This window comes from Oncorhynchus gorbuscha, linkage group LG03 (assembly GCF_021184085.1).
Source record: "Oncorhynchus gorbuscha isolate QuinsamMale2020 ecotype Even-year linkage group LG03, OgorEven_v1.0, whole genome shotgun sequence".
NCBI lineage: Eukaryota > Metazoa > Chordata > Actinopteri > Salmoniformes > Salmonidae > Oncorhynchus > Oncorhynchus gorbuscha.
This window is the reverse complement of record NC_060175.1, coordinates 56,230,412-56,298,645: the sequence shown is the minus strand read 5'-3', so window position 1 is coordinate 56,298,645 and position 68,234 is coordinate 56,230,412. Positions and strand designations below refer to the sequence as shown.

Below are 68,234 nucleotides of genomic sequence, written 5' to 3'. Positions count from 1 at the left end.
GCCGTTTATGATCGACTTTGCCACATACCTGTTCGCCCAGGATGAAGGGGAGGAGATGATTGAACTGTATGCCTATTGGACAGTATAACATCCTCATGATTACCTGAGGATCACCACACCAGAAGTTGTGATTTGTCAGTAGGCCACTTTGCTTTGACAGAAATATTTGAAATGTGATTAATTGTTGTCTGTTTGGAAATCCTGTTTTTGTTTGTAACTGAACGTGTGCATGGAAATCCATTAGATGTACTCTGAATAATCATCTAAACTCCAATATTGTCAATTACTCAATAAACTAAACTGTGTAATTAAAGTGTGCTCGCTGAAAGCCAAGCACAACTTTAGAAATAGTTCATAATTCTTCTCCCTCTGCCACCTCTAGCGGCAAAACCATAAAAGCTACCAACACAATTGTAAAGGTCAATTGCCACTTATAACCAACTTCTCTGTTTTTTTAACAGCTTATGTTGCATAGATATGAGTCAGAAACATTAATTGTAGTGTCAAAATCGACTACCAACTCTAAATTGGATAATTTTGGTCATAAAGTCAGGCTCGTCCAAAACAGAGTTTTGTAAGTGAGTTTGTCACAATTTACTGGAGGATTGGGTAAGGATTATTTACACTTTTGCCAATGATGCCCAATTGCCCAAAAACAACACGTTGTGGTTTGCCCCCCCAGCTGCCATATGAACATTTGTTGTCTACATGTGGATGTAATGTACACACATTTCCCTCTGAACATAGGAATGAAAATGGGCTTCAATAAGTTTGTTCAACAATCTTGGGCAGATGGATAGGATATGGATGACCTCTTCTACTTGGGCTGTCAACCGTCAAAATCTAAGACTGGCGTGTTGTTGGTAAATAGCTACGTTTTGTTTATAGCTAGCTACATTACGAAGCATGTGATAATTTACATTTGATTTGATGTACATGTCATTATGGGATAGGCTATGTAGCTATGATACTAGGTTATTATAATGTGGTACAACAAGCTAAATACATAGCCTCTCCCTGACATATAATGTGAGAGGAAGATTTGATAGCTAACGTTGTACCTGAAGACATTTGATCCCTGTTAGCTAGCTGGCTAGCTCATATAAAAAAAATATAAAAAACTGAAAACATGTTTGATGCATGTTGCCAGCTTGCTTTCAATAGTGTTTCAACTCAAACTGGCTAGCTACTAACAAAAAAAATACTTTTTTCACCTCTTCCACACGGACTTTACGGAATTCAAAAGTACAATTCTTGTCTTTCATAATTTGGTCTGATATACTTGGATGTGTAGTGTCAGCGTTTGTTGCTGGCATATCATCCCTATGTTTGCTTATCTTGAAAATGAAAAAGTAATTAATGTAGTTGGCAATATCCGTGGGCTTTGTGATGAATGAGCCATCTGATTCAATGAATGATGAGGCAGAGTTGGCTTTTTTTCCCCAAAATGTCATTGAAGGTGCCCCAAAGCTTTTTACTATCATTCTTTATATCATTTATCTTCGTTTCATAGTCTAGTTTCTTTTTATTTAGTTTAGTCACATGATTTCTTAATTTGAAGTAAGTTTGCCAATCAGTTGGGCTGCCAAATTTACTTGCCATACCTTTTGCCTCATCCCTCTCAACCATACATTTTTTCAATTCCTCATCAAACCAAGGGGATTCAACTGTTTTTAGAGTCAATTTCTTAATGGCTGCGTTCTTATTAGTAACTGGAATAAGCAATTTCATAAATGTGTCAAGTGCAACGTCTGGGTGCTCCTCATTACACACCACAGACCAGCAAATATTCTTTACATCATCGACATATAATAATAATATAATATAATATAATAATATATAATATATATATATATATATATAATATATATATATATATAATATATAATATATAATATATACAATATAAAACTTCTCGTATGACCTCTTATACACCATATTAGGCCCAGCCTTTGGAACTTTGGTTTTCCTAGATATGGCTATTATTTTGTGATCACTACATCCTATGGATTTTGATACTGTTTTAAAGCACATTTCTGCAGCATTAGTAAAGATGTGATCAATACATGTTGATGATTTAATTCCTGTGCAGTTTGTAACTACCCTGGTAGGTTGCAGGCACTGGTTACCGTTTGAAGTTTTTTCCTGAGTGGGCAGCTTGATGAGAGCCAATCAATATTTAAATCACCCAGAAAATATACTTATTTGTTGATACCACATACATTTCACACTTATTATCCAGATACTGACTGTTAGCACTTGGTGGTCTATAGCAGCTTCCCACAAGAATATGCTTTAGGTGAGGCAGATGAACCTGTAGCCATATTACTTAAACAGTATTTAATGTTAGATCATCTCCAAGCTTTACAGGAATGTGGTTCTGAATATAGACCACAACACCGCCCCCGTTGGCATTTCTGTCTGTTCGGTAGATGTTATAACCATGTATTGCTACCACTGTATCAAAGGTATGATCTAAGTGAGTTTCAGATATAGGCAGAATATTTATGTCATCTGTTACAAGCAACTTACTGAAGTAATGGACATTGTTTCTCATGCTGTTAATATGACCTAATTTTAGCAATTTTCTGGGTTGCTTAATTGATTTGAATGCTTTACTGGGAAGCTTAACAGAAGTAGACTTGCTCATGTTATTTATATTGGAGCTGATAGTGCAGGGTGAGCTACACAAAATTATCTTCCTACTAGAGCACATCGCCTCAGTGCAAACAGTGTAACTCTGGTTCAGAGGTTCATGGTTACTGCATACAATAGCTGTTGGATAAACGGAGGTATTCGGTGCAATTAGGGGCACATAAAGTTACTTATATTGTGTTTGCCAATCAAATCAAATCCAATTGTCACATGCGCCAAATACAACCTTACAGTGAAATGATTACTTTCAAGCCCCTAAGCAACAATGCAGTTAAAAAAATAAGAATAAGAAATAAAAGGAACAAGTAATTAAAGAGCAGCAGTAAAATAACAATAGCAAAACTATATACAGGGGGTACCGGTACAGAGTCAATGTGCGGGGGCACCGGTTAGTCAAGGTAATTGAGGTAATATGTACATGTAGGTAGATTTTTAAAAGTGGCTATGCATAGATAATAACAGAGAGTAGCAGCAGCGTAAAAGAGGGGGTGGGGGGGTAATGGAAATAGTCTGGATAGCCATTTGATTAGATGTTCAGGAGTCTTATGTCTTGGGGGTAGAAGCTGTTTAGAAGCCTATTGGACCTAGACTTGGCGCTCCGGTACCGCTTGCCGTGCGGGAGCAGAGAGAACAGTCTATGACTAGGGTGGCTAGAGTCTTGGACAATGACTAGGGTGGCTGGAGTCTATAACTAGGGTGGCTGGAGTCTGGGACAATTTTTTGGGCCTTCCTCTGACACCGCCTGGTATAGGGGTCCTGAATGGCAGGAAGCTTGGCCCCAGTGATGTACTGGGCCATACACACTATCCCCTGTAGTGCCTTGTGGCCGGAGGCCGAGCAGTTGCCATACCAGGCAGTGTAGCAACCAGATGCTCTCCATGGTGCAGCTGTAGAACCTTTTGAGGATCTGAGGACCCATGCCAAATCTTTTCAGTCTCCTGTGGGGAATATGTTTTTTTGTGCCCTCTTCACAACTGTCTTGGTGTGCTTGGACCATGTTAGTTTGTTGGTGATGTGGACACCAAGGAACTTGAAGCTCTCAAACTGCTCCACTACAGCCCCCTCGATGAGAATGGGGGCATGCACCACACGGCCAGGTCTCTGTCCTCCTCCCCATAGGCTGTCTCGTCGTGGTCGGTGATCAGGCCTACCACTGTTGTGTCATCTCCAAACTTAATGATGGTGTTGGAGTCGTGCCTGGCCATGCAGTCATGATTGAACAGGGAGTACAGGAGGGGATTGAGCACGCACCCCTGAGGGTCCCCTGTAGTGAGGATCAGTGTGGCAGATGTGTTGTTACCTACTCTTACCACCTGGGGGCAGCCCGTCAGGAAGTTCAGGATCCTGTTGCAGAGGGAGGTGTTTAGTCCCAGGGTACTTAGCTTAGTGATGAGCTTTGAAAGCACTATAGTGTTGAACGCTGAGCTGTAGTCAATGAATAGCATTCTCACCTAGATGTTCCTTTTGTCCAGGTGGCAAAAGGCCGTGTGAAGTGCAATAGAGATTGCATTATCTGTGGATCTGTTAGGGTGGTATGCAAATTGGAGTGGGTCTAGGGTTTCATGGATAATGGTGTTGATGTGAGCCATCACCAGCCTTTCAAAGCATTTCTTGGCTACAACATGAGTGCTACGGGTTGCTTAGTCATTTAGGCAGGTTACCTTAATGTTATTGGGCACAGGGACTATAGTGGTCTGCTTAAAACATGTTGGTATTACAGACTCGGACAGGGAGAGGTTGAAAATGTCAGTGAAGACACTTGCCAGTTGGTCAGCGCATGCTCGCATACACATCCTGGTAGTCCGTCTGGCCCTGCGGCCTTATGTCTGCTTACCTGTTTAAAGGTCTTACTCACATTGGCTGCAGAGAGCGTCATCACACAGTCACCTGGAACAGCTGGTGCTCTCATGCATGTTTCAGTGACATGTTTCAATGCCCTTAGGATCATGTACATTTGATACAGCATTATGATGACTCATTGTCACAATGGTAGGGATTAATTGAGATGGTCTTGGATCATTGAAAAGTCATTGTCTCAACGGAGCCTTGAAATGCTTGGACAGAGTCCAGGAGCCAAGATGATTTGGATGTACTCCGTCATTCCTGAAGAGTGTCCTCTCTTTCCAGAAGGTGTCAAAGTTATCCATAAAATTAACTCCAGCAGAGCTACAGTAATATTTTAGCCAGATGTGTAATGCCAGCAGTCTGCTGAATCTTTCACACCCACGGCCCAACGATGGTACTGGACCTGAAATGATTGGCAGTTTTTTGGAGTATTTTAATGCTAAAATCAGTTCTTTAAAATCCATTTTCAAATGTTCAGAGCAAGCCCTCCTGATGTTGTCTGACCCCACATTGACCACGACAGTGTCAACTCCCGGCATCTGTCGTAGAACAGTCAGAAGCAGCCTTGTGATGTCCTGTACTCATGCTCCTGGTTAGCACAGGGTTTTTGCCTTGGGAACTGAGATGTTTCTCACCATAGAGCTGCCTAAAATGACAGCTGGTTTACGTTGAATGGGCCGGTCTCTCAGTCAGCCTCATGGTCTGATGAGGGTGGGAGCTCTGAGGTTCTGAACCCGAGGTAGAAGCCACCGGAGAGGGAGACAGAACTGAGGACGAAGACGCAGGTACATCCGGATCCAATCTTGAATGAAAAGCAAACAAGGAAGAAGGCGCAGGAACCTCTGAATCCAGGGCTGCAAAGCTGTTTCTGGTCTGTTTTCTTCAACTTCTGTGGCGAGTGACGTACCTCTACGGCTGGTTCGTTGGGTCGAGAACAGCTCTGTTCTCCGGGGAAGTGATGGAACCCTGCTTAGCATCGACCAGTCGGCCTTGGAGAGCCGACCAGGTGGCAAAAATCAGACCAGAACGGTGTTTGGCTACTGAGATGGAAGAAAAATAAAAAGTAGGCGGGGGTAGATTCACCACTAGCTTGTGTAGGGTTGCTACTTGTTAAGAGTTGCCACTTTGCTCCTGTTGTCTTCCGCAAGCAAGCAGTAGCTACATTGAAAGTCAGCGTGGTCCACATTGTCCCAGAACAAAGCAAAGTAAACACAGCTCCTGCAGCACTGGAAACGTTCAATAGTGACCTCTGTTTGAGACCGCCGAGCCAACTAGGCTAGCTGGGCTTTCGTGTCTCCCCCCCCTCCCTCTGGAAAATTCCAGAAAATGATGTCATTGCTTTAGAAGCTTCTGATAGGCTAATTGACATAATTTGAGTCAATTGGAGGTGTACCTGTGGATGTATTTCAAGGCCTACCTTCAAACGCAGTGCCTCTTTGCTTGACATCATGGGAAAATCAAAAGAAATCAGCCAAGACCTCAGAAAAAAATTGTAGACCTCCACAAGTCTGGTTCATCCTTGGAGAGAAATTTCCAAATGCCTGAAGGTACCACGTTCATCTGTATAAACAATAATACGCAAGTATATACACCATGGGACCACGCAGCCGTCATAACGCTCAGGAAGGAGACGTGTTCTGTCTCCTAGAGATGAACATACTTTGGTGCGAAAAGTGCAAATCAATCCCAGAACAACAGCAAAGGACCTTGTGAAGATGCTGGAGGAAACAGGTACAAAAGTATATATTTCCACAGTAAAGCGAGTCCTATATCGACATAACCTGAAAGGCCACTCAGCAAGGAAGAAACCATTGCTTAAAAAAGCCAGACTATGGTTTTCAACTGCACATGGGGACAAAGATTGTACTTTTTGGAGAAATGTCCTCTGGTCTGATGAAACAAAAATAGAACTGTTTGGCCATAATGACTATCGTTATGGTTGGAGGAAAAAGGGGGAAGCTTGTAAGCCGAAGAACACCATCCCAACCGTGAAGCACGGGGGTGGCAGCATCATGTTGTGGGGGTGCTTTGCTGCAGGAGGGACTGGTGCACTTCACATACAGATGGCATCATGAGGGGGGAAAATTATGTGGATATATTGAAACAACTTCTCAAGACATCAGTCAGGAGGTTAAAGCTTGGTCACAAATGGGTCTTCAAAATGGACAATGACCCCAAGCATTCTTCCAAAGTTGTGGCAAAATGGCTTAAGGACAACAAAGTCAAGGTATTGGAGTTGCCATCACAAAGCCCTGGTCCTGTAGGTCCAGTTCCTATGGGCAGAACTGAAAATGTGTGCGAGCAAGGAGGCCTACAAAACTGATTCAGTTACACCAGTTCTGTCATTAGGAATGTGCCAAAATTCACCCAACTTATTGTGGGAAGCTTGTGGAAGGCTACCTGGAACATTTGACCCAAGTTAAACAATTGAAAGGCAATGCTACCAAATACTAATTGAGTGTATGTAAACCTCTGACCCACTGGGAATGTGATGAAAGAAATACAAGCTGAAATAAATCATTCTCTCTACTATAATTATGACATTTAACATTCTTAAATTAAATTGGTGATCCTAACTGACCTAAAACAGGGAATTGTTTACTTGCATTAAATGTCAGGATTTGTGAAAAATTGAGTTTAAATGTATTTGGCTAAGGTGTATGTAAAATTCCGACTTCAACTGTAGGTATATATGACTAGTGTGTAAAAAGTGTTTTTTTGATGTCTTTCCAATATACACTGAGTATACCAAACATTAAGAACACCTTCCTAATATTGAGTTTCACCCCCCTCAATTAGTCGGGGCATAGACTCTACAAGGTGTCGATGGCGTTTCACAGGGATGCAGGCCCATATTGACTCTAATGCTTCCCACAGTTGTGTCAAGTTGGCTGGATGTCATTTGGGTGGTGGATCATTCCTGATACACACAGGAAACTGTTGAGCGTGAAAACCCCAGCAGCATTGCAGTTCCTGATGCAAACTTGTGTGCCTGGCACCTACTATCATACTCTGTTCGAAGGCACTTCAATATTTTGTCTTGCCTCTGAATGGCACACATCCAATCCATGTCTCAAGGCTTAAACATAATTATTTAACCTGTTTCCTTCCCTTTATATATATTGATTGAATTGGATTTAACAGGTGACATCAATAAGGATTCGTAGCTTTCGCCGGGATTCACCTGGTCAGTGTATGTCATGGAAAGAGCAGGTGTTCTCAATGTTCTGTATACTCAATGTATAACTCTTACTTGAATTTAATGTAATTTCTTATTTTGTTCTGGTCTGTAACTGTTCTTTTCTTTGTCATGTATTTCTAAGTTTTATGGGGACCCCAGGAAGAGTAGCTGCTACATGTGCAGTAGTTAATGCGGATCCTAATAAACTAAACTAAACTGGTTTAGGATCAGAAGAGGCCAGGGCCGGTCCTGGCCATTCTGCCACCCTATGCAAGACAAAAATATTGCTGCTGACCCCCACCCCACCGCATAACTAGAATAGTCACTATAAGCAAAATTACGTTGAAAAGAAGTCTAAAATACGTATTTTCCAGACATTGAAGTTAGGTTCAATTTAGGTTCTGAATTAAAGGTGAAAATATGTACTTTCCTGGATGTTGAAAATACATATTTTCCAGATGTAGAAATCAGGTTAATTTTTGTAATTTATAGACGTCTATGTTTGGACCAAAATAAGGCCGGTCCAGACCAGACCAAATCTGAATCAAACATACAGACTTGGTCCAGACCAAAGATTTATGTCTGCAGACATTGAAATCAAGGCCTATGTTTGGGTCAAATCAAGACTGGTCCAGACCGGACCAAAAGCCAATGTCTGTGGACATGGAAATCAAGGCTGGTTTGGACTGCACCAATAAAAAGACGGCTGGTCTGGACAGGACCAAAAAAAAGACATCCAAAAGACGTCGCCGTCGGTCCGTGCTTACTGGGTTATAGCCTACCATGTCGGCCTTGTAATGGAATTTTATGAATACCCATCCAAGTGTTAGGCCCACCGTTTGTAAAACAGGCCGTTGCATTGGCTTTATTAATCTTGATTCCTGTGACCTAATCAATTTGGCTATTTAAGCTCTGAATATCAGCTACCCAATTTTATCAGTAGTTATCCTGAGCCTATTTTCAATGTGTTTACACAGTGGGAAATGCAGAAGTATGTTCTTTTTCATTGTGATCAGCTCGTCAAACAAACTTGTGTCACGTTCTGACCTTTATTTCCTGTGTTTTGTATTTAGTTAGTATGGTCAGGGCGTGAGTTGGGTGGGCAGTCTATGTTTGTTTTTCTATGATTTGGGTATTTCTATGTTTCGGCCTAGTATGGTTCTCAATCAGAGGCAGGTGTCATTAGTTGTCTCTGATTGAGAATCATACTTAGGTAGCCTGGGTTTCACTGTGTGTTTGTGGGTGATTGTTCCTGTCTCTGCACCAGATAGGACTGGTTTGAGTTTTCACATTTCTTGTTTTTTGTAGTCAGTTGTTCATGTGTACCTTAACGTATTAAAAAGAACCATGGACACTTACCACGCCGCGTATTGGTCCTCTGATCCGTTTTGGCTCTCCTCTTCGGAAGAAGAGGAAATTCATTACAACTTGGAACCACTGATCATGACAATGTAGCACACGGGGTGAAACTCCTGTATGGCAGTTGTGAGTAACCTGACTATCAATTCCATATTGTCAATTTTACTTCAACCTGTCCTTTTTTTTGGATATGTTTGTTAATATGTCAGCAAATGTTTTGTTTGATTTGGGCACTATTTAGGTTATTTGATCTGAGAAACCTGCATGATTTAAAGTGTTAGTCTCATTGTCATATATTTCATCTCCAGCCTGTAGGCTACAGAAAAGGTCACATACTCTTTCTACCATATACTATATCTGCTGCTACATGATTTATGTTAGTTGGATGGAACATTGGTGGAGCGTGGCAGTGATTTTTGTCTCTCCAATAGCACCCTGTAGAGACTCGCTGGGAATGGACATACAAAATATTTTGCACCCCTGCCTTTGACAAAGTGGGCACTGCTTTTCTTATTTGACACATCCGGCCGTGTTTGGGAGCCCCACAGGGCGGCATACAATTTGCCCAGCATCGTCCGGGGCTGGAGGGGAACGAGGCAGTTTATGTACTGGCTAAACAAGCACTGAGTAGTGTTGATGTTGTAGTTTCAATGAGCAAGGCAGAGGCAAAAAGCCTTATATATATATATATATATATATATATATATATATATATATACAGTGATGATGAAGAGATGGCAGACGCAGTGGAATAGAGATACTAAGGGCAGTCATTTATTTCAAGTACAGAGGAAAGTCGGGGGGGTGGCAGGAAGGGACAGAAGAGGATATTTTTATACGATTAAATGTAAGACACAGCCGGTTGAACAAGACCTTAAATGTGATAGGAAAGCATCCAACAGCAAAGTGTGATTGACAGGAAACAGATCATGGAGCATATATTGTGACAGTGTGGGCAGTATCAGAGGGATAGAGATGCTGAGATCTAGTATGAGGGACAAGGGGATACAGGAAATTAGTTTACAGTATATTGAGTTGAACGTCATTCGATATAGTCTCAAATATTTTGTTATATTTTTAAGAGCAACAGGGCTGGCAGGTACGATTTAGTTTTTCCCCTGTCTCGATCCCACACTCCAGCACAGTAGGTGGCGGTAATGCACCATAACGTTGGATGCCAACAACGATAAATCCCACCGAAGAAGACGATGCGAGACTCTTCCCCTCTCTCCCTTCCAGAAAATTCAGCGTGACTGACGTTTCGTGTCTCTATAGACTTAAAGTAAGTTGATCTTTATACTACTTTTTAGACCATAAACAGTTGATTCAGTATTCTAGTTAAGTTGTACTAATGTTCAACTATATTGTCAGAAGTCATCTTGTACAACAAGAAAATGTACTACTTTCGCATTTAATGAGCACGTGTTAGTGTTCAAAGCTAAGGCAGAGAGGCTAACGTAAGCGAGCTACACTAGCTGCTAATATCACACCATCGCATGAGCACCACGAACACATTTTACTTTCTTAATCTGTATGTGAAATCTTACTCCTTTCATAACATTTCTACAATTACCCGTTTGTTGTAACATTGACTTGCGTTTTCACGTGTCTTGAGTCTAGTGAAATGCTAACTTAATAGCTAGTTAGTAGCCGCGCATGCTCCGATACTGTCCCTCTGGTCCTTGCGCAGCATGATAGCTATGCATTTATGACAGTAACATGGTCATTATTAGTTACCACAGTCATACTTATGGCAAAACCCCATCTACTTAAAGGTATGTAAAAATGTACCCTTAGCGTGACCCTAACTTTAACCACACTGCTAACCTTATGCTTAAACTTAAATTAACACCAAAAATCTATTGTTTGTTTCACGATATAGAACCAATTATGACTTTGTAGCTGTGATAATAACTAGTGACAACCCCAGTTGGCTATTTCAGCGTTTACAGAACTGAGCTCTGTGGACCGCAAGGGGTGCACATTTATTTTTTCCCCCTGTACTAGACAACTGAAATATTCAAAGCTTGATGTTGATTGTTTTATTTTTTTTATATATAAAAAATAAATAATCAGCTGTGTTGTGCTATGGCAAAACCAAAATGTACACTCCACCCCATGTGGTCCCCATGACTGAGTTCTGGAAACCCTGGGCTAGCTAATAGACATTCAAGAAGAATGTATTAATTAACTGATGCAATATAAGTGACTGTCCCACTGGATGTCATAAGGTGAATGCACCAATTTGTAAGTCGCTCTGGATAAGAGCGTCTGCTAAATGACTTAAATGTAAATGTATAATCAGTGGTTTCCTCTAGTTCTGCAATAGAGCTGATTATGGACAAATTTTCAGCCTAGTACTTTTTCCACTTAAATTAACTAGGCTACTTTTCCAATTCGCTAGTCAGAAAAAAGTCTGCTGAGAACTCTCCTGCTAGAATGCATCTTCTAGCAATCTATTTATAGGACAGATACCTGTCAGTCAAAGTGAGCGCTCCTGTCCTGCATCTCCTGTCCTGCATCTCGGTACCTGGGTGTGTGGGCTGTGGTTGCAGTCAAGTTTCTTTACATAGGAGTAGAGCGCACAGTGATGCCAACTGACACACTGGCCGTGAGACGCATTTGACCCTCTTCACACGCTCACATGTCGCTCCTTATTTCTCACGCGTTGAGGGAAGTACTGCTTTTATTTTCTAATCTGCTATATGCAGTGCATAAACTTTTAAATTGTGCATACAAATAATTTTTGAATTCGGAACATATAATATGCGCCTGCAATTCCACATAACAAGCATTGTAACTGCAGCAGCTTTCAACAGGGAGATGCAGAATTTTCTTGCCACCGCACTAAACTGCGGCAGATTGAAGCTTGTGATTGGTTTACTGACGGTGGGGGACCAAGGCAATTGGATGCACGTTGGTGAGGAAATTCACCAAATGATTTAAGTTGAGTGTAGTAGAGGTCGACTGATTAATCGGAATGACCGTTTAATTAGGGCCGATTTTCAAGTTTTAATAACAATTGGAAGTCGGTATTTTTGAGTGCTGATTTGCCTATTATTTTTAAACCTTTATTTAATCTTTATTTAATAAGTCAGTTAAAAACACTTTCTTATTTTCAATGACTGCCTAGGAACGGTGGGTTAACTGTTTCGTTCAGGGGTCAGAAAGACAGATTTTCACCTTGGTCAGCTCGGGGATCCAATCTTGCAACCTTACAGTTAACTAGTCCAACGCAATAACGACCTGCCTCTCTCTCGTTGCACTCCACAAGGAGACTGCCTGTTACGCAAATGCAGTAAGCCAAGGTAAGTTGCTAGCTAGCATTAAACTTATCTTATAAAAAACAATAAATCATAATCACTAGTTAACTACACATGGTTGATATTACTAGATATTATCTAGCTTGTCCTGTGTTGCATATAATCTAACTGAGCATACAAGTATCTAAGTATCTGACTGAGCGGTGGTAGGCAGAAGCAGGCGCGTAAACATTAATTCAAACAGCACTTTTGTGCGTTTTGCCAGCAGCCCGTCGTGTGTCAAGCACTGCACTGTTTATGACTTCAAACCTATCAACTCCCGAGATGAGGCTGGTGTGACCAAAGTGAAATGGCTGGCTAGTTAGCTCGTGCTAATAGCATTTCAAACTTCACTCGATCTGAGCCTTGTGGGGTGGTTGTTTGTTTCCCTTGCTCTGCATGGGTAACGCTTTGATGTGGTGGCTGTTGTCGTTGTGTTGTTGTTGTGTTGGAAGTTATACTGTTACACTGGCAATACTAAAGTGCCTATAAGAACATCCAATAGTCAAAGGTTAATGAAATACAAATGGTATAGAGGGAAATAGTCCTGTAATAACTACAACCTAAAACTTATTACCTGGGAATATTGAAGACTCGTGTTAAAAGGAACCACCAGCTTTCATATGTTCTGAGCAAGGAACTGAAACGTTAGCTTTCTTACATAGCACATATTGCACTTTTACGTTTTTCTCCAACACTTTGTTTTTGCATTATTTAAACCAAATTGAACATGTTTCATTATTTTTTGAGGCTAAATTGAGTTTTTATTGATATATTATATTATTATTATTTTTTAAAGTTAATTCAGTATTGTAAATTGTCATTTACAACCCCATATATTTTTTTTTAATCGGCCGATTAATCAGTATCTGCTTTTTTGGTCCTCCAATAATCAGTATTGAAAAATCATAATCGGTCGACCTCTATAGAGTGTAGCCACGGCAGACTGGACAGGTGCATTTGTTCTCCGCTGATCAAATTTTATGGCCTGATTGCATAGTGCCAACTGTACATTTTTGGCTGGAAGATAAATAATGGTCTGGGGCTGTTTTTGTGATTCGGGCTAGGCCCCTTAGTTCCAGTGAAAGGAAATCTTAACGCAACAGCATACAATGACATTCTAGCTGATTGTGTTTCCAACTTTGTGGCAACAGTTTGGGGAAGGTCCTTTCCTGTTTCAGCATGACAATGTCCCTGTGCACAAAGTGAGGTCCATACAGAAATGGTTTGTTGATTGGTGTGGAAGAACTTGACTGGCCTGCACAGATCCCTTTTCAAACTATCCCTGACCGAGTCTAATACCTACATGTTTCAAGCTGACCACCATAGTCCCTGTTGCCAAGAAAGTGCAGGTAACCAGCCTAAATGACTTTCTCCCCTTGGCGCTCATGTCGGTAGCTGTGAAGTGCTTTGAAAGGCTGGTCGTGGCTCACATCAATAAATACCATCATACTAGAAACCCTAGACTCACTCCAATTCACATACTGCCCCAACAGATTCACAGATTACGCAATCTCAATTGCACACCACACTGCCCTTTCCCACCTGGACAAAAGGAACACCTATGTGAGAATGGTGTTCATTGACTACAGCTCAGTGTAGTCAACAACACATCTGCCACACTGATCCTCAGCACATGGTCCCCTAGGGTGTGCATTCTTAGTCCCCTCCTGTACTCGGTTCACCCACTACTGCGTGGCCAAGCACGACTCAACACATTAAGTTTGATGACGACACAACAGTGGTAGGCTCGATCACCGACAACGATGAGACAGCCTATGGAGGAGGTCAGAGACCTGGCAGTGTGGTGCCAGGACGGCAACCTCTCCTTCTTCAACATGAGCAAAAAAAGGAGCTGATCGTGGACTAGAGGAAAAGGAGGACCGAACACGCCCCCATTCTCATTGATGGGGCTGTAGTGGAGTGGGTCGAGAGTTAAGATCCTTGGTGTCCATCGCCAACAAACTATCATGGTCCAAACACACCAAGACAGTTGGTCCAGACACATCACGACAACACCTTTACCCCCAGTAGACTGAAAAGATTTGGCATAGGTCCCCAGATCCTCAAAGTTATACAGCTGCACCATCGTGAGCATCCTGACCGGTTGCATCGCCGCCTGGTATGGCAACTGCTCTGCATCAGACCATAAGGCGCTACAGAGGGTAGTGCGTACTGTACTGCCCAGTACATCACTGGGGCCAAGCTTCTGCCATCCAGGACCTATATACTAGGCGTATCAGAGGAAGCCCCAAACAATTGTCAAAGCCTCCAGTCACCCAAGTCATTCTGTTCTCTCTGCTACCGCATGTCAATCGGTACTGGCGTGCCAAGTCTAGGTCCAAAAGGCTCCAAAACAGCTTCTACCTCCCAAGCCATAAGCCTGCTGAACAATTATTCAAATGAACACCCGGGGTGTTTACATTGCTGCTACTCACTGTTTTATCTATGCATATTCACTTTATCCTTACCCACTTGTATAAATTACCTCAACTAACCGGTACCCCCAGACATTGACTATGTACTATAGGTCGACCGATTCTGATTTTTCAATAGCGATTATTGGAGGACCAAAACAGGCCGATACCGATTAATTGGACGATTTTTATATATGTATATATTTGTAATGACAATTACAACAATACTGAATGAACAATGAACACCTATTTTAACTTAATTAATATAATACATCAATAAAATAAATTTAGTCTCAAACAAATAATGAAACATGTTTAATTTGGTTTCAATAATGCAAAAACAGTGTTGGAGGAGAACGTAAAAAGTGCAATATGTGCCATGTAAGAAAAAGTCTTAGACTCTGCAGCCATAAATAGAATTGTCTTGTTTATGTTATTGTACAACAGCTGAATAACACTGTGAAAGTGTGAACACATTTGATCAGTGTTATTGAAAGTACATTATAGTATTAGAATGTACCAGAGGTCACCAAAATAAAGCTTGTCCTGCAAACATCTGTTAACCCCCCCCCCGGGGGGGAGCCTGCCTTACTATTCTATTTGGCTGGGTACTCCATGTGCTTATGGAAAACACTGTAGCCTTTGCTAATTAGGCTACTCATGTCGTCACATGGACTCTGGGTAAGGCCCATTTGAATATCCTCAGAATGCATGTCATGTAGACCAATATAGTTTATAATCCAACTAATCGTTTTTTCCCTTCTCCATATTTCTTGCAGAATGCGTTACGTGGCCGCTTACCTCCTGGCTGTGCTCGGTGGCAACACCAGCCCCTCCTCAAAGGACATCAAGACCATCCTGGGGAGTGTTGGAATCGAGGCCGAAGCTGAGCGCCTAGACAAGGTATGGCACTTTAGGGAGATGCTGTTTTGATAAGATCAACTGAGTTACTTTTGTTTCCTTGGACACTGTTGCAAGATGGAAGCCTCGGTTTACACAGTAACTGGTGATGATTAGAACCTGAATTTGTTTTCACAGGTTGTCAATGAATTAAATGGAAAAGATATCAACGAAGTCATGAACGCTGGTGAGGCATTTTCCCTTGTGTCTTTGATTTGACTCGTGAGTTCATGCATGGTCATAGCTACAATTGTGTATGTTACAGATTGGCTAATGGGAAGCATCGCAAGGAATTTTTCAACTAACCTGTTCTTGCTGATACTTTCTTTGTTCTCGATTCGGTATATACCAGAGATTATTCAGAAAGATATTAAATTCACATTTTATATCAAATGAGAAATGCCTCTTGCGTGGGTGTAGGTCTTTGTTTTTGGTCTCACTGTATGATGCACTGTCTTCTACTTCTACACGTGTCCGCATCTTGTAGAAACATTTAGTTTCTGCATAGATGTTGGGAAATGCAAGGTGTCTGGAAGCTAAAATGGTGAGGGAACTGCTCAATTTGTGCAAAACGTGGATTTAATATCTTTCTTTATATTTTGATTTTTGGAGAACCACCTGCAACTGGGCACGGACATTTTATAAGAATCTTTTTACCGAATCAAGAACTGATTGCCAAAAACGGGTTATGTTTCCATTAGCCAATCTGTAATGGGTTCGGAGCAATACATACCGTACATCCTGTTAACAATTCTGTAGCTCATTATGCCTGATTTTCACTATAGGGTCAACTCAAACCGTACTGTTGCCCGAGATATTTTCTCGGTACTTCTTGGTTCGGCACTATAGTGTGATTGGCTTTGGTCTAGGGCTGACCCCATTTAGTCGATAGGCTGTTGGCACTCCAATATGTCCCATAAACATCACAATTGGTCCTTTTGTTCGATTAATTCCATCCATATATATCCAAATGTAAATTTATAAAACGCGTTTGATCCAGAAAAAAACAGCTTCCAAAAAACGCAACGTCACTACAAAATATTTCAGAAGTTGCCTATAACCTTTGCCAAAATATTTCAAACTGCTTTTGTAATACAACTTTGGGTATTTTTAAACGTTAATAATCGATCAAATTGTAGACTGGTCTATCTGTTGTTCAATACAGGACAACAAACCGGCGCTACTTTTTACGTCTTGCGCAACTCTAAGTGTTACCCAGTTCCTAGTTGGCCTACTTCATTGCATAAAGGAATAACCTCAACTAAATTCCAAAGACTGACATCCAGTGGAAGCGGTAGGAACTGAAAACCAGTTCCGAAGAAATACTGTTTTCCAACGAGAATTCACTGGACAGACTTAAAAAAACATCTGAACGGTTAGTCATCGGGGTTTTGCCTGCTACATAAGTTGTTATACTCACAGACATGATTCAAACATTTTTAGAAACTTCAGAGTGTTTTCTATCCAAATCTACGAATAATATGCATATCTTATTCTTGGCATGAGTAGCAGGAAGTCTAAATTGGGCACGCTATTTATCCAAAAGTGACAATTCTGCCCCCTAGCCCCAAGAGGCTATTAGCCTACTGATTCCATGAGCACAACAACGACATGGCAAGTAAACCATTTCACAAATTTGGCTGTTTTCACACTTTGGGTATTATTTATTTCCTGTTTACCATGTTCAAAATTGTCGTAAAACCTATTTATAATAATAACACTCCCTTTGCTATTATGGTACGCCTATACTTTACATTTACATTGTTCAAAGTGGCCAGAAATTATATTAATCCATACAGCACCAGTTTGGCACACACAATATGCAGGCAGCGCTTGCTCCTTACCTTTTTCTTTATCTCCAGTATTTTCCACAACTATTCAGATTTATTACCCACATCTGACTTTCCCTCTCCCCGTTTTGAGTTTGTCATGTCCTCTGATGCATGCTTACGTGCCTGCTACTGCCTTACACCGCTCAGTCATGCTGCTCTATCAAATCAGACTTAATTATATCACACAGAAATACGAGCCTTAGGTCATTAATATGGTCAAATCCGGAAACTATAATTTCGAAAATAAAACTTTTATTATTTCAATGAAATACGGAACTGTTCTGTATTTTATCTAACGGGTGGCATCCCTAAGTCAAAATATTGCTGTTACATTGCACAACCTTCAATGTAATGTCATAATTACGTACAATTCTGGCAAATTAGTTCGCAACGAGTCAGGCGGCCCAAACTGTTGCATATACCCTGATGTGCGTGCAATGAACGCAAGAGAAGTGACACAATTTCACCTGGTTAATATTGCCTGCTAACCTTTCTTTTAGCTAAATATGCAGGTTTAAAATGTATACTTCTGTGTATTGATTTTAAGAAAAGCATTGGTGTTTATGGTTAGGTACACGGAGCAACTACAGTCCTTTTTCGCAAATGCGCACCGCATCGATTATATGCAACGCAGGACACGCTAGAAAACTAGTAATATCAGCCATGTGTAGTTAAATAGTGATTATCATTGATTGTTTTTTATAAGATAAGTTTAATGCTAGCTAGCAACTTACGCGAATGCAGTAAGAAGCCAAGTCAACAGGTAAGTTCCTCGTGAGGCAGGTGGTTAGAGCATTGGACTAGTTAACCGTAAGGTTGCAAGATTGAATCCCTGAGCTGACAATGTAAAAATCTGCCGTTCTGCCCCTGAACAAGGCAGTTAACCCGCCGTCATTGAAAATAAGAATGTGTTCTTAACTGACTTGCTTCGTTAACCTCTTCAGTCGACCTGACACGCATGCGTCCCGTCTAGCCATCTGGAAATGCAAATGCACTACGATAAATGCTAATAGCACTCGTTAAAACTCAAACGTTCATTAAAACACATGCAGGGTACTGAATTAAAGCTACACTCGTTGTGAATCCAGCCAACAAGACCGATTTAAAAAAAATGCTTTTCGGCGAAAGCTTGAAGCATGAGAAGCTATTATCTGATAGCATGCAACAACCCGAAATACCCAAAGGGGACGTAAACAGAATAATTAGCGTAGTCGGCGTTACACAAGGCAGAAATAACATTTAAAACATTCATTACCTTTGACGATCTTTGTTGGCACTCCTAGATGTCCCATAAACATCACTATTGGGTCTTTTTTTTTTAGATTAAATTGGTCCATATATACCCTAAATATCGATCTATGAAGACTGTGTGATCAAGGAAAACGCAACGTCATTTTTTTTTTTATTAAAAAAGTCGACGATAAACTTTCACAACACTTCGAAATACTTTTGTAATCCAACTTTAGGTATTAGTAAACGTTAATAATCTATCAAATTGATCACTGGGCGACGTGTATTCAATAGCTCCACGTCTTGAAATCATGTTCAGAAATTTCTACTCCAAAACATCCTGTCGGAGACTGGAAGGAATGGACTCTCTCTCACTCGTTTGGCCAAGAAACAAAGGCCAGGCAAATGACGAGACTGGTGACATAGTGTGGAAGCTGTAGGACTTGCAATCTCAGCCCCATTTAATTTGCTTTCCAATAGACAATACATGCAAGTGGCGCATTGATATATTTTTCAGTGATTGGATTTTCTTGCGCTTTTCAATGAAACGCACATTCTGTTATAGTCACAGCCGTGATTTAACCAGTTTTAGAAACGTCAGTTTTCTATCCACACATACTAATCATATGCATATACTATATTCCTGGCATGAGTAGCAGGACGCTGAAATGTTGCGCGATTTTTAACAATGTTCAAAAAAGTAGGGGATCGACTGAGGTTAAATAAAGTTGTAAAAAAAATGCAGATTTCCGGTTGTTATGAGAACTCAAAATCGGCCCTGATTAATTGGTCAACCTCTTATGATATGCAATGTTAGGCACTATTGCTTCCTATTCGGATGGGATTAGTTTTACTGTGAGGTCGGATAATGTAATTATGTGCACTTGCGCAAAACACCACATCTGTCATTTTTGTCCTGTCCGACTCTGTCAATACATGGCAGGAAAGTAACAATTCCAGCCAGAATAACCTACTGTTTTTTTTGCAAACTCCAAGGTCCTCTGATGGTACTAGGTCCGTGTGAATCGGCATCCCTGTGTTTTGAGAAATGTCTGAGTTTGACAGGTGTTGCTTGTGGTTTGCACAAGAAAACAATAACTGAATCGATAAATTTCACTAAATGCTGCGCATAAGCTATGTGAATGCCCTACATGTAGCCTATCAACTTTCAGTGAATGCATTTGTTTTGTGCGTATTAATTGAATATTGACAAATGCATCAATATAAAATATTGAGCCTATTTAATACAACCTTTGCTGTTTAGTAGATCGCAAAGCAGCATATAACCAAGCTAAACATTTTGAAATGATACGTTAACTCTCATCCATTGCCTTAAAATACATCTCAAGTGCAATTGCACTGTTTAGTTCACATCTAAAGGCTGGAGGGCATTTAGGGCATACTGCGGATCGCTGAAATATCCCAATGATTATGATCACACTTCCTCAATTCAAATATGATGTGGACACTATAGGAAAGATGGTTCGGTATGGTTTAGAAACTCTGGAACCAAGCTAGAGTTATCCATGTGGCCCGATCACCTAGACATGTTGAAATACTGTATCTTCACACCTAGAATAAAAACTTCCAGGCTTCCGTCATAACTGTCAATTTATTTGAAAAAGAGAATTACAGGGGGCAGTTTGGGGGGAAAACAAATCCTGTCCAAATCATCCTCTGGAATTTATTTTTTATTTAAAATGTTTTACCTTTATTTAACTAGGCAAGTCGGTTAAGAACAAATTCTTATTTTCAATGACGGCCTAGGAACAGTGGGGTAACTGCCTGTTCAGGGGCAGAACGACAGATTTGTACCTTGTCAGCCCTGGGATTTGAACTTGCAACCTTCCGTTTACTAACGGACATTCTGAAATAATAATTGCATAACCAACTTTCCAGTAATGCTAGTCCCGTGTGAATAGGCTTTTGGTCACGTGCATGCAATGCATACATTTCATGTAAAGAGAGCAAGGGTTGAGGGAATAGGAAATGTTTTTCCTAAATAAATTGGTCATTTCGCTGACAGAAATGGATGTAATTATTTTGCAGTTCTCCCAACACGGACAGCGCGATAAACACTTTGTTCGGTGGTGGTCGCTGCAGCAGGGAGGAGAGGCAGCGGGTGATAGTCAGTCACTCACTGTCTTTCTTGCACAGCAAGTCTGAGCCCGGCAAGATCAAATCAATTGGTCGGGACTCCCTCTAGTCATTTGTATCTTAATTATTTCAAACCGTCAGACAAGTTCAGTGAATATAGTTTATTTAATTAAAACACATAGGATGTGTCAATATGGAAAAATACACGTAACAAAATGTAGACCAATCGATTGGTCAAAAGTACAGACGACCTGATCAATTTTTTGTTGCCAGGGGCAGCCCTACTTTGGTCTATAGATTGCATATAGGCACAAATGTCGTCAGTCATTAATTCACTGTTCACGTTAATTTGTTACCTGTCAATGAATTGGTCCTTTACGCTTTGCAGGCCTCTCTAAGTTGGCCTCCGTGCCAGCAGGTAGTGCTGTGGCAGCTCCTGCAGCTGGCGCTGTTGCTGGCACTGCTCCTGTTGCTGGTAAGATCAATCTCTCATGTCAATCCTTTGGTCTCACATCACATTCCACAATATGGTGCCAAACATTTCAATGGACTGAAACACATTTCTTTGAAAATAATTGCATTAAACAAAATAATTAGAGAAATTCTTGTGCTTCATATTAGACACTGTTATTGCATTTCTGGAAGTGAACTATGCGTTTTGCAGATGAGACTTCCAAACATGAAGCTAACCTATGTTTGTGTGTCTGCAGCGGAAGAGAAAAAGGAGGAGAAGAAAGAAGAATCTGAAGAGGGATCTGATGACGACATGGGATTTGGCCTCTTTGATTAATTTTTCTTCCGTGAGAAGTGAAAAAACAATAAAAATTTGAAATTGTTACCAGAAATCCATAGTTTCTTTTTTATTTATATATATACACACACACACACACAACTGTCCAGTATTGTAGGAATGTTAAAGTTACAATGACAAACACTGTAGCCAGCAGCCTACTAAAATATTGACCGTTGCCTGAGACAAACTTAAAGTCTGGCAGAACGATGGTGTTTATTTTGAGTACCGAACTGCATATTTTTTTGTGGCAGTTAGAATTTGCCGGTCCTGCAAGAAAAGGGGAAACCTTGTTGGATTATAAATGAAGAACTGGAAACACCTGGGAGACCTGAATTATACAGCCGGCATGGGTTTTCTGTTTTTCAACCTTGATTCATTGAATTAACATGTTTTACTGTGGACACTTGTTTAGAATCAGCAAGTCTTAATTTGTGATTTTTTATTTTACTTAACTGGTAGAATATATTTTGTTTACTTGTATAACTACTGCAAATATTTACTGAAATTACACCAATATGTTTAAAATCTACATATGCGCAACTACATCCATAGTTGTAAGAATAACTTTGTTGGTGTGCTGCATACTGCACCATGCAGAAGTTCCGATCTGACTGTCCTCTATTCTACCTCTTATTTGTTGCTGTGTTTGGCACTTTTACCAATATCCAAGGGGTGGAGAGAAATTGGTTACTGCCATTCATGACACAATGGTGACATCTTGTGGATAAATGTAATATGATTTGATGTAATCAATGTTCTGTTTCTAAAATGTCAGACCGTGCAAATAAACTTTTCCTGAATATCTACTCTAGTTGCACCTTGCAACATGGCGTCTGGCTGTCAAAACAGTGCAAACATTTTGAATGGTTAGCAGGATAGGAAGGAAAATGGTCTAATTCACACTTATCAAGAGGTCATCCCTAATGCCTCTAATTTGGCAGACTCACTAAACACTTGCTTCATTTGTAAGTAATGTCTGTGTTGAAGCTGGCCCCTATCTGGAAATAAAATATAAATGGTGCTGTATGGTTTGATTAAGGAATTTGAAATTGTGTATTTTAGTAATTACATTGACTTACGATACTTAAGTGTAAAACCAAATGCTTTTGCTTCAGAAAGCATTCTTGTCCTATCACTAGTCTAGGGCAAAACTATTATTAGATGTTCTGTACAGTCTACCCCTTAGTTACATAACTACCGGTAAGTCTCTGTCATGCTTGTGTTTATACCATATTACCATTGGTACACATGTCTGTTTAAACTTTTGATCACATGTACATCCCCCAGGTTTCTGTGTTGGGTATGCCAGGTCCTGGAGAAGGCTCTGTGGCAGGATGTCAAACTGGTTGTGCCTTCCTTTGTAAAGCTCTCCTGCCCCAGGAGGGAACCTTTGTGCACAGGTAAGACTCATCAGCTCATGCTTCACTCATAGACGTGGCTGACTGTAAAATCATATTACCTCTAAATCAGCGACCCCATTTACTGGTAATTAGGTGCCACACAAACACCATGCTATTATTGCTATTGGCAAGAGCATCTCCACTGGGAAATAATTGATTGAGTCACCATTGATTATTTCAACATACTGGTTATCACACAATATCAATAAAGCTGATTGAAGTTAGATGAATCGTTTTTTTTGTCAGGTTAACCCTGATGTCAACCAACTATTGACTACAGGGTTTCAGGGTGTGGTTCATTTTAAACTGGGCAATTATGAAGTATCAACCAAAATGTAATGTTGATCTGTCTTTGCCGGGTGGGTAACTTCTGTTATGTCAAGGCATGTTCGTTTTAATCGCTCTTCTACTATTCCATAACACACTCTGTCAGGCTAGTGCAGTCGGTACTCTCTCTTACACTGTTTTTTGATACTATTAGGTTGTGGCCCTGTGGTCCTGTCAGATTGTGGCCCCTACTAAAGAGTCCAGAGAAGCCTCCTCCACAACCGAGAGCTTAGGGCAATGCCTCAGGACTACCTGGCCTGGTGACTCCTGGCTGTCCCCATCTCCAGTCTACCGGGTCGTGCTGCCGTTCCAGTCTGCTATTTTACCTGTGGCTATGGGACCCTGACCTGCTGTTTTCGACCCTCTCTCTCTCCCACCTGGTGTTTTCGACCCTCTCTCCCACCTGCTGTCTTGACCTCTGAATGCTCGGCTATGAAAAGCCAACTGACATTTACTCCTGAGGTACTGATCTGTTACAACCACTGTGATTATTATTTGACCCTGCTGGTCATCTATGAACATTTTAACATCTTGAAGAACGATCTGGCCTTAATGGCCATATACTCTTATAATCTTCACCCGGCACAGCCAGAAGAGGATTGGCCACCCCTCAGAGCCTGGTTCCTTTCTAGGGAGTTTTTCCTAGCCGCTGTGTTTCTACATCGGCATTGCTTGCTGTTTAGGGTTTTAGGCTGGGCTTCTGTATAAGCACTTTGTGACATCTGCTGATGTAAACATGGCTTAATAAATACATTTGATTGATTGTTTGAGGTCTTAAACTCCACCACTGCCTGAGGCTGCTGCCACTGGAGTTTGGCAACAGCATTGAGGAGACCCTGGCTTCCCCACACATCTCTCACATGGAGAGGATGTCTCCTGAGCTATGTTGTCCTTGGCAGATGAATAGCAGATCTAATCCTCACCTACATACATTCTAGATTATCATATTTATTTAAGAGCAAGTTGTGTTTTTAGTCAATAATTAACTTAAAAACAGTCAACAGTTCTAAAGTTAACTTATCCTCAACCTCTACAGAAAATTGTATTCATGAATTTAATTGTTTCCATGTTTCTATTGGTCCAGCTAATGAATGTGGTTAATTAGGTTACCTGCCATTTTAAATAGGTGTGATCAAATCAAAGACAGGCTAAAACTGCTTCTCCAATAGAAATCCCTGATCACACTTGTTGGCTGGTTAAGCTCATGCGTAGAAACACGACATCCGCTCTATAAAGATCATCTCACACAGAGATACGCAAGTGCAGGCCATCAAATCAAAGACACTCCTTCGATATGTTGTTTTTGACATAAATGAAAACGTTGGAGTAATAACATGTTCAACTACTTAAGGCATTGACTCGAATCTGGGTTGTGCCTTCAGATTTTTGACTTCTCAAGCCCCAACCTGGTCTGTATCGCAAGCATTCCCGGAAGTTTCACGCCTCTGGGTTTAGAAACTCTGTGCCCAAATGTTTGTCAGGGAATGTCTGTTAAAGAGCGACTGACCCTAAAAAAAAACGAATCCCTTTGAAAACGGCCTATGTGGCAACAATATGAGTCAAACATTTATTCTAGTGTCAAAATTGACTACGTGTAAATAGGGTAATTTTGGTCATAATCAGTCTCGTCTAAAATAGAGTTTGTGACCTCGGTGCATCACAATGACCACGTTTAATGCACACCAATATCCCATTATTATTCGGGATACTCAAGTATTCTGTTTGGTCTTTTTTTAGTTGACACATACAGTATAAAATTGCACATTTTTCATTAGTAGTTCATCCTTTGACTGAAAAAACAATGATAAAACTAAAGAGTGTACTCAATTAAAAAAGTGTAAACACAAGTATGCAGATTTCCTTATATGAACTCTAAGTAAAACTGTTGAAATTGTTGCATGTTGCATTTATATTTTTGGTTAATATTATACTTCCTAGAAATATTGCTACATAAAGTTATGTTCAATAGCTTGATTTTCTTATTCTTCCAGGTGAAAGGTACAGGGGTCCTAAGTATAATTTCCAGAAACTAGGCATTACCCTACAGGGGTAGGCAATATCAGTCCTCGAGGGCCTGATTGGTGTCAGCTTTGTCCCAGCCCCAGCTAACACACCTAGATTACTCATCAAACCTTGAATTAGTGGAATCAGGTGTGTAGAGCTAGGGCAAAAACTAAAATATGCACACCTTTGTGTCCCAGAACCAGGATTAAGAATGAGGAATTACCTTGTAGCAGAGTAGTTAGTGAATGCAGTTACAGTACATAGTACTTACTATCCCTAGTGGTCCTTTGTAGCGTAGGTTGGTAGAGCATGGTGTCTGCAATAGTGGGTTCAATTACCGTAAAATGTATGCACACATGATTAGTTGCTCTGGATAAAAGTGCCTGCTAAATGGCATATATTATGTTTCATAATTTAGGTAAATAAATACAGTGTACCAAATGTGGTAAGAACTCCATATTGCATTTCCATTACTTACTAACCTGTAAACATAGTAATTACACAGATTGCCCTAGTGTAGATTTACAGGTTCAAGGCCAACTATACGTGTTGTGTGTGATGTTCCCTTCATGACTTGCCTCTGGGTTTAATTTTCAGTCATCTTTAAGTAATCTATTCCATTTGTGTCACAAGGAATCGAGGAGCACTCCGTGTGCTTTTACACCACGAACAATGTTCGGTTTCCCCTGCAGTCTTTTTTTTGCATGTGACGTATCAATGATTATGATCGTCATAGTTATGCAACGTCTGATCTGAATTAACCTGAAAAGCAACATAAATGTCATTAGTCTAGTCTGGTTGGGTGGGAAACATGTTATAGCTTTTAAGAAAACCTGTGTGTCTGACCTCTAGTTTAGTTTACATGCACATAATTACATACATTTTAATAGAAGAGGAAAAAAAGGTCTGACTCGCCTCTGGTGTTGTTACCTGTGTCTGGGTGAAGCGGTCTTCTAAGTAGCGGTGGCCCAGGCCCATGATGTGGCCTTTGGAATGCCTGGAGAGACAGGCCACCCTGGCTGTGAAGTCCAGAGTGAAGGCCAGCTTGACCAGCTCCGGGGCGTTGACGGGCCCAGATCCAGCAGTGTGTGGTGTCTGGTGGCTCTGGCCTGTAGGCGTCTCTGTCTCCACATACGTATCAGCTAACTGCTGGAAGGTGCTGTAGGACAGCTTCTGGAAGAATGAGCTCAAGCTGGGGTTCTCCTTCAGCTATGGAGAGAGGGCATACTTTCATGACCATAGAATATAATACGTTATTATCCATTCGGAAATAGCAATTTTAGACTAAAGTCCAGACCTGTTTTGTGCCAACATTCCACTTGTAGTCTGTAATTTACCAAACATGTTTGGCATATGACATTACAAGAAGTGGAATGTTAGCACATTCAGACTGGTACCCAGCCTATAGCAAGCTATGCTAAATGTGAAAGATGCATTGAGTGTCAAAGAAAGACTGTGTTAAGTTTCTCAAATGCAATCTTTTTTTGTAGGTTATAAACAGAAACCTTGTTATCAATGAGGTCTCCTTGCCGCTTCATCAGAACAATGATCCTTTTTATGACATCCTCTGGAAGAAATGGATAGAAAACACACAGTAGGTAAACATACAGGAAACTGCCAAAATAAAGAAATGAAAAATATATATTTTAGAACAAATTCTTAATTACAACGACGGCCTACACCAGCCAAACCTGGACGACGCTGGGCCAATTGTGCGCCGCCCTATGGGATTCCAAATCACGGACGGTTGTGATACAGCCTGGATCACAACCAACAAAAAAAATTGTTAATAGGGTGTTTGTTGGGCCACCACGAGCCAGAACAGCTTCAATGCACCTTGGCATAGATTCTACAAGAGTCTGGGACTCTATTGAAGGGATACGACAACATTCTTCCATGAGAAATTCCCTCATTTGGTGTTTTGTTGGTGGTGGAAAACGCCATCTCAGGCCCCGCTCCAGAATCTCCCATAAGTGTTCAATTGGGTTGAGATCTGGTGACCGACACGGCCATGCATATGATTTACATTGTTTTCATACTCATCAAACCAGTCAGTGACCACTCGTGCACTGTGGATGGGGGCATTGTCATCCTAGTCATGGTAGCCAAAATAATGGCCTGCCCAGCATTTTCATACATGACCCTAAGCATGATGTGATATTAATTGCTTAATTAACTCAGCAACCACAACCGCGTGGAAGCACCTGCTTTCAAAATACTTTGTGTCCCTCATTTAATCAAGTGTTTCCATTATTTTGGCAGTTACCTGTAGTAACTCTACATTAGACAGTAACATATTTGTGTGATGTGCTGTATTATATGACCTTTACAGCTTTATATATACAATGTGTATGTTGCTATAGAATGTGTCATTTTTAGTGTGAATATATAAAGACGTCAATACACATAAGCACATTGATACTTACCATCTGTAAGAGCTGCCTCTGTCTCTTTCACCTCATGCACAATCTTCTCCAGCTCTTCTGAAACCTTCTCATAGTACGAGTCAGTAGGCCCCACACTCTCAACCGCTGTAAAAAAGTAACAAGAACGATCATTGCCTTTGCAGTATTTTTTCATGCAATAACTGTATAACTGTATAATAACTGGACTACCAACTAGGGCCCTGAGTCAACTAGGGTCCAAATTCCCAAAACACTATTAAAATCGAGTCCAAGTCCTAAATCTATTTATCATAATAAAAAAAATCCTATTGAATAGCTACCAAAAAGTGAACATCATAAATAGGAATAGTTGATTCTTCCGTCTGCTGTATCTGTGTTTACAGGTCTATATTTCCAAAATGCTTTAAGATAGGCATTATCCTGCATTGTTTGAGTTAAGGGGGTGTGTCACAATATCTACCCCCCCCCCCGTAAGGGTTTTAAGCTAAAATGATTGCAAATCCACAAAATCCTGTTTGAACAAAAGGACAATAATAAGAAAACACACAGTAGTGTGTGATAATAATGGATCTGGGTGCCATGTCCTCACAAACCTACATTCAACTCCAGTTATGTCAGTGGTCTTGGCCCTGTCCAAAGCCAATGGTCTCTTCACAGACCCTCTGTGGCTGTCAGTCTTGATTTTTCTCAGAGATAACCTCCTCATGGAGCTCCTTTGCCTAATGGATTTCTTTTTCTGCAAGGTTCCTTGTGACTGTCCATCTTTCTCTGTGCCAGACTCCTGCTCGTCTTTCTTGTCACTCCCCTTCGTCGTGAAAAACCCCAGAAAACCTTTCCAGAAAGAGGTCTTTTTGCTCTTCTTCTTGCCCTTTTTAGACTTATTCTCCAGTTCAGTAGACATCTCAATCTCAGGAATGTCAGCAGGTCCAGGGATTTCTACTAGAGACACATTTGGTATAACAACTTCCTCATCGGGTGGTGTGCTACTGGCAATGCCCTCGTCAGGTGTGCTGGGCTCCAAGGTGATCAAGGGGTCACTAGAATGCCGGCGGACCCTTCTGCATTTCTCTGACAGTGTCACCCACTTCTGAGGCGTTGTTGGTGACCTCTGGTCCTCACATGTCCCATCATTTAAACTGATGCTGCGCTTCACATACACCTCCAAGAGGCGACAAGTGTCCTTGTGGCCTAGAGATAGCAGCTGGGCGTTTTTGGGCACCACCTTCTCTATAACCTCCATGACGGATATCTACAATAGATAGAAAACAAATCATTAGCATTATCTTCACTACTGTAAAACTGTCTAGATTTATAAATGTTCTTCATTCAACATTATGAGATGTCACATTCGCAGAATTGTCTTGTATGTTGTTCTGGTTGGTGTGGTTTCACTTTTAATGCTCAGCCTAAAGTAAAGTCTGCATGATTTAAATTGTTAATTTAAAGTTTCATTAAATAATTAACTTTGTAGCCAACAGAAATCTGGCTACAGGCACGATTAGCACAACATTGGGTCCGAATACAGTAAATTCCATAACATTCAGAACAGTTCTTCCGTCATAGTATTTTACGCAATTACTGATCTCACTTCTTCGTGAACAGTTGGCTATTTACCAGTGCCATTACCCATTTCCTATGTTAATATGTCAGTCGACAACATGAAATAATAGAATATCGTAGGTAGGCTACTCACCACTTTACAAACGGTCTGTCTAGCGTTTCCTTCCCATTAAATGTGTTGATTCCGACGTGTTGTCTTGGTGAGATATAGGTCCTTGCAATACGGCATCCTTAGGGACGTCAAACTCTGACGTCACCCCAATAACGTTTGCATTTAAATTGGTTAAGTGGTTAAGGTTAGTGCAGCGTTTACCAAACTCGGTCCTCCTGACTCCAAGGGGTGTATGCTTTTTTTCTTTTTTTTTCTTCTTCTCCCTAACAATACAGAGCTGATTCAAATAATCAAAGCTAGACGATTAGTTGATTATTTGAATCTGTGTAGTTCTAGGGCAAAAAAAAAACGTGCTGCCCCTGGGGACCGAGTTTGGGGAAACCCTGGTTTAGTTTTAGGTAAGGGTTATGGTTAGGGTAAAATAGAGGCTACGGTTGGGATTAGGGTTTCGGGTAGTGACGTCTCAGGGATCCCAGATAGCACCAATCGTGAGATATCTACACCTAAAAATAATTTATCTTCACACCCATGTTTGCACCAATGATTTAATCACTAGATAACATATTGGGGGAGCTGTGTTCAAACCACAGTGCCTCCATCTTGGCACTCCCCACTGTTGTAAAAAACATTTTGGAAGTTATAGAAATGCATTTATTAATGCCTACATTTGTTTTTGCCTCTATAATGCACTTTAAAATTATATTACGCAAGCTAAAAATAAAAATGTAAAATATATACAGTACCCGTAAAAAGTTTCAGAACATCTACTCATTCCAGAGTTTCTTTATTTTTACTATTTTCTACATTGTATAATAATAGTGAAGACATCAAAACTATGAAATAACACATATGGAATCATGCAGTAACCAAAAAAGTGTTAAACAAATCAAAATATATTTTAGATTCTTCAAAGTAGCCATGACAGCTTTGCAATCTCAACATTCGGTGCTCATATTGTTGGCTGAGGAAAGATACATTTTTAGGGGGCATTATGGTCACACAAGGGCCTTGTGGCCATGGCTGTCGATGCTGCCGGGAAATTGGAGGCCAGCCCTGAATCCAACATGACCTTCTGCCCTTCTTCACCTAAGCTAGATGGAATTGTTTGAAGGTCATACTAAAGGACCATTTTGCTATATAAAATATATTTATTTTTACAAATGATTCCCCCCCAAAATAGCCCATACTTTAGCATTGATTAACAGATTCACTACATTGAACAACTGTGTTTGTCCTAAAGCTGAGAGATAAGATCAGGAAACAGTTTTAGGATATACACTAATATGTATATCCACCCCTCTGTGGAAAGGTGAAACTTTCACGAACATGTTGATTGTTTTGCTCTAGGATATGCCCACAGGCCTCAAGACTAGTCTGAAGGTCCCCCGGTACCAGTTGGGAACATTTATGGTACTGTACATATGGAAACTGTTTAGTGCCAAAAACATGTTAAAAATACATGTTTCCTGATCTTTCATATCTCTCAGATATAGGACAGACACTTAAGAACAAACTTTTTAGGAGGAGGGGGGCTGTCTGTTGTTCCATGTAGTGGATCTGTTATTCAATGTGTTTGTATAAGATAGACTAATGGGTTAATATCAGCTACCAAAGGAAAATAAATACTGTATGTAGGATGGAACCTGCAGGACTTGATGGCACTGCCACATTTAACAAAGAAAAACTCCACCCACAGCCCTTCAGAAAGTATTCATACCGCTTGACTTATTCCACAGTTTGTTGTGTTACAGCCTGAATTCAAAATTGATTACATAGATGTTCTCACCCATCTACACACAATACCCCATAACGACAAAGTGAAAACATTTGCAAATTTATTGAAAATTAAATCTTATTTACATACAGTACCAATCTAAAGTTGACACACTTACTAATTCCAGGGTTTATATTTTATTTGTACTATTTTGTACATAGTAGAATAATAGTAAAGACATCAAAACAATTAAATTAAACATATGTAATCATGTTGTAGTCAAAAAAAGAGTGTTAAACAATGTATTTAATATTTGAGAATCTTTAAAGTAGCCACCCTTCTGCCTTGATGACAGCTTTGCACTCTTGGCATTCTCTCAACCAGCCTCAGGAGGTAATCATCTGGAATGAATTTCAATTAACAGGCGTGCATTGTTAATCTGGTGAATTTTGAGCCAATCAGTTGTATTGTGACAAGGTAGGGGTGGTAAATAGAAGATTGCCTTATTTGGTAAAAGACCAAGTCCATATTTTGGCAAGAACAGCTCAAATAAGCAAAGAGAAACGACAGACCACCATTACTTTGACATGGTCAGTCAATCCAGAAAATGTCAAGAACTTTGGAAGTTTCTTCCAGTGCAGTTGCAAAAACCATCAAGCACTATGAGGAAACTGGCTCTCATGAGGACTGCCTCAGGAAAGTAAGATTCACCTCTGCTGCAGAGGATAAGTTCATTGGTGGTAGCTGCACCTCTAATTGCATGTCACGGCTTTCTTCCTGGGAAGGATAGGCGGACCAAAACGCAGCGTGGTTATAGTTCATGGTTCTTTAATAAGAAAACTCAAACATGAACAAACTACAAAACAATAAACGTGAAAACCGTAACAGTCCTTACTGGTGCATAAATCACAAAGACAGGAAACAATCACCCACAAAATACCCAAAGAATATGGCTGCCTAAATATGGTTCCCAATCAGAGACAACGAAAAACACCTGCCTCTGATTGAGAACCAATCTAGGCAACCATAGACTTACCTAGACACCTAAACTGAACACAACCCCATAAATCTACAAAAAACCCTAGACAAAACAAAACACATAAATCACCCATGCCACACCCTGGCCTAACCAAAATAATAAAGAAAACAAAGATAACTAAGGCCAGGGCGTGACATTGCAGCCCAAATAAATGCTTCAGAGTTCAAGTAACAGACATCTCAACATCAACTGTTCAGAGGAGAATCAGGCCTTCATGGTCAAATTGCTACAAAGAAAACACTAAAGGAACCAATAAGAAGAGACTTGCTTGGGCCAAGAAAGATGAGCAATGGACATTGACTAGTGGAAATCTATCCTTTGGTCTGATGGGTCCAAATTTGCCATTTTTGGTTCCAACCTCTGTCTTTGAGACGCAGAGTAGGTGAACGGATGATCTTTGCATGCGTGGTTCCCACCATGAAGCATGGAGGCCCGAGGTGTGATGGTGCCTTGCTGGTTACACTGTCAGTGATTTATTTAGAATTCAAGGCACACTTACCATCATGGCTACCACAGCATTCTGCAGCGATACACCATCCCATCTGTTTTGTGCTTAGTGGGACTGGGACTATCATTTGTTTTTCAACAGGACAATGGCCCAAAACACACCACCAGGCTGTGGTAGCCAAGGAGAGTGATGGCGTGCTGCATCAGATGACCTGACCACCATAATCACCCGAACTCAACTCAATTGAGATTGTTTGGGATGAGTTGGACCGCAGAATGAAGAAAAAGTTGTTGAGGTAAGGGAGAGGATGATGAGGCAGTGCGTAGGTGGGTGAGATATTGTCACTATAATTGCATAATGGAACTGTGTGATCTGTACATCCAATTACAAAAATACCTTGTACAGTAATCATCTCACCTGTTAGTTGCCGGTTAACTATGTGGCCGTTGAGGGCAGAAGTGTCGATCAGATGGAAAAATATCTTCTTATACCACTTGGTCGTTTTCCGAGTGCATTCCACAAAGCTTTTTATCATGTCCGCCTTATCCACGGCCCCCATTTTGGAGATTATAGTCAAGCACACAGTCTGGTTTGATCAATCTCTCTCCGGTCAGGTGGTCCACCTCCCCCTGTGGCCAACATGGTTGCTGTATGGACAGTGGAGAGGACATGGACGTCTCGCTTGTCATGCCACTTTACTGCCAGCTGTTGACCGTTCTCCTTGAACTCCACCATCCCTCTATGCATCTTTCTGCATCCGAATGCCAGCATCCCCTTCCGGTTCGACCTGACTGTGCCACAGGCCCCTGTGCTGTTGGAGAGCACGTGCTGTACGAGTGTGGGACTACTGTACCAATTGTTCATATAAAAAAGTGTGTCCCTTGCCGAGATGAGGAGCCAGCATGGTCATCATCATTGACCCGGACACCCCAAGCCCCTCATAATGTTGGATATCAGTGGTGGACCCTGTGTAGACTATAATGTCCTGGACAAATCCTGGTTTGACATCGCACATGACAAAGAACTTAAACCCAAACCTGTGCCTTTTTGGAGGGAATATATTGATGGAACGCCAGCCTACCTTTCCATAACATCAGGGACTCATCAATGCATAGGTCCTTGTATGGCACAAAGACCTGACCAAATGCTGATGTCAGGCTGGTAAGAACATTTATTATTTGTATAATGGGTCATTTAGGATGGCAGTAGCATTGTTATTTTTTATTTTTTATTTTACCTCTTTTTCTCCACAATTTTGTGGTATCCAATTGTATAGTAGCTACTATCTTGTCTCATCGCTACAACTCCCGTACTGGCTCGGGATAGGTTGAAAGTCATGCGTCCTCCGATACACAACCCAACCAAGCCGCACTGCTTCTTAACACAGCACCATCCACCACACTGTGCACCTGGCAACCTTGGTTAGCGCGCACTGCGCCCGGCCCGTCCCTACGGACCAAACCCTCCCTAACCCGGACAATGCTAGGCCAATTGTGGGACGGACCTCCCGGTCGCGACCGGTTACGACCCATTATATTATATGATTTTATAGTAAGAAGAATATAATTGAATATATAAATATTTTCCTATTGCAGAGCAAGAGCGTGCATATGAAGTGGCTATGTTGAACGTAAAAGGGATCATTTGAAACAACTGAATCTAGCGTATATAATCTATTTGACAACTTTAGTTGTGATTGATGCAAACCGTAGAATGCCCGAGAAATAAAAAAATATTTATGGGCTGCCAGATGTGACTATAGGCTACTGATTTGAGAAAGTTGCAAAAAAAGTTTGCGCTCTGTTTTTGCCTCAGGCTGCACATGCTGTTTTTTCATCAAGTGATCATATTTGTCAAGTTATTTATTCATTATTATTTTCACCCATCAGACTGTTCTCAATTGAATCTTGTCTTTACCAATATGTAACCTTTGTTTCGATTTAGAATGGCCCATTATGAAAGGGGCAGGAGAAAAAAAGACATCATCCATATGTACTCAAATAGTGAATGAAGGCCACTGTAAGGGGTGCGTGCTGGCGGCAAAGAAGTCAGACGCAGGAGAGCAAAAACTGTGTTTCCAACGGCACAGTTTAATAATAAAAACCACCGGAAAACAGAACAATCAATGAATGGGAACAAAACCCTGCGCACACCAGACATAACGTGCACAAGCGCTTATAATAAACAATACCGGACAAGGACATAGGGGGAACAGAGGGTTAAATACACAACATGTAATTGATGGGATTGAAACCAGGTGTGTGGGAAGACAAGACAAAGCAAATGGAAAATTAAAGGTGGTTCGGTGATGGCTTGAAGACCGGTGACGTCGACCGCCGAACGTCGCCCGAACAAGGAGAGGGAACGACTTCGGAGGAAGTCGTGACAGCCACTTTCCTGCCTGTTCGTTTTTCACTCATGTTGGGTAGGTTACTCCTTTATTTTGCAGCGTGACAGGTGATTATTTGACCCAAACTTTGTATTCCATGGGCTCTCCAACCCTGTTCCCGCAGCTACCAAGTACTTAATTTGGGAAACCAAGTGAAGTCTGTTCGAGGACATTGATAGTAACATGTTTCCACAACAAAACATATTCCATTAAACTCTTGACAGCCCCTCTCTCTGCATGCTGGGAAAAAGAATGAAGGAGAGAGGGGAGGAGATATTCTGTATCTAAAGGTAGGCTAATGTCAACCTACTAATTATGAAAATGAAAAATGCCCTATAACTAGGCTATTCAAAATCAAATGCACTGTACTTGTAGACTAACTCAGAATTAGTTAAATTTAGGCTAAACCAATTATGTACCAAAGATATCTAAAATCAGTATTTAAAAAATGTTTTCTGCCATGTGTAATATGTGGGAGGTTATGCATTGTAAGACGTCACAATGATTTAATTCAGTTTTTATTTAGGCTTGGTCTCAAACACAGTATATGCCTATGCAGAAGCTCTAATATGCATGTGGGTGTTTTGAATTAATCATCACCTTAGAATGAGCTTTCCATTTCGTTGTGAGGCTTTGACACAACATCCACAATGACCATGTTTACCGCTCAACCTGTTCTTGAACTTCTTTGTTCAAGTACAATTTGACTGTGGTCACGACTGCCGGTGTGATGGTAATATGGTCACCACAACAGCCCACTGGGTTACAGGTTAATCCATTTACTTCAGTAGGCCCATCCTAGGGCTTGTTTACGGTTTTGATGTTGTCCTGCTGGTCTAAGAGGGGAAATTACAGAGTTGGGTTTTAGTTAACCTGAATGAAAATAAGGCTATAAATAGGCTACCCCATAAAGAAAATAACATTGATAAGGCCTGTATCATAATGATGGTTTAGAGGCATACGCAACCAGAAACAAAAACAGAAGCCTTACCCTAAGGGTATTTTCTCTTGTTTTTTCATTGGCCATACTTTTTACTGCAATTGCAGTATGAGGAAATACAGGTAAACCCTGATTAGAGTTGTATGCTGTCAAAGCAATAAAGGATTCCATCTGAATCTTTGGACCTCTTACCGGTAAGTGGTTACACTTTAGCCTACTGATAGCAGGGAAACTGTGAGTGACTACTTTTGTGTAGGGCATTTGAACTTTCACGTCAGGACATAGTGAACTAGGCCTACCATATAGGCTAAGCCTAAACCTTTAGGGCTGAAGAAACAAAAATCAGGTATTTTTCCATTGAATATGCTCATTTTGGGTAGGGTCTTCATGATGAGATGATGCAACATGTCCCAGCATGTTCCCACGCAATGCTGTGCAACTGAGGAAATGCCACACCAAGAGGAAGAGAGATTTCCAGGCAGAAATGTCTGACAGCGGCCTCAACCGTGACCTGTGACCTGGAAAAACTTGCCCCTAACTGAGAGAGATGGAGAACATTTGTCAACGGACAATGCTTCTTATAGGCGCCAAGGTTAAGACAAGTAAGTCTTTACACCATCCTAAAGTGACCTATAGTCTCTGAAACCCGAGAGCTATTCAATGATAATTATTGTGGCTACTATAGATTTCCAAAGAAAGTATTGGATGGCAATACAGTGCATTCAGAAAGTATTCAGACCCCTTGACCTTTTCCACATTTTGTTACTTTACAGCCTTATTTTAAAAATGATAAAATGTTTTTTTCTCCTCAAATCTACACACAGTACCCCATAATGACAAAGCAAAATAGTTTTTTAGACATTTTTGCAAATGTATTAACTGAAATATCACATTTACACAAGTACTCAGACCCTTTACTCAGTACTTTGTTGAAGCATCGTTGGCGGCGATTACAGCCTCGAGTCTTCTTATGTAAGACGCTACGAGCTAGGCACACCTGTATTTAGGGAGTTTCTCCCATTCTTCTCTGCAAATCCTCTCAAGCTCTGTCAGGTTGGATGGGGAGCATCGCTGCACAGCTATTTTAAGGTCTCTCCAGAGATGATCGATTGGGTTCAAATCAAGGCTCTGGCTGGGCCACTCAAGAACATTCAGAGACATGTCCCGTAGGCACTCCTGCGTTGTGTTGGATGTGTGCTTAGGGTCTTTGTCCTGTAGGAAGGTGAACCTTTGCCCAAGTCTGAAGTCCTGAGCGCTCTGGAGCAGGTTTTCATCAAGTGATCTCTCTACACTTCGCTCAGTTCATCTTTCCCTCAATCCTGACTAGTCTCCCAGTCCCTGCCACTGAACGTCATCCCCACAGCATGAGGCTGCCACCACCATGCTTCACCATAGGAATGGTGTCAGGTTTCCTCCAGATGTGACGCTTGGCATTCAGGCCAAAGAGTTCAATCTTGGTTTCATCAGACCAGATAATATTGTTTCTCATGGTCTGAGCGGGCTGTCATGTGCCTTTTAATGAAGAGTGGCTTCCATCTGGCCACTCTACCATAAAGCCCTGATTGGTGGAGTGCTGCAGAGATGGTTGTCCTTTTGGAAGGTTCTCCCTTCTCCATAGAGGAGCTCTGGAGCTCTGTCAGAGTGGCCATTGGGTTCTTGGTCATCTCCCTTCCCAAGGCCCTTCTTCAACAATCAGTTTGGCAGAGCGGGCAGCTCTAGGAAGAGTCTTGGTGGTTACAAACTTCTTCTATTTAAGAATGATGGAGGCCACTGTGTTCTTGGGGACCTTCAATGCTGCAGAAATGTTTTAGTACCCTTCCCCAGATCTGTGCCTTGACACAATTCTGTCTCGGAGCTCTACGGACACTCCCTTAGTCCTCATGGCTTGTTTTTTTCTCTGACATCCACTGTCAACTGTGGGACCTTTTATAGACAGGTGTATGCCTTTCCAAATCATGTCTAATCAATTGAATGTACCACAGGTGGACTCCAATCAATTTGTAGAAACATCTCAAGGATGATCAATGGAAACAGGATGCACCTGAGCTCAATTTTGAGTCTCTTAGCAAAGGGTCTGAAAACATGTGTAAATAAGGTATTTCTGTTTTTTATTTGTAATAAATTAGCAAACAAATTCTAAACTGATTTCGCTTTGCCATTATGGGGTATTGTGTATAAATTGATGAGGAATGTTTTTTTTATTTAATCCATTTTAGAATACGGCTGTGTTATAACAATGAGAAAAAGTTAAGGGGTCTTAATACTTTCCGAATGCACTTTATCGATAAACTGGCATACACTGCTAGAGTCCATGGAAAAAATCTGCTGCACTCCTCATTCAAAGCTGCATGATTTGAAATGATTTGCAATCCTTTTCCATTACAAAGGTATCACATGAATCACGAAATTGACGACAGTTTATAATTGAGACCTGAGATGAATGTGAGATGTGGAGATGATTACTTCATACCTAATTTGATCTGAAATGAATTTGTGACTGTTAATATTGTGGCTGTGATTTTCATTTTCAATTACCACTGGCTTTGGTCTTGTTTAAAGCCTGGTAATCCATTTGCTCCAGTCAAGGTTAGCGAGCCATACTGTAGTTATCTGGCCAGAATTTAGATTAAGCTCGCAGAACACTAACTAATACAAAAAGGGGTTCTGTTGAATTGTCAGTGCACCATGTAATGCAATGCAGTCTAATCAGTATAGTCAAAAACCAGATATATATGTTGATTTACAGCACAGGCTTGCCCACATTTTGTAGCTTGTTGTATATTGCACCAATACCAGTCACCTTTTAATTTCTAACACCATAGCACTTAGCACACTATTATTGTAGTCCCCCCAAAGATTGGCAGGCTACACATACTGTACGACATACAAGCTAAAAATACAGGCCTCAATCAATCCAATCAATCAAATGTGTTCATGAACCCCTTTTTAGCTTCACAACTGCAGCATCATCGTCAGTTTTCACAAAGTGCTTGCACACAAACTGAACAATGTGCACATACCATTACGTTTTTTCTCTTATCACTGTGGATTTAAATGGCATGATCTTGACCTGCATATTGAGTGTGGTTGCTGACTCACTGTGTCGTATCCACATTCTCTGTGAACACTGGGGATGGTGTGTAAAAGCCTCTCAATAGCTTCCTCTGAGTGAGTACGTGCTGCACCATTCACCCTGTGTGCCCCGGATACACCCACTCTTCTGCTTTTCAATGCATATACGGTAACTGGGAAAAAGAGAAGTGAATCAAACCTTTGTTGCCTCTCGACATCCTTGAATTGTGCATGGCTGAAGTTTCATTTTCGCTGGTCTCATTTTATGCAAAGCACTAAAACCAATAGGTTAAGTTTTATAGACACCTTAATGTTTGTGGAAGGCACTTTCACACATCTTTGTGAATTTCCATCTCTGTGGACTAATAAAGTCATATTACGGTATATTTTATTATATTCTGTACTCAGGCTCAGTAAATTCTGTATACGGGCTGACCTTATAGAAAGGTCACAGAGCTAGTAAACAGCTGGCTGTCTCATGGAAGGGATGTTCAGTTATTTCTCTCCTGAAATACCAACCGGTAACTCATACAGCGGCAGACAGAGTGGCGTGGACCTTAGCCAGCCTCTAAATCTGGCCGTTGTAGGGCTGATCCCTGATGTTTGACCATCAGTCAGATCATGAAATTATGAAAGGATTATGAAGGGCTCTTGTAACTGGATTATGTTTAGTGAATATTTAATTTATTGTACCTTTTCAAAATAAAAAATAGACATCCTCAGTGTCAAATCAATTTGACGTTTTATAATCCACAGTAGACTGTATTATTTACTATTTATTGAAACTGAAATGAACCAGTCATGCAGTAATGCTTCAATGCCTCAGGATGTCACCCCAAACACTGTGAAACACAAGAGAGTTGTGTGATCACATAGATTGATCGTCAACCAAACATTCATGCAAAACTCATAGAGCTGACATTCTCTTTTCTAAATGACAAAGTATCATGTCGTCTCTACACAGTATATTTCTATCTTACATGATCCATGTCACCTTGCCAGGAAGTGGCTCAAGCTTCCTTGTCACAGGCTCCATAAGCTCTTGTTTGCTAACTTCCGCATACAACCACCCTACGTACTACGTTCCACCGAAGACAGAAGCTCATATCTTTATACAAACCTTTGGCTGTGACATACATAAATTGAGCCTTTAGGGTGAATATTAAATTCCACCGGATGTCACCTCAAAACACTGAGCCCACTAATAGAGATTCTCATCGTGATGGTTAAGTGATCACATAGATTGATAGTGAATGCAACATTTGTGCAAAACACACGAAATGTCCAATGGAGCAATGTCTTTACGTTGGTCTACGTTAAGGTCAATAGTCATTTCAGAAAGGACCTTGAACGTGATCTCTTATTGTATGGTCTCTGAAGTGACAGGTTGGCCTTCATATGATGCACACCAGAATTAAAGTAAATGAAGTGTGAACAAAAAAACCTGGAGATAATTATGTTCCCAATGAAAAAGTGTGACAGAGTAATGATTCACAAACACTATTTGTGCTGGGATACGCAGTTGGAAGGGTATTTGTTTAATCGGTTATCTTTCAAAGACTCGTTTCAATATCTCACTATGGGGATTAGCTCCAGGCGGATCACTGCACAAAGAACCAATCACACAATGCCTGTCGGTGACAGACGGGTCGAGTTGTGAATGAGGGCCTGTTGTCTGGACCTCTGGCAGTCTCTATGGTGGTGAATGATGTAAGCCCCACCCTCCTTATAAGGTGTCACTCGCCCGTACTCTGGTAATTCTCTCCTCTCTTCTTTGTGGAGGAAAAGTACGTCAGAGTGTCTAGCTTGAGAAACAGACGCGTCACAAGTCCTCAACGGGCAGCTTCATTAAATTGTACCCGCAAAACATCAGTCTCAACGTCAACAGTGAAGAGGCGACTCCGGGATGCTGGCCTTCTAGGTAGAGATGCAAAGAAAAAGCCATATCTCAGACTGGCCAATAAAAAGAACCGATTAATATGGGCAAAAGAACACAGACACTGGACAGAGGAACTCTGCCTAGAAGGGCAGCATCCCGGAGTTGTCGCTTAACTGTTGATGTTGAGACTGGTGTTTTGCAGGTACTATTTAATGAAGCTGTGCGTGTACTAACAGTTTGGATTAGATAACACAACGTGCCATTGGAACACAGGACTGATAATGGGACTCTGTACACTTACGTGTATATTCCATTAAAAATCAAGTCATTTACAACATTAACAATGTCTACACTGTATTTCTGATCAATTTTGGATTGGAGATGCTTAATGTGAGTCTGGAAGGAGAGTAATCAGACACCTAGGTATTTGGGTCAATGTAAATAGTGGCCATTTGATTAATTGTTGTTAAGAAGCCTTTTGGACCGGGACTTGGCCCTCCGGTACCGCTTGCTGTGCGGTAGCAAAGAAAACAGTCTATGACTTGGGTGACTGGAGTCTGACACGCCTAGTACATAGGTCCTGGATGTCAGGAAGTTTGGTCCCAGTGATGTATTGGGCCATACGCACTACCCTCTGTAGCGTCTTACGGTTGGATGCCGAGCAGTTGCCATACCAAGCGTCGATGCAACCAGTGCTCTCAATGGTGCAGCTGTAGAGCTTTTTGAGGATCTGGGGACTAATGCCAAATCTTTTAAGTCTCCTGACTGGGAAAAGGGGTTGTGTTTGGACCATGATAGTTTGTTAGTAATGTGAACTCCAAGGAACTTGAAACTCTCGTCCCGATCCACGACAGCCCCGTCGATGTTAATGGGGGCCTGTTCAGTCTTCCTTTTCCTGTAGTCCACGATCATCTCCTTTGTCTTGCTCACATTGAGGGCGAGGTTATTGTCCTGGCACCACACTGCCAGCTCTCTTACCTCCCCTCTATAGGCTGTCTCATCATTGTCAGTGATCAGGCCTACCACTGTTGTGTCGTCATCAAACTTAATGATGGAGTTGGAGTCGTGTTTGGCTTTTCTGATGTATCAAATACTTATGTCACGCAAAAAATGTAAATTAATTACTTGAAAATCATACAATGTGATTTGCTGGATTTTTGTTTTAGATTCCGTCTCTCACAGTTGAAGTGTACCTATGTTAAAAATTACAGACCTCTACATGCTTTGTAAGTAGGAAAACCTGCAAAATCGGCAGTGTATCAAATACTTGTTCTCCCCACTGTAGGTGTTCCTTTTGTCCAGGTTGGAAAGGGCAGTGTGGAGTGCAATTGAGATTATGTCACCTTGAGATCTGTTGGTGGGGCGGTATGCAAATTGGAGAAGGTCTAGGGTTTCTGGGATATTGGTGTTGAAGTGAGCCATGACCAGCCTTTCAAAGCACCATGGCTACCACCGTGAATGCTATGGGGCGGTAGTCATTTAGGCTGGTTACCTTCGCATTCTTGGGCACAGGGACTATGGTGGTCTGCTTAATTAAAATATGTGGGTATTACTGACTCGGTCAGGGAGAGGTTGAAAATGTCAGTGAAGACACTTGCTAGTTGGTCCACGTACTCTTTGAGTACACGTCCTGGTAATCCGACTGGCCCACGCCCTTGGGAATGTTCACCTGTTTAACTTTTTTGGGATAGGGGGCAGCATTTTCACTTTTGGATGAATAGCGTGCCGAGACTGAACTGCCTCCTACTCTGTCCCAGATGCTAATATATGCATATTATTATTACTATTGGATAGAAAACACTCTGAAGTTTCTAAAACTGTTTGAATGATGTCTGTGAGTATAACAGAACTCATTTGGCAGGCAATATTTTTCAAAACAGTGCCTATTGAAATCCCAGTGAGATATGAATGAGGATGCACTTCCTAGGGCTTCCACTAGATGTCACCGTCTTTAGAAACTGGTGTGAGGATTCTACTATAAAGTAGGGGCTCATAATAGCTCTTTGAGTGAGTGGTCTGGCAGAGAGACTCGGTCTCATGATGCACGCTCCTGACAGCATTTGCTCTCGTTCCAATGCTTTTCTTCAGACAATGAAATTCTCCGGTTGGAACCTTATTGATGATTTATGTTAAAAACATCCTAAAGATTGATTGCATACATCATTCGACTTGTTTCTATGGATTGTAACGGAACTTTTCGAGTCTGGAGGAAGTGCTCGCGCCTCATAAAGATGGATTACTGGGCTGAACATGCTAACAACAAGTGGCTAAATGATGGGCTTTATAGAACTTTATGGAACAAATTAGTAACTTATTGTCGAACTGGGATTCCTGGGAGTGCCTTCTGATGAAGATCATCAAAGATAAGTGAATATTTATAGTGTTTTTTTCCTAGATTCTATTGAAGCCAAAATGGCGGATATTCCTCTGGCTGTTTTGGGTTCTGAGCGCCTGTTCTCAGATTATGTTTTTTCCATAAAGTTTAAAAAAAAATCTGACATAGACTTATCCTCTATGCAACAGCTATCTTTAATTCTGTGAAAACACTTGCATCTTCTATCAATGTTTATTATGGGTATTTCTGCAAAATCACCAGATGTTTTGGGATCAAAACATTACTGCACGTATCCCGCCAATGTAATCTGAGATTTTTGGATATAAATATGTACATTATCGAACAAAACATACATGTATTGTGTAACATTATGTCCTATGAGTGTCATCTGATGAAGATCATCAAAGGTTAGTGATTCATTTTATCGATATTTCTGCTTTTTGTGACTCCTATCTTTGGCTGGAAAATGGCTGTGTGTTTTTGTGACTTGACTCTGACCTAACATAATCATATGTTGTGCTTTCGCTGTAAAAAAAATGAAATCGGACTCGATGGTTAGATTAACAAGATGTTTATCTTTCATTTGCTGTATTAGACATGTTAATGTGTGAAAATTACATATTTCTAAAATATATTTTTGAATTTTAGGCACGGCCTTTTCAGTGGAATGTCCGCTAGCCGAACCCCTGCCCTAGAAAGTTTAAAGGTCTTGTTCACATCAGCTACGGAGTGCGAGATCACACAGTCTGGTGCACTCATGCATACTGGTGCTCTCATGCATGCTTCAGTGATGCTTGCCTCGAAGCGAGCATGAAAGGCATTTAGCTCATCTGGAAGGCTTGCGTCACTGTGCATCTCGCGGCAGGGTTTCCATTTGTAGTCAGTAATAGTTTGCAAGCCCTGCCATATCCGACGAGTGTCAGAGCCGTCTTAGTCCAGAGCAATCTTAGTCCTGTATTGACACTTTGCCTGTTTGATGGTTCATCTGAGGGCATAGCAGGATTTCTTATAAGCGTCTGGATTAGTGTCTCGCTCCTTGAAAGCGGCAGCTCTTGCCTTTAGCTCGGTACGGATGTTGCCTGCAATCCATGGCTTCTGGTTGGGATATGTACGTACTGTCACTTTGTGGACGATGTTGTCTATGCACTTATTGATGAAGCCTGTGACTGAGGTGGTATAGTCCTCAATGCCATAGGATGAATCCCGGAACATATTCCAGTCTGTGCTAGCAAAACAGTCCTGTAGCGTAGCATCGCGTCATCTGACCACTTCCTTATAGAGCAAGTCACTGGTACTTCCTGCTTTAGTTTTTGCTTGTAAACAGGAATCCGGAGGATCGAATTATGGTCAGATTTGACAAATGGAGGACAAAGGAGAGCTTTGAATGAGTCTCTGTGTGTGGAGTAAAGGTGGTCTAGAGAGTTTTTCCCTCTGGTTGCACATGTGACATGCCGGTAGAAATGAAGTAAAATTAATTTAAGTTTGGACTGCTAAATAAAGTTCTGATTTAAACATTTAATTAAAAAGATGGCATGGGGGCGCTGAGGAGAACATGGCCTGACAAATTTATAGTGAATGTACAATTTTTATGGATTAGAGTATGATTAAAATGCAGGCATCATGCTCCACTATTGATTGGCATTGATTGCATGTCTCCGTCTTTGCTGACCAAGAACATTCTGACCAGGGTTTCATTTCTTTTATGGCTACTTTATTGATTGACTGCCAGTTTATTATGATGAAATCACTTTAACAATGATTTTGCAAGAGACAACACACCCCCTTTAAAAGGCACCCTGTTACCACAACACTACTCCCGGTAGCCTATATTGTTGGCGTCATTTTCATCAAGGCAAACCTACTATATTAAAGTTTAGACTAGGACCTCTATAAGATAAGATTATGTTTGACTTTGAGGTTAGCTAGCATAAAGTACCTAGGAGTATGGCATGAAGAACCTGACACTTGGATAATGGGACCTATAAAGGAGAGAGGAGCAAAACAAGCTGACATAATACCTAAAGACCTTGCCCTGAACCATATCTCATATAACTATAGTGTATTTAACTATAGTGTATTTAACTTAACTCCACTTTCAATTTGTTGACTCTTTACCCAGACATCCCTTAGTGATGCACAGTGCCTTCAGAACGTATTTACATTTACATTTAAGTCATTTAGCAGACGCTCTTATCCAGAGCGACTTACAAATTGGTGCATTCACCTTATGACATCCAGTGGAACAGCCACTTTACAATAGTGCATCTAAATATTTTAAGGGGGGAGGGGGTGAGAAGGATTACTTTATCCTATCCTAAGTATTCCTTAAAGAGGTGGGGTTTCAGGTGTCTCCGGAAGGTGGTGATTGACTCCGCTGTCCTGGCGTCGTGAGGGAGTTTGTTCCACCATTGGGGAGCCAGAGCAGCGAACAGTTTTGACTGGGCTGAGCGGGAACTGTACTTCCTCAGTGGTAGGGAGACGAGCAGGCCAGAGGTGGATGAACGCAGTGCCCTTATTTGGGTGTAGGGCCTGATCAGAGCCTGGAGGTACTGAGGTGCCGTTCCCCTCACAGCTCCGTAGGCAAGCACCATGGTCTTGTAGCGGATGCGAGCTTCAACTGGAAGCCAGTGGAGAGAGCGGAGGAGCGGGGTGACGTGAGAGAACTTGGGAAGGTTGAACACTAGACGGGCTGCGGCGTTCTGGATGAGTTGTAGGGGTTTAATGGCACAGGCAGGGAGCCCAGCCAACAGCGAGTTGCAGTAATCCAGACGGGAGATGACAAGTGCCTGGATTAGGACCTGCGCCGCTTCCTGTGTGAGGCAGGGTCGTACTCTGCGGATGTTGTAGAGCATGAACCTACAGGAACGTGCCACCGTCTTGATGTTAGTTGAGAACGACAGGGTGTTGTCCAGGATCACACCAAGGTTCTTAGCGCTCTGGGAGGAGGACACAATGGAGTTGTCAACCGTGATGGCGAGATCATGGAACGGGCAGTCCTTCCCCGGGAGGAAGAGCAGCTCCGTCTTGCCGAAGTTCAGCTTGAGGTGGTGATCCGTCATCCACACTGATATGTCTGCCAGACATGCAGAGATGCGATTCGCCACCTGGTCATCAGAAGGGGGAAAGGAGAAGATTAATTGTGTGTCGTCTGCATAGCAATGATAGGAGAGACCATGTGAGGTTATGACAGAGCCAAGTGACTTGGTGTATAGCGAGAATAGGAGAGGGCCTAGAACAGAGCCCTGGGGGACACCAGTGGTGAGAGCGCGTGGTGAGGAGACAGATTCTCGCCACGCCACCTGGTAGGAGCGACCTGTCAGGTAGGACGCAATCCAAGCGTGGGCCGCGCCAGAGATGCCCAACTCGGAGAGGGTGGAGAGGAGGATCTGATGGTTCACAGTATCGAAGGCAGCCGATAGGTCTAGAAGGATGAGAGCAGAGGAGAGAGAGTTAGCTTTAGCGGTGCGGAGCGCCTCCGTGATACAGAGAAGAGCAGTCTCAGTTGAATGACTAGTCTTGAAACCTGACTGATTTGGATCAAGCAGGTCATTCTGAGAGAGATAGCGGGAGAGCTGACCAAGGACGGCACGTTCAAGAGTTTTGGAGAGAAAAGAAAGAAGGGATACTGGTCTGTAGTTGTTAACATCGGAGGGATCGAGTGTAGGTTTTTTCAGAAGGGGTGCAACTCTCGCTCTCTTGAAGACGGAAGGGACGTAGCCAGCGGTCAGGGATAAGTTGATGAGCGAGGTGAGGTAAGGGAGAAGGTCTCCGGAAATGGTCTGGAGAAGAGAGGAGGGGATAGGGTCGAGCGGGCAGGTTGTTGGGCGGCCGGCCGTCACAAGACGCGAGATTTCATCTGGAGAGAGAGGGGAGAAAGAGGTCAGAGCACAGGGTAGGGCAGTGTGAGCAGAACCAGCAGTGTCGTTTGACTTAGCAAACGAGGATCGGATGTCGTCGACCTTCTTTTCAAAATGGTTGACGAAGTCATCTGCAGAGAGGGAGGAGGAGGGGGAGGGGGAGGAGGATTCAGGAGGGAGGAGAAGGTGGCAAAGAGCTTCCTAGGGTTAGAGGCAGATGCTTGAAATTTAGAGTGGTAGAAAGTGGTTTTAGCAGCAGAGACAGAGGAGGAAAATGTAGAGAGGAGGGAGCGAAAGGATGCCAGGTCCGCAGGGAGGCGAGTTTTCCTCCATTTCCGCTCGGCTGCCCGGAGCCCTGTTCTGTGAGCTCGCAATGAGTCGTCAAGCCATGGAGCGGGAGGGGAGGACCGAGCCGGCCTGGAAGATAGGGGACATAGAGAGTCAAAGGATGCAGAAAGGGAGGAGAGGAGCGTTGAGGAGGCAGAATCAGGAGATAGGTTGGAGAAGGTTTGAGCAGAGGGAAGAGATGATAGGATGGAAGAGGAGAGAGTAGCGGGGGAGAGAGCGAAGGTTGGGACGGCGCGATACCATCCGAGTAGGGGCAGTGTGGGAAGTGTTGGATGAGAGCGAGAGGGAAAAGGATACAAGGTAGTGGTCGGAGACTTGGAGGGGAGTTGCAATGAGGTTAGTGGAAGAACAGCATCTAGTAAAGATGAGGTCGAGCGTATTGCCTGCCTTGTGAGTAGGGGGAAGGTGAGAGGGTGAGGTCAAAAGAGGAGAGGAGTGGAAAGAAGGAGGCAGAGAGGAATGAGTCAAAGGTAGACGTGGGGAGGTTAAAGTCGCCCAGAACTGTGAGAGGTGAGCCGTCCTCAGGAAAGGAGCTTATCAATGCATCAAGCTCATTGATGAACTCTCCGAGGGGACCTGGAGGGCGATAAATGATAAGGATGTTAAGCTTGAAAGGGCTGGTAACTGTGACAGCATGAAATTCAAAGGAGGCGATAGACAGATGGGTAAGGGGAGAAAGAGAGAATGACCACTTGGGAGAGATAAGGATCCCGATGCCACCACCCCGCTGACCAGAAGCTCTCGGGGTGTGCGAGAACACGTGGGCGGACGAAGAGAGAGCAGTAGGAGTAGCAGTGTTATCTGTGGTGATCCATGTTTCTGTCAGTGCCAAGAAGTCGAGGGACTGGAGGGAGGCATAGGCTGAGATGAACTCTGCCTTGTTGGCCGCAGATCGGCAGTTCCAGAGGCTACCGGAGACCTGGAACTCCACGTGGGTCGTGCGCGCTGGGACCACCAGATTAGGGTGGCATGTGGAGCGTTTGTATGGTATGTGCAGAGAGGAGAGAACAGGGATAGACAGACACATAGTTGACAGGCTACAGAAGAGGCTACGCTAATGCAAGGAGATTGGAATGACAAGTGGACTACACGTCTCGAATGTTCAGAAAGTTAAGCTTACGTAGCAAGAATCTTATTGACTAAAATGATTAAAATGATACAATACTGCTGAAGTAGGCTAGCTGGCAGTGGCTGCGTTGTTGACTTTGTAGTCTAGCTGGCAGTGGCTGCGTTGTTGACACTACACTAATCAAGTCGTTCCGTTGAGTGTAATAGTTTATACAGTGCTACTATTCGGGGGCTAGCTGGCTAGCTAGCAGTGTTGATTACGTTACGTTGCGTTAAAAGAACGACAATAGCTGGCTAGCTAACCTAGAAAATCGCTCTAGACTACACAATTATCTTTGATACACAGACGGCTATGTAGCTAGCTATGTAGCTAGCTACGATCAAACAAATCAAACCGTTGTGCTGTAAAGAAATGAAATGAAAAATGTGATACTACCTGTGGAGCGAAGCGGAATGCGACCGGGTTGTTGAGTGCGGAAGTTCTATTCAGTAGACGTTGGCTAGCTGTTGGCTAGCTAGCAGAGTCTCCTACGTTAAGGACGACAAATAGCTGGCTAGCTAACCTCGGTAAATTAAGATAATCACTCTAAGACTACACGCTCTAAACTACACAATTATCTTGGATACGTAGACAGCAAAGACAACTATGTAGCTAGCTAACACTACACTAATCAAGTCGTTCAGTTGAGTGTAATAGTTTCTACAGTGCTGCTATTCGGTAGACGGTGGACGTTTGCTAGCTGGCTAGCTGCTGGGCAGATAGCAGTGTAGACTATGTTAGGACGACGAAATACGAAGTTGCAATAGAAGTGCTGACTGTTTCACTTTGTTGTCCTCTTTCTTTTCCTTTTTCTTCTGTCCTTCTTTTGTCCTTATTTAGTCTTCCTTTCTTCTGTTAACTAGATATTTTTTGTTGTTATTCTTTGTAAGCTAGCTAGCTTCTTACAGGAGAGTCCCTAGCAACTGCTTAGCAACAAGTAAACAATTCTGCTAGCAATTCAACTAGCTAAGATAACTGTACAATTTTATGAAAAATAGTTAATTTTTCAAAAGCCCGTCTTTTTTGGTTTGTTCCTGGTTTTGTCTTCTATTGAGTCTTGCAGTTTTCTCTTGATTTTTTCGATGTACTTCACTCTATTCACACCCTTTGACTTTTTCCACATTTTGCTGTATTACAGTCAATGATGTATATAAACCCTGGATTGCTGATTGCTATGTATTGGCCATTGAGAGGCTTTGAAGCCACCTGTCGGCCATATTGGCACTCCCCAGTTGGAGCAGTCCTCCATAGGAATGAATGCAATTCTACAGTATTTCAATTAAACATTTCAAGGACAAAATTAGATGTATTTAAGTATTTGTATTGTTGTAGTGGGGACAGTATCATTAGAAATCTCAGAAATGATACTTTAAGGAAAATGTTTTTATATATTTTTCTGTTTTTATGGTTAGTTTACATAATTTTAATATAATAACACATTTCTGTAATAGAATAAAAAAGTGGCAAAAACAAACGTAGACAATAATAAATGCATTTATATAGCAACCAAATTAGTTTAACATTGATGGGGGAGTGCCAAGTTGGAGGCATGGTGGCTCTCTATCAGTAATTGGTTACAACCTGAATTTAAAATGGATTCGATTGACATTTTGGTCACTGGCCTACACACAATACCCAATAATGTCCAAGTGGAATTATGTTTTTTGAAATCTTTACAAATTAATAAAAAATTAAAAGCTGTAATGTCAATAAGTATTTAACCCCTTTGTTTTGGCATGCCGAAATAAGTTCAGGAGTAAAATAAATGTGCTTAACAAGTTACATAATAAGTTGCATGGACTTGAACATGATTTTTGAATGACTACCTCATCTCTGCACCCCACTCATATAATTATCTGTAATGTCCCTCAGTCTAACAGTGAATTTCAAACACAGATTCAACCACAAAGACCACAAAAAAGCAGACTTTGAAAATCCCTTTGAACATGGTGAAGTTAGTCATTACACTTCGGTTTCGTATATCAATACACCCAGACACTACAAAGATACATGCGTCCTTCCTAACTCAGTTGCCGGAGAGGAAGGAAACCGCTTAGGGATTTCATCATGAGGCCAACAGTTAGAGTTTAATGGCTGTGACAGGAGAAAACTGAGGATGCATCAACAACATTTAGTTACCCCACAATACTAACCTAATTGGCAGACTGAAAAGTAGGACGCATGTAGAGAATAAAAATATTCCAAAACATGCATCCTGTTGCAACAAGGCACTAAAGTTATATTGCAAAAAAATGTGGAAAAGCAATGTACATTTAGCCCTGAATACAAAGTGTTATATTATGGGCAAATCCAAATACATTGCTGAGTACCACTCTCCATATTTTCAAGCATAGTGGTGGTTGCATCATGTTATGGGTATGCTTATACAGTGGCGAAAGTATTCACCCTCTTGGCATTTGTCCTGTTACCGGCGATAAATAACAAAGAACCCGCTTTCACCCTCGCGCATGGAAACACTACAGCCAAAATGGGAGTCACTTAGAAAAACTACAACTTCTAGCTCAGTTTTCCAAAAATCAGCCCGAAACTCTTTCTGAAGACTGTTGACATCTTGTGGAAGCCCTAGGAACTCAACAATCTGGGAGGACTTTGCCTCATAATTAACATGAAAGCCATTGGAAACAGTGGAAGGCTGATTTGTTTTTGTTGAATGGTTTGAATGGTTTTGTTGAATGGTCCTCGGGGTTTCGCCTGCCATATCAGTTCTGTTATACTCACAGACATCGTTTTAACAGTTTTAGAAACTTTAGAGTGTTTTCTATATATGCATATACTAGCTTCTGGGCCTGAGTAACAGGCAGTTTACTTTGGGCATGTTTTTCATCCGGACGTAAAAATACTGCCCCCTACCCAAGAGAGGTTAAATTACAGGTTGTAATACAACAAAAAAGGAAAAACACCAAAGGGGATGAATACTTTTGCAAGGCAAAATGTACTGGAGAGTTTTTCAGGATAAAATATATGTGTAATAGAACTAAGCACAGGCAAAATCCTAGAGGAAAACCTGGTTCAGTCTGTTTTCCACCAGAGACTGGGAGATGAATTTACCTTTCAGCAGGACAATAATCAAAAACACAAGGCCAAATCTACACTAGAATTGCTTACTAAGAAGACAGTGAATGTTCCTGGGTGGCCGGGTTACAGTTTTAACTTAAAACTGCTTGAAAATCTATGGCAAGACTTGAAAATGATTGTCTCACAATGATCAACAACCACTGACAGAGCTTGAGGAATTTTGGAAAGAATAATGGGCAAATATTGAACAATCCAGGTGTGCCAAAGCTTTTAGACATTTACCTAGAAGGACACAGCTTAATCGCTGCCAAAGGTGATTCTTTGTATTCACTCAGGGGCATGAATACTTATGTAAATTATATTTGTCTGTTTTTAATTTTCAATAAATGTGCTAAAATATCTAAAAACATGTTTTCACTTTGTCATGAGGGGTTATTGTGTGTAGATGGGTGAGATGGATTTAAAAATATATATATTTTGTATTCAGGCTGTAGCACAACAAAATGTGGAATAAGTCAAGGGGTATGAATACTGAAGGCATTGTATCTGTTGAAATATCTGTTGAAATATCTTATATTTACAGCAGGAAAATAATTTGTTGTGTGTGTGTGTGTGCCAGCATGTGTACCTTCTATCTGCTTGTTAAGCATCAGTTGATATGGAGGTCAAACAGGTGGACACACCCTGCATCTTGGTGGGGAAGGCAGAGACTTGGGCCTGGTGACCCACAGTGAAACAACCTCCTTAGGAGGCCAGGCCTGTTCAGAAAGGAGGTTATGCTCCTGTTAGGGACAGCAGGCTTCTTATGCAACATTCATCCTGGGCTCTCTGGAAACCAAACTCTGGTTTCTGTAATACATAGGAGATCTGAAGGGAGCAGTCTGACAGATCGTACCTGGGTAAGTTCGTGGAAATTGTACTCTGACACCAGGTTCTCTTGAGTTGACATATGCAAGTCAAAAGTCTCCCTGAATGTTTTTGTTGGTTTTAGTGTTTAGTTGTGAAAATACTTAACAGGTGTTATTATATATTCCTTTTTTTTGTATCTCTGTAAAAATATCAGTGAGTATAATGTGTGTGAAGGGAAATCTTTGGATGTGTTTTTAAATGTCTATTTAAATAGGAGTCTTTGTTACATTATTTTAAAATCCTCTGTGAAAGATACCCCAAGGTCAAAGGTTTACATTACCTTCAACTGTGATGCCATGGGGGAACACCCCCAGCCCTTTCCTGACCTAGAATTCGCCACCGCCAGACTTTGTTACCGCAAGCTTCTAAATAATGCAACTGACATTTTGGTCTTCTTCAATAATTCAGAGTGGTTTAAGAGATTAGTTTGTGATGACCTGTCATCCATCAGTAACGAGTAAACCTTATATAATGACTCTCAATCCGGTGATCTAATCTTCACAATGTGAACCATAACAAGGAAATTACTGGGATATATATGCTCTATAGACAAATTGGGGACTTTTTTTGTCTGTCACTTTAAGTGATTTCACATTGCTGCATTTTCAACTGACGTGTATTCTTTTTGAATGGTACTGATTTCTTTGAAGTCAGACTGAGGTACTGCAGTCTCTAACTTATACATCTATGCAGCAGACAAAATGGGTTGGAGTCCAGCAAAAACAGGTAATGTCCCAAGAGATAAAGATTGATGACTGATTACAGAGTGGTGACTCCTGCTGCGCTGTAGTATGCTGTCCCTCAAGGTTAATGACCAGACCATGTGAGAGGAAACCTAAGTCCGACATCTGTCCTGCTTAAGACCAAGCACCAAAGGCTGAAATGACGTTTCTATCCATTTTCAGATTTGTTGGTATGTTGGTCCATTAATATTAGTATTTTCAATAAGTAGACATTTAAATGTAAAAAAATATATAATCATTTGTTTATCATACCACCGTCATCAACTTTTTAATTCATTTTAACCACTAAAATGGACATACATTAATAATTTCAAAGCTCACGTCATTAAATTACAAAAATGGAAAAGTGTTAAAAACTGGACGATATTTAGGAACTTACTTGGAGAGATGGTGATTGGGTCTAAATAGGCATTTAGTATTTGGTAGTCTAAATGCAGTGTACATGTCTTTAACTGCCAACTCTTCACACACCCCAACTTATTTTTCTAAGCTTCAGAAGCATCTGCATTCACCAAATTGTGTGTGGATATCTTTAGATATGTTCTCTAGACTTGCCCAGAGGAAAATGTTGATACACTACATCACCAAAAGTTTGTGGACATCTGCTCATCAAACATCTCATCCCAGATGTGTTTGATGGGGTTGAGGTCAGGGCTCTGTACAGGCCAGTCAAGTTCTTCAAATACTGATCTGATTTGACATTTTTAATACACCATTTATAATTTTTAGAAGAAATAGGGAATTATTTAAGAAATGTGCAAGGGTACCAATATATTTGGCCACAACTGTATAGGATGTATGGTTGATATTGATAACAAAGCGCTACAGAGGGTAGTGCGTAAAGCCCAGAACGCTCCCTGCCATCCAGGACCTTTATACTAGGCAAAGATATCTCACTCGTATTATCAGAGAACCAGGGTTACGAAAGTAACCTTGAGTTCACTTTCAAATACCCATTTTTATTTCTCACTATGGGGATATGGCCAATTCTTATATCGCAGACATGCTCTCCGAAGCCAGGGTAGTCCCAAAAGCATCACCTCTCAGAGGCTTCGACACTGAAGACAATATGCGCCAACAAAGGTGCAGTGATGTCCAGTTGGTAAAAACCTCAAACGTATGAGGGGTGACCCAACATGCCACATCGCAAATATCTCATAAGAGATGCCTTTGAACAGTGCCCAAGAGGTAGCCATACATCTGGTGGAATGAGCCCTCAGGCCCTCCGGGGCTGTAAACCTATTATGTCTGTGACATTGTGAAAGTACAATTCAATAATGAGGAGGCAGAGAGGTACAGTGCATTCAGAAAGTATTCAGACACCTTGACTTTTTCCACACTTTGTTATGTATTTCCTCATCTATCTACAGACAATAACCCATAATGACAAAGCACAGCCGTGCCATCTGTTCCAAAACCAAGTTTACCAGTTTAAAAAGCTAATTGATCATTAGAAAACCTTTTTGCGATCATGTTAGCACAGCTGAAAACTAGAATCGGCTTCCTATTTTGCAACACTTTTTATTATACCTATATTTAACTAGGCAAGTCAGTTAAGAACAAATTCTTATTTTCAATGACAGCCTAGGAACAGTGGGTTAACTGCCTGTTCAGGGGCAGAACGACAGATTTGTACCTTGTCAGCTCGGGGGTTTGAACTTTCAACCTTCCGGTTACTAGTCCAACTTTCTAACCACTAGGCTACCCTGCCGCATCCTTCACTCATGCTGCCAAACATACCCTCGTAAAGCTGACTAATCCTACCGATCCTTGACTTCGGCAATGTCATTTACAAAATAGCCTCCAACACTCTACTCAGCAAATTGGATGCAGTCTATCACAGTGCTATCCGTTTTGTCACCAAAGCACCATATATTACCCACCACTGTGACCTGTATGCTCTCGTTGGCTGGCCCTCGCTTCATACTCGTCACCAAACCCACTAGCTCCAGATCATCTAGTCTTTGCTAGGTAAAGCCCCTCCTTATCTCAGCTCACTGGTCACCATAGCAGCACCCACCTGTAGCACGCGCTCCAGCAAGTATATTTCACTAGTCACCCCCAAAGCCTATTCCTCCTTTGGTCACCTTTCCTTACAGTTCTATGCTGCCAATGACTGGAACGAATTGCAAAAATCACTGAAGCTGGAGACTCATATCTCCCTCACTAACTTTATTTATTTATTTTTGCTCCTTTGCACCCCAGTATCTCTACTTGCACATTCATCTTCTGCACATCTATCACTCCAGTGTTTAATTGCTAAATTGTAATTACTTCACCACTACGGCCTATTTATTGCCTTACCTCCCTAATCTTACCTCATTTGCACACACTGAATATATATTTTCTTCCATTGTGTTATTGACTGTACGTTTGTTTATTCCATGTGTAACTCTGTGCTGTTGTTTGTGTCGCACTGCTTTGCTTTTTATTGTCCAGGTCGCAGTTGTAAATGAGAACTTGTTCTCAACTGGCCTACCTGGTTAAATAAAGGTGAAATAAAAAAAAATCTGTATCCTTCACTACCGCTCTGTCACTGCTCATCCATATATTTTATACTGATATATTCTCATCCCATTCCTTTACTAGATTGTGTTTATTAGCTTGTGTTAGATATTAGGTTATGTTGTGGAATTGGTAAATATTACCTGTTGGATACTGCTGCACTGTCAGATCTAGAAGCATAAGCATTTCGCTACTCTCACAATAAAATCTGGTAACCATTTGTAGGTGACCAAATAAATTTGATTTACATTTACACATTTACATTTAAGTCATTTAGCAGACGCTCTTATCTAGAGCGACTTACAAATTGGTGCATTCACCTTATGACATCCAGTGGAACAGTCACTTTACAATAGTGCATCTAAATCTTAAAGGGGGGTGAGAGGGAATACTTATCCTATCCTAGGTATTCCTTAAAGAGGTGGGGTTTCAGGTGTCTCCGGAAGGTGGTGATTGACTCCGCTGTCCTGGCGTCGTGAGGGAGTTTGTTCCACCATTGGGGGGCCAGAGCAGCGAACAGTTTTGACTGGGCTGAGCGGGAGCTGTACTTCCTCAGTGGTAGGGAGGCGAGCAGGCCAGAGGTGGATGAACGCAGTGCCCTTGTTTGGGTGTAGGACCTGATCAGAGCCTGGAGGTACTGAGGTGCCGTTCCCCTCACAGCTCCGTAGGCAAGCACCATGGTCTTGTAGCGGATGCGAGCTTCAACTGGAAGCCAGTGGAGAGAACGGAGGAGCGGGGTGACGTGAGAGAACTTGGGAAGGTTGAACACCAGACGGGCTGCGGCGTTCTGGATGAGTTGAAGGGGTTTAATGGCACAGGCAGGGAGCCCAGCCAACAGCGAGTTGCAGTAATCCAGACGGGAGATGACAAGTGCCTGGATTAGGACCTGCGCCGCTTCCTGTGTGAGGCAGGGTCGTACTCTGTGGATGTTGTAGAGCATGAACCTACAGGAACGGGCCACCGCCTTGATGTTGGTTGAGAACGACTGGGTGTTGTCCAGGATCACACCAAGGTTCTTAGCGCTCTGGGAGGAGGACACAATGGAGTTGTCAACCGTGATGGCGAGATCATGGAACGGGCAGTCCTTCCCCGGGAGGAAGAGCAGCTCCGTCTTGCCGAGGTTCAGCTTGAGGTGGTGATCCGTCATCCACACTGATATGTCTGCCAGACATGCAGAGATGCGATTCGCCACCTGGTCATCAGAAGGGGGAAAGGAGAAGATTAGTTGTGTGTCGTCTGCATAGCAATGATAGGAGAGACCATGTGAGGTTATGACAGAGCCAAGTGACTTGGTGTATAGCGAGAATAGGAGAGGGCCTAGAACAGAGCCCTGGGGGACACCAGTGGTGAGAGCGCGTGGTGAGGAGACAGATTCTCGCCACGCCACCTGGTAGGAGCGACCTGTCAGGTAGGACGCAATCCAAGCGTGGGGCGCGCCGGAGATGCCCAACTCGGAGAGGGTGGAGAGGAGGATCTGATGGTTCACAGTATCGAAGGCAGCCGATAGATCTAGAAGGATGAGAGCAGAGGAGAGAGAGTTAGCAGTGCGGAGCGCCTCCGTGATACAGAGGAGAGCAGTCTCAGTTGAATGACTAGTCTTGAAACCTGACTGATTTGGATCAAGAAGGTCATTCTGAGAGAGATAGCGGGAGAGCTGGCCAAGGACGGCACGTTCAAGAGTTTTGGAGAGAAAAGAAAGAAGGGATACTGGTCTGTAATTGTTGACATCGGAGGGATCGAGTGTAGGTTTTTTCAGAAGGGGTGCAACTCTCGCTCTCTTGAAGACGGAAGGGACGTAGCCAGCGGTCAGGGATGAGTTGATGAGCGAGGTGAGGTAAGGGAGAAGGTCTCCGGAAATGGTCTGGAGAAGAGGGGAGGGGATAGGGTCAAGCGGGCAGGTTGTTGGGCGGCCGGCCGTCACAAGACGCGAGATTTCATCTGGAGAGAGAGGGGAGAAAGAGGTCAGAGCACAGGGTAGGGCAGTGTGAGCAGAACCAGCGGTGTCGTTTGACTTAGTAAACGAGGATCGGATGTCGTCGACCTTCTTTTCAAAATGGTTGACGAAGTCGTCTGCAGAGAGGGAGGAGGGGGGGGGGGAGGAGGATTCAGGAGGGAGGAGAAGGTGGCAAAGAGCTTCCTAGGGTTAGAGGCAGATGCTTGGAATTTAGCGTGGTAGAAAGTGGCTTTAGCAGCAGAGACAGAGGAGGAAAATGTAGAGAGGTGGGAGTGAAAGGATGCGAGGTCCGCAGGGAGGCAAGTTTTCCTCCATTTCCGCTCGGCTGCCCGGAGCCCTGTTCTGTGAGCTCGCAATGAGTCATCGAGCCACGGAGCGGGAGGGGAGGACCGAGCCGGCCTGGAGGATAGGGGACATAGAGAGTCAAAGGATACAGAGAGGGTGGAGAGGAGGGTTGAGGAGGCAGAATCAGGAGATAGGTTGGAGAAGGTTTGAGCGGAGGGAAGAGATGATAGGAAGGAAGAGGAGAGAGTAGCGGAGGAGAGAGAGCGAAGGTTGGGACGGCGCGATACCATCCGAGTAGGGGCAGTGTGGGAGGTGTTGGATGAGAGCGAGAGGGAAAAGGATACAAGGTAGTGGTCGGAGACTTGGAGGGGAGTTGCAATGAGGTTAGTGGAAGTACAGCATCTAGTAAAGATGAGGTCGAGCGTATTGCCTGCCTTGTGAGTAGGCGGGGAAGGTGAGAGGGTGAGGTCAAAAGAGGAGAGGAGTGGAAAGAAGGAGGCAGAGAGGAATGAGTCAAAGGTAGACGTGGGGAGGTTAAAGTCGCCCAGAACTGTGAGAGGTGAGCCGTCCTCAGGAAAGGAGCTTATCAAGGCATCAAGCTCATTGATGAACTCTCCGAGGGAACCTGGAGGGCGATAAATGATAAGGATGTTAAGCTTGAAAGGGCTGGTAACTGTGACAGCATGGAATTCAAAGGCGGCGATAGACAGATGGGTCAGGGGAGAAAGAGAGAATGACCACTTGGGAGAGATGAGGATCCCGGTGCCACCACCCCGCTGACCAGAAGCTCTCGGGGTGTGCGAGAACACGTGGGCGGACGAAGAGAGAGCAGTAGGAGTAGCAGTGTTGTCTGTGGTGATCCATGTTTCCGTTAGTGCCAGGAAGTCGAGGGACTGGAGGGAGGCATAGGCTGAGATGAACTCTGCCTTGTTGACCGCAGATCGGCAGTTCCAGAGGCTACCGGAGACCTGGAACTCCACGTGGGTCGTGCGCGCTGGGACCACCAGATTAGGGTGGCCGCGGCCACGCGGTGTGGAGCGTTTGTATGGTCTGTGCAGAGAGGAGAGAACAGGGATAAACAGACACATAGTTAACAGGCTACAGAAGAGGCTACGCTAATGCAAAGGAGATTGGAATGACAAGTGGACTACACGTCTCGAATGTTCAGAAAGTTAAGCTACGTAGCAAGAATCTTATTGACTAAAATGATTAAAATGATACAGTACTGCTGAAGTAGGCTAGCTGGCAGTGGGTGCGTTGTTGACACTACACTAATCAAGTCGTTCCGTTGAGTAATAGTTTCTGCAGTGCTGCTATTCGGGGGCTAGCTGGCTAGCTAGTAGTGTTGTTTACGTTACGTTGCGTTAAAAGAACGACAATAGCTGGCTAGCTAACCTAGAAAATCGCTCTAGACTACACAATTATCTTTGATACAAAGACGGCTATGTAGCTAGCTATGTAGCTAGCTACGATCAAACAAATCAAACCGTTGTACTGTAATGAAATTAAATGAAAATGTGATACTACCTGTGAATGCGACCGGGTTGTTGAGTTCTATTCAGTAGACGTTGGCTAGCGTTGGCTAGCTGTTGGCTAGCTAGCAGAGTCTCCTACGTTAAGGACGACAAATAGCTGGCTAGCTAACCTCGGTAAATTAAGATAATCACTCTAAGACTACACACTCTAAACCTAAACAACACAATTATCTTGGAACGAAGATACGAAGACAGCTATGTAGCTAGCTAACACTACACTAATCAAGTCGTTCAGTTGAGTGTAATAGTTTTCCAGTGCAGCTAATTAGTGGACGTTAGCTAGCTGGCTAGTGAAGACTACGTTAGGACGGCAAAATACGATAATACGATAATTACGCAATTATCTTTGATACAAAGATGGCTATGTAGCTAGCTGAGAAGAAATTGCTAAGATTAGACAAATCAAACCGTTGTGCTATAATGAAATATAATGAAATGTAATGAAAAAGTTATACTACCTGCGGGAGCGAAGTGCGATGCGACCACTCGCTCCAAACCGGAAGCGAGACCCTGTCTGCCATCTATTCATTGCATAATGCCATGGTTATCTACAGGGCAGACAATAGGCCTCTGCATCTCAGAGGCCAAACACAGTAAATAATAATTAGTACAGGGGCCCATGGTATAATCTTCAGTATCATCACAAAATCAATTGAATCATTTTGTTAAATAGACTGTGATGATACAGGATAATATAACTGAGTAAACACTCGACACATTTTCATTTTCTGTTGATGAAAGTAAAGAAATCCGACTGCAATGAAAGGTTGTGGTCATTCTTCATAAATTCTCTCGCCAGTTATTTACATAATATAATCAACAGATCGTAAACACCGTTATAATGAAAGTCAACCATGGCAAGTGTATTTTCAAGTTATTGTTTCATAATTCAAACTCTGGAAGTTGAGAAATTGTATTTCTTTTTTCTAAGATAGTGATTTATTTGTGATTATTTACCCTAATGAATGCCTTAACGGTATCATGACACAAGGTGAGGCCCAGATGCAGACACAGGAGGCAGATGGTTGGAGTTCAAGATATTTTATAATACAAAAGGGTGTAGGCAAGAGACTGGTCGTGGACAGGCAAAACTGCCATAAAAAAGCCAGACTACAGTTTAACTGCACATGGGGACAAAGATCGTACTTTTCAGAGAAATGTCCTCTGGTCTGATGAAACAAAAATATAACTGTTTGGCCAGAATGACCATCGTTATGTTTGGAGGACAAAGGGGGATGCTTGCAAGCCGAAGAACACCATCCCGACCGTGAAGCACGAGGGTTGCAGCATCATGTTGTGGGGGGTGCTTTGCTGCAGGAGGGACTGGTGCACTTCACAAAATAGATGGCATCATGAGAAGGAAAATTACGTGGATATACTGAAGCAACATCTCAAGACATCAGTCAGGAAGTTAAAGCTTGGTCGCAAAGTGGTCTTCCAAATTGACAATGACCCCAAGCATTCTTCCAAAGTTGTGGCAAAATGGCTTAAGGACAACAAAGTCAAGGTATTGGAGTGGCCATCACAAAACCTTGACATCAATCCTATAGAAAATGTGTGGACAGAACTGAAAAAGAGTGTGCGAGCAAGGAGGCCAACAAACTTGACTCAGTTACACCAGTTCTGTCATGAGGAATGGGCCAAAATTCACCCAACTTATTGTGGGAAGCTTGTGGAAGGCAACCTGAAATGTTTGACCCAAGTTAAACCATTTAAAGGCAATGCTACCAAATACTAATTGAGTGTATGTAAACATCTGACCCATTGGGAATGTGATGAAAGAAATAAAAGCTGAAATCATTCTCTACTATTATTCTGACATTTGACATTCTTTAAAAAAGTGGTGATCCTAACTGACCTAAGACAGGGACTGTTTACTAGGATTAAATGTTAGGAATTGTGAAAAACTGTGTTTAAATGTATTTGACTGAGATGTATGTAAACTTCTGACTTCAACTGTATATACACTGTACAATGAGGAATTCAACTGCAAAATACTAGTCTTCTCCCATTTTGTAAACCATTGCCCCCTTCCACAAGGTGTAAAAACAACAACTAAGAATAAAATAACATACTTGATACAAAACAAAAAGGTGAGGAATATAAATCAATCAACTCTAATTAGCACATGTTGGACAGTATGCTTGTGTGTGTGCATGAACTTCGCAGATGTATTTCTCACATGTGCAGCACATAGTATTTGTTTTACAGTCCTTCTTTGGGGGGCAGAATTGGCATCTTCTCCTCTTGCCTGCCCCAGCTGCAGCCTCAGGTGGATCAGGACAAGATTCAGCCTCCTGAACAGCTTTCATAAGCGCAGCAGAGGCTGCTATGTGGAGGAGGCGTGCCTTTCTTTGAATGTGTGGTGTTAAAAGTGCCTTTCCCAGCTGCTCCAGGAACACCCCCATCTTGTTCCGCTTATCAGATCGATGGAACAGTAGTGGAGAGGGTAGTAAGTTTTAAGTTCCTCGGCATACACATCACAGACAAACTGAATTGGTCCACTCACACAGACAGCTTCGTGAAGAAGGCGCAGCAGCGCCTCTTCAACCTCAGGAGGCTGAAGAAATTCGGCTTGTCACCAAAAGCACTCACAAACTTCTACAGATGCACAATCGAGAGCATCCTGGCAGGCTGTATCACCGCCTGGTACGGCAACTGCTCCGCCCACAACCGTAAGGCTCTCCAGAGGGTAGTGAGGTCTGCACAACGCATCACTGGGGGCAAACTACCTGCCCTCCAGGACACCTACACCACCCAATGTTACAGGAAGGCCATAAAGATCATCGAGGACAACGACCACCGAGCCACTGCCTGTTCATCCCGCTATCATCCAGATGGCGAGGTCAGTACAGGTGCATCAAAGCTGGGACCGAGAGTCCCAAAGCTGGGACCGAGAGTCCCAAAGCTGGGACCGAGAGACTGAAAAACAGCTTCTATCTCAAGGCCATCAGGCTGTTAAACAGCCACCACTAACATTGAGTGGCTGCTGCCAACACACTGACTCAACTCCAGCCACTTTAATAATGGAATTGATGGGAAATGATGTAAAATATATCACTAGCCACTTTAAACAATGCTACCTAATATAATGTTTACATACCCTACATTATTCATCTCATATGTATACGTATATACTGTACTCTATCATCTACTGCATCCTTATGTAATACATGTATCACTAGCCACTTTGTTTACATACTCATCTCATATGTATATACTGTAGTCGATACTATCTACTGTATCTTGACTATACTGCTCTGTACCATCACTCATTCATATATCTTTATGTACATATTCTTTATCCCCTTACACTGTGTATAAGACAGTAGTTTTGGAATTGTTAGTTAGATTACTTGTTAGTTATTACTGCATTGTCGGAACTAGAAGCACAAGCATTTCGCTACACTCGCATTAACATCTGCTAACCATGTGTATGTGACAAATAAAATTTGATTTGATTAGATTTATCAGGCATCCAGGTAGGGTTGATCTTGTTCCAAATCACAAAGGCATTGTATGAGGACACATCAATGATGTTATGGAAGATGACCAGGGGCCAGCGGGCAGTCATCCTCCTGCAGCTGTAAGATCCCAATAACCTTGTCCAGGTTGTCCATGCCTCCTTTGTTGTGGTTGTAGTCCAAGATCATGGCTGGCTTCCTGTCATCACGATCATTGATCTCAGCCGTTTTGTGCAGTGTGCTCAGGAGGACCACATTCTTGTTCCTCTTTGGGAGGTAAGAAACTAGAGTGGTGGTGGGGGTGAAGGCAAACTTTGATGAGAAGGTGTCTCTCCCCATTGTTGCGAGGAGTGCAGGGGGGAGCTCAGGCTTGTTCTTTCTAACTGTGCCAACCATGGTAATCTTCCTATTCAGGAGCTGATGGCTGAGTTCATAAGTGGTGAAGAAATTGTCACACGTAACATTGTGCCCCCTCCGTCCATCTGTCACATCAAGCACAACCCGCATCCCCTGGTTCTTCTCCAGGTCTCCACTGGTCGGCTTCCCTGTGTAGACTTGTGTCTTCCAAGCGCAGCTGGATTGTGCATCACAGGCCACCCATATCTTGACGCCATACTTTCCTGGCTTGCTGGGCATATACTGCTGGAAAGGACAGCAACCTTTTGACAAAAGAGAACACTATCGGTAATTAGTATCAGTGTCACAGAAACCAATCACATAAATCAATGATATTGCAGCAATACATAATACAATGAACAGTGAAAACCACTTACATTACAGATATGAAAATAAAAATGTACCTCTGAATGGAACCAGTTGCTCATCCTGTAACGGTTTTCCTGCTCTTCTGAGGAGGAGTAGGAAAGATCGGACCAATGCGCAGCGTGGTAAGTGTCCATTTTTAAATTAATTGTAACTGAATACAAGAGAACTAAATGAAAACCGAACTAGTTCTGTATGGTAAAACACAGACACAGAAAACAACTACCCACAACCCATAGTGGGAAAACAGGCTGCCTAAGTATGGTTCTCAATCAGACAGCTGTCCCTGATTGAGAACTATACCCGGCCAAAAACAAAGAAATACAAAAACGTAGAAAAAGAACATAAAACACCCACCCTAGTCACACCCTGGCCTAACCAAAATAGAGAATAGAAAGCCTCTCTATGGCCAGGGCGTGACACATCCACTGTTACTTCAGGCCCAGGGTTGTAGAGGCCCAGGCAGACACTCCACCCACTTCTCCCAGACCTCTCTTATGGTTGCCAGTTTGTCTCTCACACGTCTTGCAGGGCTCGACTCATGCTTATCAAATCGTAGCATTCTTGAGAAAGTGTGAAAAACTTTCAGTGGCATTGTGGCACGGAAACTTGCCCTTCCACTCTCTGCATCCCAGAGACTATATGTTGCCTCGCCTTGTGACCTATACACACCCGCTAAGATTAGCAGCCCTTTGTAGGCACGCAGGTAAATCTCATCCATCCTTTTCCAGTTGTCTCCATATTTACGGGAATCCTCCAAATTTGTAATCTCCAGGATGATTATTTCGATCGCTGGTGTGATGAACATGTAAACTCAGCAAAACAATTAACACCCCTTTTTCAGGACCCTGTCTTTCAAAGATAATTTGTAAAAATCCAAATAACTTCACAGATCTTCATTGTAAAGGGTTTAAACACTGTTTCCCATGCTTGTTCAATGAACCATAAACATAAATAAAAATGAATGAACATGCACCTGTGGAATGGTCGTTAAGACACTAACAGCTTACAGACAGTAGGCAATTAAGGTCACAGTTATGAAAACCTAGGACACTAAAGAGGCCTTTCTACTTTCTAAAACACCAAAAGAAGATGACCAGGGTTCTTGCTCATTTGCGTGAACGTGCCTTAGGCATGCTGCAAGGAGGCATGAGGACTGCAGATGTGGCTAGGGCAATACATTGCAATGTCCGTACTGTGAAACGCCTAATACAGTGCTGCAGGGAGACAGGACAGACTGCTGATTGTCCTCGCAGTGGCAGACCACATTTAACAACACCTGCACAGGTTGGGTACATCTGAACATCACACCTGTGGGACAGATACAGGATGGCAACAACAACTGCCCGAGTTATACCAGGAACGCACAATACCTCCATCAGTGCTCAGACTTTCCGCAATAGGCTGAGAGAGGCTGGACTGAGGGCTTGTAGGCCTGTTGTAAGGCAGGTCCTCACCAGACATCCCTGGCAACAGCATCGCCTATGGGCACAAACCCACGGTCGCTCGACCAGACAGGACTGGCAAAAAGTTTGTTTTTTGTCTCACCAGGGGTGATGGTCGGATTCGCGTTTATCAACGAAGGAATGAGTATTACACTGAGGCCTGGAGCGGGATCGATTTGGAGGTGGAGGGTCCGTCATGATCTGGGGCGGTGTGTCACAGCATCATCGAACTGAGCTTGTTGTCATTGCAGGCAAACTCAACGCCATGCGTTACAGGGAAGACATCCTCCTCCCTCGTGTGGTACCCTTCCTGCAGGCTCATCCTGACATGACCCTCCAGCATGACAATGCCACCAGCCATACTGCTAGTTCTGTGCGTGATTTCCTGCAAGACAGGAATGTCAGTGTTCTGCCATGGCCAGCGAAGAGCCCGGATCTCAATCTCATTGAGCACGTCTGGGACCTGTTGGATCGGAGGGTGAGGGCTAGGGCCATTCCCCCCAGATATGTCTGGGAACTTGCAGGTACCTTGGTGTAAGAATGGGAAAACATCTCACTGCAAGAACTGGCAAATCTGGTGCAGTCCATGAGGAGTAGATGCACCGCAGTACTTAATGCAGCTGGTGGCCACACCAGATACTGACTGTTACTTTTGATTTTGACCCCCCCTTTGTTCAGGGACACATTATTCAATTTCTGTTAGTCACATGTCTGTGGAACTTGTTCAATATAAGTCTAATTTGTTGAATCTTGTTATGTTCATACAAATATTTACACATGTTAAGTTTGCTGAAAATAAACTCTGACTGTGAGAGGACGTTTATTTTTTTGCCGAGTTTAGAATGTTGAGGCGATGTCCTGGGCATGGGCAACTGCGGGTCTTGTTGGCCCTGGGGTCATCCTTATGACATGTTCTGCTGCCATCCTGCCCCGGTCGTCACATGGTGACAAGGACCATGTTATTTTGCTGTTCTTTGACAAAAATGTCTCTCTTTCAGCTTGGGGGATTTCCTCTTCATTTGAAGATGACGCATCATGCTCTGGGTTGTATTCTTCCCCATCTTTTTCTTCAGATACCTCCTCTTCTAAATCATTGTTCTCTTGTTCCTCCTGCACATCTGAAAAAAATCAGATCTGCCACCTGTTGGGCACTGGAACGTGCACTGAAACGTGCACTCATAGCTTCAGCAAAGAGAGAACTGTGACTGTCATCTGCAGCACCTTTATAGCCTTTCACTGCATTCCCCATTAGTAAACAATGCTTTCAAATTTGTTTATTTTGATTATTTTGTCTGAAATAATAATAATTCACCCTTAACTTCTTGCGGCGAGCCATCCCGGATCCGGGATCGTGAATACAGCCTCAAGCTCATTACCATAACGCAACGTTAACTATTCATGAAAATCGCAAATGAAATGAAATCAATATGCTAGCTCTCAAGCTTAGCCTTTTGTTAACAGCACTGTCATGTCAGATTTTCAAAAATATGCTTCTCAACCATAGCAAAACTAGCATTTAGCATTTAGCGTTAGCATTTAGCGTTAGCATTTAGCGTTAGCATCAGCAGGCAACATTTTCACAAAAAACAGAAAAACATTAAAATAAATAATTTACCTTTGAAGAACTTCGGATGTTTTCAATGAGGAGACTCTCAGTTAGATAGCAAATGTTCAGTTTTCCTGAAAGATTAGTTGTGCAGGAGAAATCGGTCCATTTGGTGCGTCACGTTTGGCTACCAAAAAAAATAAATAATTCAGTTATCCAAACGCCAAACTTTTTTCCAAATGAACTCCATAATATCGACTGAAACATGGCAAACGTTGTTTAGAACCAATTCTCAAGGTGTTTTTCACATATCTCTTCGATGATATATGGTTTGTGGAAGTGTCCTTTCCCCTCTGAATCGCATGGCAAAATGCATGCAGCTGAAGGTTACGCAACAATTTAGACAAAGGAAACCGGGCGGACCCCTGGCAAATGTAGTCTCTTATGGCCAATCTTCCAATGATATGCCTACAAATACGTCACAATGCTGCAGACATCTTGGACGAATGGCAGAGAGCTTAGGTTCATTCATCACACATTCACAGCCATATAAGGAGACGATGGGAAACAGAGCCTCAAATTCTGCTCATTTCCTGTTTGAGGTTTCATCTTGGTTTTGCCTGTAGCATGAGTTCTGTGGCACTCACAGATAATATTTTTGCAGTTTTCCAAAGCTGCCAATTATATGCATAGTCAAGCATCTTTTCGTGACAAAATATTGCGCTTAAAACGGGCACGTTTTTTAATCCAATAATGACATAACCTCTTAAACCTATGGGGGCGCTAAGACAACACAAGGGTTAAAAAGAAAAGAAATGCACATTTCAACTGTTGGTTGTACGAAGCACATTTTCCCGTTGATTTTACGATCACGGAAATGTCACTTTATGACCACTCAAACAATCGCCAGTCCCCTTCAAAATGTCAACAGTGGAGTGTGGTTTCTGATTCGCATCTATTTCAAAGGCGACCTTTGGACGGAGATTAACGCACCAAGGTAATATTTATATCACAAATGTTTTCAAAGTATCTCAACTGCAATGGAAGCCAAATCTCATATAGGGTTTGGATCGTGCCCACAACGTACACTTGTTGTGTGCTGGTAAATTATAGAGCAGCATGTTTAGATTATAAAACAGGGGGGTATCATGCTGCGTTCATCACATCTCTGGGAAAAATCCACTTGAACGCCCTTTCAACTGGTAATTACTTGTGGGAAACTCGGAACCTCTGAGTTAAAATGACCGTCAGTTATTTGCGTAGAGCTTACCATTGGTTGATTCAGATACTTCCCTAGTGGCAAACTCGAGATCATCTGTCTAAAACGAATTAGCATGTCGGAAATGTCAGTTTCTTTCTTCTGACTGGCACGTGAACGTGGCACGAGCTCCCGCATGCTGAACTCACGTACTAAGGAAACGACCTCGATCACAGACTTCAACAATTAAATGCAACGAAACATTATTTTTGAAAACTGAATTAGTTTGGCTTTTGAACACAGT

General features: G+C 42.2%; 2 protein-coding genes and 1 pseudogene across 3 annotated transcripts; 1 reads left to right on the top strand and 2 right to left on the bottom strand.

The window, feature by feature from the left end:
* Window positions 1–10,180: 10,180 nt before the first annotated feature.
* LOC124031599 (60S acidic ribosomal protein P2-like) lies at window positions 10,181–21,656 on the top strand. The gene is made up of 5 exons (XM_046343032.1): window positions 10,181–10,322; window positions 15,539–15,662; window positions 15,798–15,846; window positions 21,207–21,293; window positions 21,529–21,656. Exons 2-5 carry the CDS (start codon window positions 15,540–15,542, stop codon window positions 21,606–21,608), a joined length of 339 nt encoding a protein of 112 aa, XP_046198988.1. The 5' UTR covers window positions 10,181–10,322; window position 15,539; the 3' UTR covers window positions 21,609–21,656.
* A 2,337-nt stretch (window positions 21,657–23,993) lies between these two features.
* On the bottom strand, window positions 23,994–29,557 carry LOC124021029. Of its 2 annotated transcripts, XM_046336350.1 has the most exons (6): window positions 29,441–29,557; window positions 28,345–28,996; window positions 27,769–27,873; window positions 26,848–26,909; window positions 26,273–26,551; window positions 23,994–26,104 (listed from the first exon to the last, which is right to left on the bottom strand). In XM_046336350.1, the coding sequence occupies exons 2-6, from the start codon at window positions 28,985–28,987 to the stop codon at window positions 26,057–26,059; spliced, it is 1,137 nt and encodes a 378-aa protein (XP_046192306.1). In that variant the 5' UTR covers window positions 28,988–28,996; window positions 29,441–29,557; the 3' UTR covers window positions 23,994–26,056. The 2 variants fall into 2 exon arrangements, with proteins under 2 accessions (XP_046192306.1, XP_046192299.1); XM_046336343.1 differs by lacking the exon at window positions 23,994–26,104 and having other exon boundaries at window positions 26,186–26,551.
* A 3,636-nt stretch (window positions 29,558–33,193) lies between these two features.
* On the bottom strand, window positions 33,194–64,549 carry LOC124017221 (annotated as a pseudogene).
* Window positions 64,550–68,234: the final 3,685 nt, after the last annotated feature.

Coding starts and splice junctions, on each gene's coding strand:
- LOC124021029 (XM_046336343.1), bottom strand. CDS start 28,987: ATGGAGGTTATAGAGAAGGTGGTGCCCAAAAACGCCCAGCTGCTATCT. Junction 26,910..27,768: donor AGAGGCAGCTCTTACAGATG/GTAAGTATCAAT, acceptor CATTTCTTCCAG/AGGATGTCATAAAAAGGATC. Junction 26,552..26,847: donor GAGACCTCATTGATAACAAG/GTTTCTGTTTAT, acceptor CTCTCTCCATAG/CTGAAGGAGAACCCCAGCTT.
- LOC124031599 (XM_046343032.1), top strand. CDS start 15,540: ATGCGTTACGTGGCCGCTTACCTCCTGGCTGTGCTCGGTGGCAACACC. Junction 15,847..21,206: donor CAACGAAGTCATGAACGCTG/GTGAGGCATTTT, acceptor TACGCTTTGCAG/GCCTCTCTAAGTTGGCCTCC. Junction 21,294..21,528: donor TGGCACTGCTCCTGTTGCTG/GTAAGATCAATC, acceptor GTGTGTCTGCAG/CGGAAGAGAAAAAGGAGGAG.